The 72,089-nt window shown below is 44.2% G+C and overlaps 4 protein-coding genes and 1 pseudogene across 4 annotated transcripts in view; 3 read left to right on the forward strand and 2 right to left on the reverse strand.

Annotated features, from left to right (window-relative positions):
- Positions 1-26,978: 26,978 nt before the first annotated feature.
- LOC127776843 (uncharacterized) lies at positions 26,979-32,734 on the forward strand. The gene is made up of 5 exons (XM_052303405.1): positions 26,979-27,539; positions 28,622-30,584; positions 30,784-30,844; positions 30,932-31,155; positions 32,411-32,734. Exons 1-5 carry the CDS (start codon positions 27,404-27,406, stop codon positions 32,463-32,465), a joined length of 2,439 nt encoding a protein of 812 aa, XP_052159365.1. The 5' UTR covers positions 26,979-27,403; the 3' UTR covers positions 32,466-32,734.
- Positions 32,735-41,091: 8,357 nt separating this feature from the next.
- LOC127777141 (protein trichome birefringence-like 24) lies at positions 41,092-44,489 on the forward strand. The gene is given in 4 exon segments (XM_052303679.1): positions 41,092-41,216; positions 41,218-41,771; positions 42,643-42,920; positions 43,415-44,489. Coding segments are annotated over 4 exon segments (1,734 nt in total). The 3' UTR covers positions 44,192-44,489.
- A 16,559-nt stretch (positions 44,490-61,048) lies between these two features.
- Positions 61,049-65,079, forward strand: LOC127776971 (disease resistance protein PIK6-NP-like; annotated as a pseudogene).
- Positions 64,943-67,532, reverse strand: LOC127777408 (uncharacterized). Its single transcript, XM_052303995.1, is given in 3 exon segments — positions 64,943-65,567; positions 67,041-67,291; positions 67,294-67,532. Coding segments are annotated over 3 exon segments (432 nt in total). The 5' UTR covers positions 67,382-67,532; the 3' UTR covers positions 64,943-65,474.
- A 3,899-nt stretch (positions 67,533-71,431) lies between these two features.
- LOC127777536 (uncharacterized) overlaps positions 71,432-72,089 on the reverse strand; it is a 1,251-nt gene continuing 593 nt past the window's right edge. Inside the window, exon 1 of the mRNA XM_052304143.1 lies at positions 71,432-72,089. This exon is cut by the window's right edge and continues 593 nt beyond it. Within this exon, the coding sequence (XP_052160103.1) occupies positions 71,755-72,089 (335 nt within the window). The 3' untranslated portion in view covers positions 71,432-71,754.

Genomic DNA, 72,089 nt, shown 5'->3' on the forward strand with positions numbered 1-72,089 from the left:
GCTTGCAGTTTCAATGCTTACACTACAATTTCATTCTCTGCAATTACATTCACATTTTAAGCTTTGGTTTTCTTCTCTACTCCCAATCACCGAACTCGTTTTTTTAATGAAAATACAACTTGGTATTTGCAAGTTTTCTATCTGTTTTTTGCAACAGGAAAACTGTTACATGTTCTAGACAAAAATATCATTTTTAAGAACTGTAACAACTAACAAGCTTATGGATGAACTTTGACAGGTTCCTTGACGAAATTTGAAGATGTAACCTGCCACCCATGATTCGCAGCCATCGCCCATTATGGACTTGCCAAGTTTCTGGTGGTGCCCATTGTTGATGAAATTACTGATTGCCTGAAGTACTCAAGTTTCATGAGTATAACAAAGATTACAGCTTGGGTATCTGTAAAGTGGTTATGTTGAGATAAAAGGACAATAATGTGAGATTTCTGTTTACATCTCAAATGTTCCCTTTAATTTTTTTATGCTACTTTCTAACTTCGCCTTTCAGTTTAAATTTCATAATATGCATTGTTTCTTATATCCAGGATTGAATCTTCTAGCCTCTACAAAACTGAATTGAGGTTCTGCATATTTCTCCAAAATAAAACAAGTATGAATGTGCTAGGCTTGCTTGTTTGATTCATGCATTATAAATCTTTTCATTGAGAATACTAGCATTTAAAGTCAAGGATATATGTGAAAATCTCAGTAGCGTTTGATTAAATTTACATTTTATGCAAATAACAACCAACTTGACATCACCTTCTCCAAGCATGAGGGAATGATGTAGTTTTACGTGCAACCTGCATCTATACGATTGATCCCTTGTGGTGATACTATGCCTGTCCATCACTACAGTTTTTCTCTAGTTCTGTTACAACTTAAAACAAGCTGTATTGTTCTATGTGATATGATTCTCTTCTTGTGCTTATTCACTGTTGCCCTGCTAGAAGCAATTTCTATGCTTACTGGTTACTTGATATTGGAATTAGGAATAAGTCCACTTGGACTCCCTCGGATATATGTATAATCTGATTTGTATCTCTCAACCGTAATACCGGATATCTTAACCCCTCAACTATGAAAACCAGCGCAATTTAACTCCCTTGGTTGTTAAACGAGGAATTTAACGCGGTCGACGAGGCCGGTGCCAATGCCATGTCCCCCGCTCTCATCTCCTCTGCTCCATCGCATGAAAGGACGCTCAGAGGACGAGGGAGTGGGGCGGTGGGCAGCAACACGATGAAGCAGAGGGGTGGCGGGGAGATCTCTAGCTCCCCAATGCCTTCGCTGGCCAGGCCACACCAACCCCGTCGCGTCACCGCCGCCCATGAACTCCATCATCAATCAGGGGATCATCCTCAACGCCGTCGCTAGAGGGCGGGCCTACCCGCTATCGGTGCCATCCTTTGGGTCCCCAGGTCATCACCAACACGCCGCCGTAAAGATCCCGCCTCGACCTCACCTTAGGCACGACACCACCCTGGATCCAGCCCCTACGATAGGCCGACGCTTCCTCGGTGCTCGCGGCATTCGTCTCCCTTCACTGCTGCCGCCAGGGGAATGCATGGGACCCTCCTCGTCGTTCTCTGACTCTGGTCACCAGCCTCAACTATGTATCTGCCGCCATTGGGCAGCCCGTCCCTTTGTGTCCACCGTCGCAGTAGCCACAAGCGACGCCCTCGCTGTCGGACCCTCGCCGCCGAACGCCGCCGTCATCGAGGCGGAAGGGGTTGAGAACCCTCGGCCTTCACCCACGCCGCACTCTTGTTGTCCTTGTCATTGTCCCAACGGCTGTGATGTCAGCTACCATGCACCAAGTAAAAGAAAGGAGGAGAGAGAGGGAGAGAGGTTATTAGAGGGAGGGGATGGACATGTGGGGCCAACTTTTTTTTTAATTTAGTTGATGACTGGGCTGCCACATAGACATCACGTCAGTAAAAATCACTCTTAAAACAGCCAAGAGAGTCGTTTTACATAGTTTTTATATTTTTTTGGGGGGGGGGGGGGTTGGTTGTCAAATCTGTTTATACGATTTAGGGATACGAATTAGATTCAACATATATTAAGGAAGTGAAATTGGACTTTTTCCCTCGAATTATATACACATGTTTGTCTCAAGTCGTGTAGATGCCCACATGTACAAAACAGCCCATTTATAAAGGCCCACAGAGAAAGCACACAAAGCTAGCCCAAACAAAAGCCCCAAATCATGATCCATTAACCCGTTAGCAAATGTGATAGGCCTACTAGATGATGCACTAGCCAGTTAGCAAAATAGGAATAAATCTATTTTGCCTCTCCAACTTATTTCTTTGGTTGAATCGCATCCCTCAACCACAAAACCGGGTATAACCCGTCCTCCAACCCCTAAAACTATTGCAAATTGACTCCTTGGACGGTTTCGGAAGTGGTTTTGTCCCACGTGGCATCTTTGACCCTGTTGACTGGCTGAGTCAGCTTGTGGAACCCACTGCCAGTGCTCACCGTCGTCGCACGCGTTCCCCACGCGTTGCCTTCGCCGCCTCTACCGCATCGCCTACAATCCACCACCATCGTGTTTCCCTCTCCAATCCGCCACCACCGTCGCCAGCCGATGCCCCCTCCTCCCCATCGCCGTCGCCCATGGGGAGAGGAGTCGTCGGCCGACCGCGAATTAGGGAGAGAACTCGCCGGTCAGCCTCGCACGGGGAGGATCTCGCCAGGAGGCCGCACACCGAGCGAGTAGCTCACCGGCCCACCGTCCACAGGAGGAGGAGCTCAACGGGAAACCGCGCGTGGGGGAGGAGCTCACCGGGAAGCTATGCGCGGGGGAGAATCAACCGGCGGACAACACGCGGGGAGAGGAGCTTGTCGGCTGCTACTGTTGCTGCTTCCACACGGCCACAGGCGCCTCCTGCTGCTTGGACCGCTGCCGCCGCCGCAACCTCCTATCCCGCTGTAGCAGCCACATGCTACTTCCACTTCGACTCCGTTGCAGCAGCCTCCTCTCTCACGCCGCCGTAGTCGCTGCCTACAGCTGTTGCTGCTTCCACGATGCCACCGCCGCCATCTCCGCAACCTACTCTCCTTCCCTCCCTCGTCGTCGCCGCCACCCTCTCATACCACCGCAGCCCTCACGGCCTCTGTTGTTGCTGGAATGTGTGTGTGAGAGAGAGGATGAATGAAGATTAATTAAAGGGAAGAGAGATGGGAGGTGAAAAAAATGGTGATATGAGGTGGAAGTCGCTGACATGTGGGTCCCACTCCCACCTGCCAACTCAGTCAGTCAACCGTGGTCTAGCAGCCATGTGAGCAGCAATCGCTTGCCAAATGCTGAAGGAGGTAATTTGCACTAGTTTTTGAGGATGAGAGATGCATATACCCAGTTTTGTGGGTGAGGGAGGTGATTCAATCGAAAGAAGAGATGAGGGAGGTAAAATAGACTTATTCTAGCAAAATAGGACTGGAAATTTGAAACTTTCAGTCCTGGGCCTGTTACATGATCCAATAATCCATTACAAAATGTAACTGATTTTTTTCTTGCATAATTACATGCATGTCTCCTATATTGATTGCATTAGAATCTAATGGATTTTCTTTTTCCTCTTCTGTTTTAAAATAGACACTAAACAATGCAGTCAATAATTTGCATTTTTTCTTATATCCACCTATGAAATACACAAAATACATGCAAAATCATCATACTTGCTGACCATCAATGAATCGATTGGATTAACCAACCAAAGTTGGTCTTACTCATTATGCCCTTAAACATGCCGGGCTTTGATGTTGGCCACAATTTTTTTAATCTAACTGGGCCCCAAATATGCTGCATTTTCTCACTTGCAATCTACTAAAAATAAAGAAAGATAAAACCTCAAGAAGACTTGTCACCAGCCAAGATTTAAGGAAATACCTGGGATCCTAGTCGGTTACGATTGTATCTTATCTGTAACTACCTATTCCGTTAGGGATATGGATTGTGCTTTGTAATGCGGACCCCTTCCCCTATATAAGGAGGGGTCCGGGTGCCTCTAGGGGCACGATTTTCACCCAAATCATATAATCAATAATACACTCGGCGGATCAATCCCCGGGCAGGAGTAGGGTATTACTTCTTGATTAAGAAGGCCTGAACCTGTATAAAATTCCTTGTCTTTCAACCCATCCATTTTTCCAGCTTGATAGCCACCCCCTTTCAGTATTGCCGAAATCTTGTTTCGACAGTTGGCGCGCCAGGTAGGGGAAGCGTCAAGTTCTTCGCCGACTACTGCGATGGGTTTCGTTTCCGGCATCGACGACTTCGTCTTCCCTCCCGGGTAGGCGTTCCGGTTCGGTAGCCTCGACTTCATCACCAACGACCTCGGCAAGATTTTTCTCCTCGACTCGAATTCGATCCAATCGGGAAGAGGCCAGATCTCCACCCCGTTCGGTATCCCGAACTCGGCCAAGATCTACCCCAAGACCATCTCAACCGAGTTGGCCTCAAACCACTCGGACGAGATCCAATCTACTACAACACGACCTGATCAAGATGATGGAGCTTATCCGCCAATCCTGATGAAACTCCCCGATGATTTGGCTGTCGACTTCACCACAAGGGCGTCTTCTCCCCATAGGTCTAGGCGGGATCTGGCCTCGGCCCCGATCCAGCCTAGCTCCAGGGAAGTCGGCGTCATGCTCCAGCCTCTCGGCATGGTTTCGACGTAACAACTGGATGGCTACCTCAGCTCCCCCGGCGTCGACTCACGGCATACGGAGATCATTGAGTACGACGACTTTGGCTACCGCTACGACTACCGCAACCTCGACGACTTCGATGAAGACTTTGAAGATAACTACACGCCTCTCTACTTCAGCATCTTCATGGCCGACAACGAGACGGAAGAACAGCGTAAAGCCCGAGAAGCCGAAGAACAGCGCGTGCGACAGGAAGCCGAACGACGCCGATTGGAAGAGGAGCGCCAAGCACAAGAACGAGAACGGCTGCAGCGTGAGCGACAGGAGCACGAACGGGCTGCAAAGAAGGCTGAAGACCGGCGACAGCGCGCCTTGGATGCCGGGCGACGAGCACGAGAACTTATCGGGCAGCAAGACGTCGAGGGAACGGTGATTTTTCGCACCCCTCAACAGAACGCGGTTGCAGCGATCACCCTCCTCGACACCCTCCTTAAGGAAGACGCACTCAATCAAGCCAATCACGTCGTCAACATCTTGAACCAGACCAAGACCATGATCGCAGCTTCGGTCCCGATTAACTCCGCAAGCGTCCACATGCCGACTGGCAGCCGAGTCCCCTCTCTTCAATCTCAAGACTATCACCAACCGAGCCTCAGCGTCGTTGGTGCCGGATCCAGTCGCAGGAGCAGGGACCACGACGAGCGCTCCGTCCACTCGCCTCCTGACCGACGCAGGGAGCGTCGAGCTGAACGTCCCCGCTCCCCGCATCGCAGGCATCACATCGATCTTCGCGAAACTATCAACCAGCGCCGCGCGGTGAGAGGCTACATCCCCCACCATTCACCATATCGCTATGACGACGACGTGGATGGAGTTGCTGCCTTCACAAGCGACCTGCGTCGAGTGGATTGGCCGGCCGGCTTCAAGCCGACTAGAATCGAGAAGTATGATGGCACCACTAACCCTGAGTCTTGGCTCACCGTCTACGGTCTTGCAATTCGCGCAGCAGGAGGAGACAACAAAGCTATGGCAAACTATCTACCCGTAGCACTAGCGGATTCTGCCCGGTCCTGGCTCCACGGGCTACCCCGTGGCACAATCGGATCTTGGGCGGAACTTCGCGACCACTTCATCGCTAATTTCCAGGGCACCTTTGAACGCCCTGGCACTCAGTTCGATCTCTACAATGAATCCCTTCGAGATTACATCCGACGTTTTTCCGAGCAACGCAACAAGATCTCCAACATCACCGACAACGTCATCATCTCCGCCTTCACCAAGGGCATCCGCCACGAGCTCTTAGTCAACAAGTTTGGACGCAAGCCTCCCAGGACGGTCAAGCAGATGTTCGAAAAAGCCAATGAGTATGCAAAAGCCGAAGACGCCATCACCGCATCCAAGCAGTCGGGCACCACTTGGAAGCCGAAGAAAGATATGCCGACCACAGGGGGGAGTGGAAGTACCAATCACAAGGATCGCAAGCGTAAGCCCGAGGAACTTGTGGCAACCACTACACCATCCTCCCGACAACGTTCGCGCGTCAATACCTTCGACAAGATCATGAATTCCCAATGTCCGCATCATCCAAATTCCAATCACGCGGCCAAAGATTGTTTCGTCTACAAACAGTTTGCAGAACAATACGCCAAGAACGCACGCAAGACCACTGATGGAGATCAAAGCACGTCAAAGAAGAAGGATGATGAAGATGATGCCCTGACTGGTTTTCAAGACCATCGCAAGGAACTCAACCACATCTTTGGCGGACCCCTAGCCTATGAATCCAAGAGAAAGCAAAAGCTGACCGAACGGGAGATCAATGCTGTCCAGCCCGACACACCTCAATATCTTCGGTGGTCAGAGACAACAATCAAGTTCGACCGCTGGGATCATCCCGACCGAGTGGTCCACCCAGGGCGGTACCCCCTGGTACTAGACCCAGTGGTTCGCAACGTCAAGCTTTGCAGATCCCTCATCGATGATGGCAGTGCACTCAATATCCTTTTCGCCAAGACTCTGGACGACATGCAGATCCCTCGCACGGAATTAAAGCCAAGTAATGCGCCCTTTCACGGAGTCATCCCCGGGCTATCTGCTACACCACTCGGCCAGATCACTCTTCCGGTTACTTTTGGCACTCGGGAGAACTTCCGCACAGAAAACGTCTGTTTCGAAGTTGCTGATTTCGAGACAGCGTATCATGCCATACTCGGACGCCCAGCGTTAGCCATGTTCATGGCTGTCCCCCACTATACCTACATGATGATGAAGATGCCAGGTCCCCGAGGAGTCATATCCCTGCGGAGCGACATCAAGCAAGCCGTTACTTGTGACAAGGAAAGCTGCAAGATGGCCCAGACCCGCGAGATCACGCTCACCCGAGAGGAAATCCGACTGGCTGCATCTACAGCAACCGAAGGAGAAGTGCCTGCAACCAAGATGCCGAAAAGCGGAGAAGGCGATGCCAAGACCAAGAAAATCCCTCTAGATCCCTCTGATCCCACTAAGACTGCTGTAATAGGCGCTGAGTTAGATTGTAAATAGGAAAGCGCGCTCATCACCTTTCTTCAAAATAATAAAGATATCTTTGCGTGGAAACCATCTGATATGCCTAGTATTCCTAGAGAGGTGATTGAGCACTCTTTACATGTTAAGGAAGATGCTAAACCCATCAAACAACGACTCCGCCGTTTTGCACAGGATAGAAAAGATGCGATCAAAGAGGAATTGACCAAGCTGTTAGCAGCATGCTTCATTAAGGAAGTCCTACATCCTGACTGGCTGGCTAACCCAGTCCTGATTCGGAAGAAGACGGGGCAATGGCGTATGTGTGTTGATTACACAGACCTCAACAAATCTTGTCCCAAAGATCCCTTCGGGTTACCTCGCATTGACCAGGTGGTTGACTCAATAGCCGGCTGCGAGTTACTCAGTTTTTTGGATTGCTACTCAGGATATCATCAGATTCGACTAAAGGAATCTGACTGCTTGAAGATTTCATTCATCACACCCTTCGGGGCCTATTGCTACATCACCATGCCTTTTGGATTCAAGAACGTAGGAGCAACTTATCAATGTATGATCCAGAGATGCTTTTCAACTCTGATTGGTCGCAACGTTGAAGCCTATATTGATGATGTGGTTGTCAAGACCAAGCAGAAGGATGATTTGATCGCGTATCTAGAAGAGACCTTTGCGAGCATCCGCGCCTTCAGGATGAAATTAAACCCTGAAAAGTGCATCTTCGGAGTACCGTCAGGGAAGCTGCTTGGCTTTATGGTATCCCATAGGGGCATACAGGCCAACCCGGAGAAAATCAACGCCATCCTCAACATGAAACCGCCGAGCTCCCAGAAAGATGTTCAAAAGTTAACTCGATGCATGGCGGCGATAAGCCGGTTCGTCTCATGACTCGGCGAGCGGGGGATGCCCTTTTTCAAGCTGTTAAAGAAAACCGACAATTTCCAGTGGGGACCCGAAGCACAAAAAGCCTTTGAAGACTTCAAGAAACTTCTCACTACTCCACCGGTCTTAGCTTCGCCACATCCGCAAGAGCCGCTGTTGTTATACGTGTCGGCAACTTCCCAGGTTGTGAGCACGGTCCTGGTTGTTGAGCGTGAGGAAGAAGGTCATGTTCAAAAAGTCCAACGACCAATCTATTTCGTCAGCGAGGTTTTGGCCGACTCCAAGACAAGATATCCTCAGGTTCAAAAGCTGTTATATGGTGTTTTGATTACCATCAGGAAATTATCTCACTATTTTCAAGGTCACTCGGTCACGGTGGTTACATCGTTTCCACTTAGGGATATACTACATAACCGCGAAGCAAATGGGCGGATCGCAAAGTGGGCCTTAGAGTTGATGTCTTTGGATCTATCCTTCAAGCCGCGAACTTCGATCAAGTCCCAAGCTTTAGCAGACTTCGTCGCCGAGTGGACCGAGTGCCAGGAAGACACGCCTGCAGAGAAGATGGAGTATTGGACTATGCATTTTGACGGGTCAAAGAGGCTTTCGAGCACCGGAGCAGGAGTGGTCCTAATTTCCCCGACTGGAGAAAGGTTGAGCTATGTATTGTGGATACATTTTTCTGCATCCCATAACGTGGCAGAATATGAGGCGCTTCTTCACGGATTAAGGATTGCAATCTCTTTGGGAATTCGGCTTCTGATAGTTCATGGAGATTCTTAGTTGGTTGTTAATCAAGTCATGAAAGAGTGGTCCTGCCTTGATGATAATATGACTGCTTATTGGCAGGAGGTACGCAAGCTAGAAGATAAATTCGATGACCTTGAGCTAACCCATGTTCTCCGACATAACAATGAGGCAGCCAACAGACTGGCCAATTTCGATTCAAAACGAGAAGCAGCTCCTTCCGATGTGTTTGTCGAACATCTTTATGAACCAATCGTACCGAGGAAAGAAATGGTCGAGGTCACATACACTCAAAAAGTAAACATGATTGAAGCCGACTGGAGAGAGCCCCTCATCAAATTTTTGACCAAGCAAGAACTCCCTCAAGATAAAGACGAAGCCGAGCGGATTTCTAGACGCAGCAGACTTTATGTCATACATGAGACCGAGCTGTACAAGAAAAGTCCGTCAGGAATTCTGCAACGCTGTGTGTCTTTGGAGGAGGGAAGACAATTGCTAAAGGATATACATTCAGGCATCTGTGGCAATCACGCTGCCGCACAAACCATCGTTGGCAAGGCTTATCGGCAGGGTTTTTTCTGGCCCACAGCTGTGTCCGACGCCGACAAGATTATCCGAACATGTGAGGGTTGTCCATTTTTCGGCTCAAGAGTTCCAAACCATCCCGCTGTCTTGGCCGTTTGCGGTTTGGGGGCTCGACATGGTTGGGCCGTTTAAAAAGGCTGTTGGTGGTTATACTCATCTCTTCGTAGCTGTTGACAAATTCTCCAAGTGGATCGAAGCCAAACCAGTCATCACAATCACAGCAGACAAGGCTAGAGATTTTTTCATCAACATTGTACACCGGTTTGGAGTACCCAATCGGATCATCAGTGATAATGGCACTCAATTCACTGGCGGAGTATTTAAAGATTTCTGTGAGGACTTCGGCATCAAAATTTGTTATGCCTCCATAGCTGTCACATCCTAAAAATCCTAAATATATAAATTGTTGTTTAATTAGAATAATTAGAAATGATTTTTAAAAGCCTTGAAAAGAAGATCAAATTTTTAAATAATAAATCCCAATATAAAAGTGGGCCAGATAAAATTTCATTAAATACTTTGCTTAATTCTATAATTCCTAGATTTTTCTGGGATTTATTTGAGCTAAGGAAGTTTTTTTTAATAAATGGAATTGCATTTCATGAATAATTTAAATTGGAAAAGGTTTTTAAAATCCTCTTTTGGCTTTGGGCCGAAAGTCGGCCCAAAACCCTCTCTCTCTCTCCCTCGGCCCAAGCCGGCCCGCAGCCGCCACCCTCGCCTTCGCCTCTCGTCGCCCGTAGAGCCCTAGCGCCGTGAGCCCTCGCGCCGCCGTCGTCGCCGCCGCTCCAGCCGTGCGCCGCCGTCGCTCCAGTCGTCGTCGCTGCTCGGGGAGGTCACCGTCGTGGTCGCCGTCTCGTCGCCGTCCTCGTCCGCCCCTCCGCCGTCGCTGTCGACTGCCAGAACACCGTCGCCGTCGTCAAGCCGAAGGTCGCCGCCGCTTCTTCTTCGACGCCGTCGCCGTCCGTTGCTCCTCCGCCGCTACTTTGGTCACCGGTGAGTTCACCGTGCCGTCCGCTACCCGTAGGTGCCCTCCGTTCGCGTCGTCGCGCCATCGTTCGCCAGCGAGCTTGCGCGCCCGAACCGCCGCCGGTGATGACGTCATCGCCGACGTCATCGTTGCCATCCGTCGTAGACCAGTCGTAGACCGTTAGATCTTGGCCGTCCGTTGTGGTTAGGATCGATCTCGGCCGTCCGTTCCCGTGAACCGTCGCCGTGCACCCGGTCCACCGCAAACCCTAGTCGCTGACACAATAATTCCTTTTTCCTTTTCAAAAATAATTCATTATTGCGTCATAATTCAATTAAAATCTAAATAAATGATTTAATCCGATTTAAACTTTGAAAATTCATAACTAATTCATCTTAGCTCGGATTTAGTTGGTTCAAGTCTCTAAATTTTTCTAAAAGTGAGATCCACATGTTAAAAATATCCACATGTACTGTTCATGCTTGTTTATGTGCTGTTTTGGTAATTTTGCTCTTTTCTATTTAGATTCCGACGTTTCCGGAGAGTTCGTTTTCGCAGGAGAAGATTTTGAAGAGTTCCAAGGCCAGCAAGGCAAGTCACACAGATCCCAAACAATCCTTTGAGCATGTTGACCCCGTTTAAAGCTATTGTTTCTATTCAACTATTGCATTTATTTTCGAATGTCATTGGGTGGAATTAACCTATTGTTTGTTATAGCCCTTTTGTTCTTGATTACTTTATTCCTTGATACCTTGGGTTATTATAAATTGACTAGTTGAGCTTTATATATTGGTTCAGCTAGATATTAGATATGATTGCTTAGCCATGCTTAGAAACATTAGCACACTATTGGGATAACTTATGATTCACTATTATTTAATGATGGCTTAATGATAGCTCATGATGGTTAATCATGATTGGTTAATTAATTAATTTGCCAACTAAAACCTAATAATGGTGGGTTGTGAGCACATGGTTTTGATGGTCGTGCTCATCACAATTAAGGACCGGTTCACGATTTTCGGTTATGAAACATTAACCGTGCCAACCACAAGCCAGCGTGGGCAACGGCTTTACCTTTTGTATAACATGGTTCATTGCGGGGCACCAGACTGAGAAGTGGCGGAGATAAGCCCACGGGGGTCGCTGGGGAGTCCATGCCTTGTTTATAAGGGGGTGATTATGATCCAGGAACGGTGTGCTGTGGTGGATTGTGTTGTGCGAGGGGTACTATCACAGCTCCTTTCCGAGGTACCGTGGTGGTATCGAGACGCATGGTGACATGTCGTGGGGCTGTGTCTTGTGGGTACAGTGGTACACCTCTGGCCAGAGTAGAACTATTCGAATAGCCGTGCCCGCGGTTATGGGCGGGTCTAACAATGTCTTTCATGATTAGTTTCACACTTCTCACCATAATATAAGATGCTATAACTGGTAATAATTTGATTAGCTCCTGGTTTGGAATGGTATATTCCTGGTTTGGAGATAGAACTGTGCAGCTGGGATTGGTTGTTCAGAATGGTTGGGCCTATGCAACAGGGTATGTTGTATAGCGTTGGATTAATATTGTTTAATTATTACTTAACTGTTTTATTAAATTCTGAAATGTTTATTAAATGCTGTTTATGCAAATGAAACCCTACTATGCCATCCTTTGTTATCCTGTGCACTTCCATATTTGCTACGTGGCTTGCTGAGTATGTCATATACTCACCTTGCAATCATTCATCAGAGGAGGAGTTCTACAGTGATGCTGATGGTGTGGAGGATTAGGTGTAGCCCTGGTTAAGCTGCCTGTGGAGTGGAGTCGTCTGCGTCGTTTATCTTATTTTCCGCTGCTTAGATCTTTATTTATTGAGAGGAACTATCTACCTCTGTAATGACATTTTATTCGCTTATTAATTAGAGTAATAATTGTACTCTATTATCAATTTGTTATTGTGTGCCTCGGCTGATTCCTGGATGAGGGTTCACACACATGTAAGCGTTTGGAATTTTGGATAGAAATTCCGGGCGTGACAATAGCGCACCACATGAGCAACGGACAAGTCGAACGTGCCAATGGTATGGTACTTCAAGGAATAAAAGCACGAGTTTTCGACCGACTGCATCCCTATGCCGGCAAGTGGGTAGAACAGCTGTCGTCCGTGCTTTGGTCCCTGCGTACCACTCCCAGTCGGGCTACGGGCCAGTCACCGTTTTTTCTAGTCTATGGAGCGGAAGCGATGTTGCCAAGCGAGGTGGAATTTGAATCTTTACGATTTCGCAACTTCAGCGAGGAGCGCTACGGAGAAGACCGAGTAGACGATATCAACCGACTGGAGGAAGCCCGTGAAGTAGCCTTAATTCAGTCGGCTAGGTATTTACAAGGGATGCGCCGTTATCATAATCGCAATGTTCGATCACGAGCTTTCTTAGTTGGAGACCTGGTTTTGAGAAAAATTCAAACTATACGAGATCGGCACAAGTTATCTCCCTTATGGGAAGGACCGTTCATAATTTCTGAAGTTACTCTGCCAGGTTCTTACCGACTCAAACGTGAAGACGGTACTCATGTCGACAACTCTTGGAACATTGAACATCTCCATCGTTTTTATGCTTAGGCATTACATTTTGTATCTTCCTCTCTGACTATTAACATCAAGTTTTTCCTTGAGTTATCAGTCGGGGGCTATTATAATAATAATGGAGTGTGATTTCTTGTCAATTCAATTTGCTTACTTGATTTATCATTGCCTTGTTTGATTTTTTGGCTTGGTCAATGAGGACTGAAAGTTTTTCAACAACTTTTGCGGGTTCTAGGCTCAATAAGGTTTGACAAAAACTTTTAAGAAATTAGGAGCTGAGTTTAAATCATCAAGCACGGCATAAATTCATCAGTATTGTACAAATTGTGACTCCATTATCATCATCATTGTCAGAATACAACATCAATCAGTTTCAGTCTTTTCATCATCAGAGTTACCAGACCCAGTCGGCCTAAGGTCGTTTTCCTGGAACCTCTCAACTACATCAACGGCTATCTTATCGGCAACTTTCTGCGCGTCATTGATGAGGTCAAGAGCAGCTTCTTCTCTTGTCCCGTCTGCAAAGCCATCAACGGCGTCAATATCAATCTTCGGGTACAAGGACTTGGTCATCGCCAACGCCATGCTTGCTCCCATACTTCCAGCTTCCTTGATGTTCTTAAAATATGTATCCGGGGTAATTCTCAGCTTGTCGAAGATTTCGGAAGCATCAAATGAACTCGGACCATTGTTATTAAAAAACATGGCTTGGACGAGTGGTGTAGCGGCGTTGGCGACCTCATTTCTAGCTCCCTCAAGCCTCTTGATTTTGTTAACCAAGACGTCGAATTGGGCTTGGGATTTGATTTTGTGATCTGCGCAAGTAGATTTGTATCAGCAAGTGGGCGTGAAGATAAGAGTGGTTTTTTGAAGTTTCAGCTACAAGTACCTTCGACATCTTTCAGAGCCGAGTCCCTCTACTTCGTCAGTTCGCCCTTATCCTTTTCCAGAGCCCTGATTCGCCTTTCCAGCTCAGACATCTTGGCAGCTTGCACTGTATTGCCTCTCATTGGTTAGTTGCACATGGATAGCGGCATGGAACAAGTCGGATAAGGATGAGAATTACCTTTTGATGAACCGCTCAGCTCAAAGTTGGAGTCTTGAAGCTCGGCGATCCGATCTCTAAGGTCATGCTCAGTCTTTCTGGCAAGCTCTTTGGCTTCACACAGCTGGTCTCTAGTTGCCTCAAGGGTTTCAAGGTAGGGAACTAATTTTTTGAGGGTTGTAGTCTTTGCCTCATTCATAAGATGGATTCTCTGCATTACAAGTGCGTCTTTATTTAAGCAAAGTGGCCGACGGAATGATTGAAGCTGAGCGTATAGAGACTTACATTTACAAGACGAGTAGCTTGGCCGAGTGTCCTTTTCAGCAGACATACTTCCTCGTCTTCTTTTTGTTTGTTTATCACAATTCCCTGAGGTTGCATTTCGTCATCCCACCATTTGACTAATATGGGTGGGCGAGAATCTTCAGCCGATCGTATCCGGAGGACCTCTTCTTCATCACCGATAATTGGGCCTTAAACAGTCATGAATAATGGTAAAATAATTGAAGAGAATATGTCGGATTAAAACAGATTTGGAGGATTTGTTTTCCTGTTATGATTTCTGGTCGGGGACGAGCAAGTCCTTCCACCCTGACAGGAGAGTTAGTTCCAGAGCCAGCGCAGTGTTTGTCTTGGGAGGGCTATTGGTTTGAGCCTCTGCTTCTGGGCTCCTGATCAGCACTGACCTTAGCTTCAGCTGACTGGTTTCCAATCGGGGGCTTATTGCTGGTTGCTACATTGTCGGTTGCTGATTGGTCACCACTCGGGCGATCTTCGATAGTCAGCCCGGTTTCAGTCGAAGGACCAGTCTCCGTGCCAATCGGTTCATAGTCCTTTCCAGATGGATCGATGTCAGATGGTTTCCTGCAAATTTGAGATATGCAATCAACACTACTTTAATGGCGAGAGACCGGTAATACGGGGGAAATTGCTGAATGACTCATACCTGGATGACTTCCTGATTTTTGGTATGGGACGACTAGATGTTTTCTTCTTTGGATTAGTTTGCCTTGGCTGTTTCTCAGTCGCCCTTTTGTCGCCTGCCTTTTCCACATCGTCGCCCTCATCGTCACTTAAAACCAACTTCCTCTTACGAGAATCTGGCTGGTTAGTCGGCTTCGAGGTGTTAGATTGGATATTCGACTGGATCTTCGGCCCTCCGCTGGCTTGGCCAGTTTGCTGGCGAGGTGAGCGGTGTTGAGCAATTGGAGGATCAGATTTCATCAAAGCGAATTCCTGTGCATGGTATTTCAAGTTTCCAGTTGACCTTACAGAAGATAAAAGCATGCTTTGAGAAAGGATGAGGTGTATAATACGTACCGGTGGAGGAGGGTTGAAGGCATTATATGGCACGACTGGCAATAAGTGTGAATAGTTGACCACGATGGCATTCGAGAAGATTTTGTACATTCTTTCCTGCATAATTCTGAACTCAAGAGACTCTGGGTCCTCTCGAACTCGAAAGCTGTTCGGGATCTTTCTTTGATTGGTGCCAGCCGGCTCTTGATAAAGTGCCGAGTAATTTGTTCTCCCTACAGACCTTGTTCTTTAAGTTTCAGCATCCTGTCCAGCAGGTCAAGCGCTTAGGCAGCTTCTTCTCCCATAGGAAGTGAATTCCAGGTATCACGATATACCGGAGAAAGACAAGAGTACCTTGGAAGCGCTGGCTCGGAGTTTTGCACATAGAACCAGTTCGCATGCCAACCTTTGTTCGAGGTCTTGAATGGCATGGAGAAGTATTTTTGGCTCAAGGTCCCCCTCAGTTGAAAACCGGCTCCCCCAACAACACATGGTTTGCTCTTGTTTGGCTGGGGCTTGAGGAAGAAGATGCGGCGGAATAGGGAAAAATGCGGCCTAATCCCCAGAAAAGCTTCGCAGGCATGGACGAAATTGGCGATATGGACTATGGAATTGGGGTTTAGGTGATGCAGGCTGATCCCATAGAAGTCCAAAATTCCCCGGAAGAAGCTTGAGGTTGGAAGAGAAAACCCGCCATAGAAGAAATGAGAAAATACCACGACCTCATGTGTGTCAGGGGTTGGGAATGCTTCGCCGCATGCTGGACGCCACCCAATGATCTCTTTTGCCAGAAGAACACCGTGCGCCACCATCTCCTTCAGGTTCTCCTCCGTTACATCGGAGGGCGCCCACTGACTCTCAAAGCTCTCTCTCTCTTCCGCCATGGATGCGATCTGGATGATATGATTTGGTTTGGAGTGTGGCTGGGACTAAATGGGAGATTGATGCGGTGGTTGCGTGGGAGATTTTCGTGGAGTTTTGGAGGATGGATTGGAGTGAATCGGTGAACCCTAGTTTCGTCGGTGCGGTTTCGTACTGTAGCAGAGAATGGGGAAAGTGGAGAGAGTTTCGGCGGGGAAGATGAAACGACGCTTGACCTTCGGTGTTGTTTCATTAGGGTATCGGGAGTACTAATGGGCCTGGGCCTAAACAGTACTTCAGCCCAATTTTTCTATTGGCGTGGCTAAGTTGTGATCTTAGGGACTTAGGCATTTTTGCTTCGGCAAAATTTGCTCACAACAGTATAGCTCAATGCTGTTAAAATCCTTTTTGACACAGTTAGATAATTCTTTGGAACTGCTACGATGCAAATAAAAAGGTGCCTAACAGAAAAGTGTTATACTAATTTTGTAGGCCTTTTTACGCTACAAAAGTTGTTCGGGTTTTGTTGAGTTGGCTGGTTTTTGAATAGTCATTCTCTCGGCAAGTTATATGCTTGATTTAATCATGGCGTGGGTCATAGCCTAGGCTATTTAGACTCGTTGGTTGTCATGATTTATATCACATTTGATGGATCTTTTTAAGATTTTTTACTCGGATTTTTATCATATGTGTGGATTTATAGACCTTTAGAGTGTTTCTCACTCGGGCCTCTTTATATCTCCTTTTTTGGTGTATTAAAGCTAAAGCAGTTGGCTGGATGTTTTATTAAACATCGCATATGCTTAGCTGTATGATACTTTGGATGATTTGGTTGTAAAACCACTCGGTTGGATGTTATTTGCACCTTGACTATATGTTTAGTTTTTAACTAATCACATAGTCGGGGGGCTACACCTAATTAGGTGCATCTAGTCAATGCACCCGATTTTTTCTATTTTCAGACCTTCACAGTCTTTGATTTTGATACTCGGGAGATCATGGCAGAAGAAGTCGGAGTACTCGGATTATCGTTTTGGATTACGGGAGAAGACTATTTCGTCGACTGTAAAGGTCTCAGGGGCTACTGTGGAGATTATGGATACCCCATACCTACACGGCATGTATAGTCCGACTGGGTATGGGGTGCCATGTATAGATATAATATCCTTAAAAGGACTCGGGTTAAATTCCAAACTTGTACATCAAGGAAATACCTGAGATTCTAGTCGGTTACGATTGTATCTTATCTGTAACAATCTATTCTGTTAGGGATATAGATTGTGCTTTGTAATGCGGACCCCTTCCCCTATATAAGGAGGGGTCCGGGTGCCTCTAGGGGCACGATTTTCACCCAGATCATACGATCAATAATACACTCGGCGGATCAATCCCCGGACAGGAGTAGGGTATTACTTCTTGATTAAGAAGGCCTGAACCTGTATAAAATTCCTTGTCTTTCAACCCATCCACTTTTCCAGCTTGATAGCTACCCCTTTTAGTATTGTCGAAATCTTGTTTCCACAACCGTAACTGTGACCTGTTGCACTTGCACTGCATAGGATTCTCATTTGCCGGTTGGTCACCATAGAGTCAGTAGTCAGAACACATTGGTACTCCACTGTTCAGAATGAGGTCAGAATTCAAATACAGAGCACGCCGATTTCAATCCGAGAGAGATGGACACACACTCTCCCTCAATTCAACTCCTCACGATTGCAAAATAACTAATCGAATTTATGTCAGAAAGTTTGTTTAAATGGTGTTTTTTATGTTCCTTTTTGTTTGGCGGACCACTTAAATTTGGGGTTCAACAGATAAGGCCTGGTTTAGTTCCCAACTTTTTCTTTAAACTTCCAACTTTTCCATCACATCATTCCAATTTCAATTAAGCTTCCAATTTTTCGTGAACTAAACACACCCTAACTAGAGCCTCAAAAAGAGTTTGACAAATTAAATAAATTTCTTCTCCCAATGATTGTTCTGCTTGTTTGGAGTTTGGACAAGTACTAGTAGTAATAGTAGGGTCATGTTTAAGTTCACATCAAACTTTCCCCAAACTCTTAACTTTTCATCACATCACATCACATCGAAAACTTCCCTACTCACATAAATTCCTAACTTTTTTTTTAAACTACCAACTTTCTTTAAACTTTTCCCCAAATTCAAAAACTAAACACAACACACCACATGACACTGCTATCTATGCACTGCAGCCACATGCTGCCTATTAGCTTGGTTCAGTGTCACTGTACAACACTGGTGCAACTACCAGGCAGGCAGTGTATCACTGTATCCAGTGTCCACATCATCTCAGCTTGGCAGCAGCCTTTTTGGAATCCTGAAAAAAATCTAAACATTAGCTTTAAAAAAACACAAAGCATCATCCAAAGAGCTAAAGTGCAAAATTACTATTCTTAAAGGTAATTTCAATCCCCACCCCACTCCTGGGCATCCGGAGTACTATCTTTGATTCAGAAAATGCTACATTGATCTCTGTGCATGCTCATCATCTTTGAAGCCAGGGGACATCATCCCCCTTTTGCTTACTAGCTTTCATGTGAGGAAGTTTCCCAGAGCATCTTGGCATCTCATCCATCTCAAAGATTTCATGTTTCCCTCCTTCCTTTTCTTTTAACCTTTTTCTGTTGATTCATATGCTCAAATCTTCTAGGGTGAGAGAACCCAAATTCAAACAAAAGTTGCATGTCAAAGTTAGAGTTGGTGTTGAATTCACTGCAAGTTTAAAAACTGTGCAGGAAGTTACTTTGGATAGCCTAAAGTTTGCATTGGCCGGTGTTATCTTTTGCCCAAAGATGATTGTGTGGCTTCGTTTGTTCCCTCCCCCTCCTCTTTTCTACCCTGCTTTTGATGCCAAATTGCTACTAATTGCTGCATCGTCAGAGTGTAACACGATGATTAGTTCAAATATATATCAATGCCAGGTCGTTGGCCTCTGATGTCTGACAGACAATCAGCAGGTTTAATAGCAATGATACATGAAAGAAAGCCAGTAGCCTTGGACCAAAAGATCATTGTAGGAGTATATCTAGGGGATGAAATCATAAAAAATGGCCTACATGGACCACCCTGGGATTGAATGACATCAGCTGTTCCTTGCGATTCCATTAATTTTGGATGCTGATTGCATGCTTTTTCTCAGTTTTTTCTTCTGTCTTGAGAAAACGTGATGTCATTGCTAGCTGCACCCACGCAACAGAATGAGCCTGCCACATTGCGAATGTGTCAAACATATATAGAGAGAGAGTTTACTTGTCCATCTCTAAATGTTATTCTTTAATTCTTTTTCACCTGCCATTGCAAATGTGTCAAAAGGTTTTCCACGGTTAATGCACATGATCATTTGCATCTAACGCTGTCATTCTTGCAGACATAATAAATTCTTGCACAGTATATCTGTTGCTCACTTAGCCTGGCAGTATGCATGTGTTGCTCTGTGAAAATAATGTGAAGCGGCAGTGTGGCGGCAACATTTGAGAAAGCAGCCAACTCACCCGGCCACTGCACAGTGTTGAGAGTTGGAAATTCGTCGGTGACTCGATCGGTGTAGGGTAGCAGATGGTAGTAGCTAGCTAGTAGCTAGGGTTCAATTCGCCTGTGATATGATGATCGAAAGATCCATTGCGCATCACCCAATCAGTCACACAAGTAACGTGTGCAGCCTCTTTGCTTTCATGTGTTGTCCGGTCCATTTCCCGCCTTTTTGCATTGCTCCCAAGTCCCAACTTTTAGAGGTAAACAAAAGGTGTGTTTTGTTTCTGAAAAAAGTTGGAAGTTTGAAAAAAATGTTAGAAGTTTACATGTGTAGAAAAGTTTTGGATGTGATGTGATGTGATGGAAAGTTAGAAGTTTGGGATAGTTGGGGATGAACTAAACACGGCCTAAGGGCATCTTAATTTGGGAATCTCAATAAAATACATGGAGTTAATTACTTATCATATGCTCCCTCTGTTTTAAAATATATGACATTTTGTTTTGTTAGGACAAGCATTTAAACAATTTAAATAATGATTGCTTCATTAATATATTATTTATATGACAAAGTATAATCGTATGACTTTGAAGACGAATCTAATAACATCAATATTTTACTGGTTAAAATCTAATCGCAACGAAACATATATCCTATATATTTTTAAAATGGAGGGAGTATTAACTTCAGCAAGATCGTTTATTTTAGGAGACGGAAAAAATCAGCTAATTACTTCCTGTTATCAGTCAAACAAGATTGTTTTAAGTTAACTAACTAAGACCTATTTAGATGGGACTAAAACTTTTAAGTTCCTATCACATCGAATGTTTAGACACTAATAATAAATATTAAACGTAGACTATTAATAAAACACATCTATAATCTTGGACTAATTCACGAGACGAATCTATTGAGCCTAATTAATACATGATTAGCCTATGTGATGCTACAGTAAATATTCTCTAATTATAGATTAATTAGGCTTAAAAAATTTATCTTGTGAATTAGCTTTCATTTATATAATTAGTTTTGTAAGTAGTCTATATTTAATACTCTAAATTAGTGTCTAAATACATGGACTAAAGTTAAGTTCCTGGATCCAAACACCACCTAAGCATCAACATTCAGTATTTAAGTTGATTTCGGAAGGAGTAGACATGCAACCCAGCCCTCTTCAACACAGATACTAACAAAAAGCGTGTCTGCGTGTGTGTGATGGCAACACAACGGTGATCGATCGAGCCGGCCCTGCATTTTTTGCAGTAGTCAGGCAGTCAGTCACGGACCATTGCCACTGTAGTGACGCAGTCAGCCAAGCCAAGCTCCACTCCCATGTTGGATCGGCTTGCGCAGGCAGGAAATCGGTCATCGATCAGGAGGTGGTGGTGGTGGTTCACGTGTTGGCTGGCCACCGATCGAGCGCCGGTCGGTCGATCGATCGATCGCCGTGCGTGCGTGCACACACAGCGTGCGGCGCGCGCGGCTGCCGGAGGACGTACGTACGGCGCGGCAGATTCAACCCGTGACGCACGACGGCAGCGGCGGAGAACCGGTTTGGACTCGGACAGTTGGACGGACGCTGCTGATGCTGAGAGAGAGGGAGAGAGACTGGATGCAAGCGAGCATCCAGACAGGCAAACGGACTTTTTTTTTCCCGCTTATTCTACTTTTATTTCTTTTATAAATTTTATAATACCATATAAAAAATAGACTAGTAAATAGATTTTATACCATAGCGAGACTATTCCCTTGCATCCTATCAGAAGAGGACGGCAACAACGGTGCGCGCGTGTGTGACGGACGAATAACGATGAGGTCAGAGGATTGCAGTGCAACGACAGCAGCATCGTCGTCATCTACCTCCCCTCGCTCAGGATTCTCTGCAGCTGCCCATGCTGCCAGCAGCAATGGAGCCGGCGCGCGTGCGCACGCGCGTGCATCCCGATGGTCGTCTAGTGTACTCTAGTGACGGATGAAACAAGAAAATCTGAAACCCAAGGCAACGAACAAAAGAAATGAATTTGCATGCGTCTCGTGCAGTACTAATCTGGCTACTTGAAACGTGGATGAATTAAAATCTTTGGTAATGACATCGATCCCCTGCGACCGATTCTCCTCCGCGTTGTACAATGGGTTTGAGCTGAGCTAACATCATCTCCAATAGAGTTGCCATCTGCCTCTTCAAGTAAAATTTTAGCAACTCTAGGTGAAAATCGTACTCCAACAAAATTACCATCTCACTCTCCAAGCTATTCCGCTGGCAAAATAAGCCCTTGGAATAACCAACCTTGGAGAGTCATCTTGCCTGACCAAACGTGGGTACCACTGCTCCATCCCATCTCTCTCTCCTTGCCATAGCCTCGTAAGACGGCAATAGACCGTGCGCCGTCAGACGGTGTCACCACGCTGTCGCTCGTCATTGTCTCACGCCACCACTGCTTCCCCTTCGATGCCGATCGCCTCTCTTCCCATACTCGCCTCATTCACCGTTGTCACCGAGGTTGCATCGGCTGTCGTTGTCAGATCCACATGCGACGAAGAAGCGGCTGTCGTCGGATGCATCTACGAGTGAAGCCGCCACTGCCACCGCAGTTTTGTCATGAGTAGCAGTGTCACCGCCGTCGTCAGCTCCACATCCACGGGCAACATCGCCGCCCGGGCCAACATCATCCTTCTCCCCCTATCTCACCGGAGTTGCTCGCCCTTCTATACGTATGTTGAGGTAGCGATGTTGGCTTGGGTGGCGCCGAGACAGTTGGCTGTGGCGGGCGGCTTGGGCAGAGGCGATACTGCAGGACTCATGGGTAGCCAACGGTGAGGAGAGGAAAGATTCAATAGAGAAAGAAGTATATAGAGACTAATATATGGTACCCATTGTTAGATTGGATAGTGTAAATAGGAAGGTTGTTGGAGTGGAAAACAAAATTGGCTCTCTATTCTACTGTCAAATTAGCTAAATGAGCATATGGAGAGTCATATTTAAAGAGACGGTTGGAGATGCTATAAGGGTGCGTTAGTTTCTTGTGGTTGAAGGGATAATTTTAGCACACGCAAAAAAAGTTCATTAGCATATGATTAATTATGTATTAACTATTATAAATTTTAAAAAAGGATTTATTAAAGTTTTAAAGAAACTTTGGTATTCATTTTTTTTTCACGAAACTCACTGTTTAGCAGTTTTAGGAAGCCTGCTACGGAGTAAAAAAAAAGCAGGAAGTTGTTGTGAGTGAAAATTAAAAAATGGCCTAATTACCATGAGCATGTCTCCCCAACTGTTAAACAATGTGTTTTGTGGATTAGGTTCCTGTGCAGTTTCTAGTGTGACTGCAACTTAAGCAGACATATAGGGTCTATTGAAACTGCATCCAACGGTTGAGATTGTTTAAGCACTGTTTATGGAAAAAAACATCACATCTACTATAGCCAGTGGCACTGTAGCACTTAATCTACACCCTTCGTTGGGAAAATGAATGGATGAGATCTCATGCAGTCATTAACTTGCAGTCGTAGTTGTGACTGTATTTGATCTCAATCCGTGTTTTGTGCTAAGGGCAAGAATGTTTGTGACTGTATGTGTATGGGTAATAAGGATGGGACCCATGAGCAATAGTTATGGACGTGTCTATAATAGTTAACTCTTTTGAAGAACTTTATGATGGGTCCCGCTGAAAAAAAAAGCTTCCTAACAAGCCAGAGAAATAGATATTGAACAGTGAAAAAATGTATTAATATTTTCCTGTGATCATGCCTTAAGATTAAGGCTATCTGACTATGAAGCTTAAGGCTGTGTTCGACACATTGAGTTGGGGCTAATCTTTGATGCATACAAAATGGAGTGACCCATTAACACATAATTAATTAAGTATTAGCTATTTTTAAAAAATAAATGGATTAATAAGATTTTTAAAAGCAACTTCCCTATTTTTTTTTAAAAAAAAGCACGGTTTTGATTTGGTAAGCATGCGACCAGAAAACTAGGTAGTGAAGTTGGAAAAGTACACATTCCAACACAACCTAAGGTGAGCTCCAAAAATAACTAAAGTCACAACACTTAGTGCTTTTTGGCTAACTTTTTGGTATATTTTTGTTGTCTTAAAACTTTATACGGAGAAATTTCTTAAAAAATAATAAATCTATTTTTAGAGTTTACAATAGATAATATTTAATTAATAATATGTAATGACTTACATATCATTTTTTTTCTACATCTAACTAGCTAATCCTAACCACTATAGAGAAGATATCACTACTGGAAAACTGATCTTTGATGGGTCATGCAAAATCTACATTAGTCCTGGTTCGAGTAGGAACTTTAGTGATATCTTCTCGAACTAGTACTAATGTGGATTTTGCATGACCCATCAAAGATCAGTTTTCCCTAGTAATATCTTCTCTATAGCGGTTAGGATTAGCTAGTTAGATGTAGAAAAAATATATTTAGTCCCGATTTAAAATTTTACGATCTTTAGTCTAAAGATCATTTTTAGTCCCGGTTCAAAATAGGTCAGGTGTCCCACCAACTTTATTCCCGGTGCACCGTATATAATCCCTAAAACTTATCCTCACCTACTTCTCATCCGTAACTACCTTTCCTCCTCCTCTCTCTCTTCTCTCTATCTTATCTCTATCCTCTCATCCTCTCATCTTTAACTATTTTCTAGCGGCGAGGCGCAGCGCCGGGCAAGCAGCCACGTCGGGCGGTGGCGGGGGGCCGGTGGCGGCGGCCAGCGCCGCGCCGGGCGGGGAGCAGCGCCGGGTGGTGGCCTGTGCGGAGATCGGAGGCGGGCTATGTGGATGCGAATTTTTCCTGTGAATTTGTTCATACTGTGGATATGTGAATTTGTGATGTCAATTTGAGTATGTTCATTGGATCTGTGAATCTGTGGATAATTTTGTGATGTTTTGTTAATGGGGATGATTTTGTTGTTGAGATTGGTTTGAAATCAATATAAGTAGAAAAAATAATTAAAAATAAAAGAAAAAAAAGGAGTACAGATGGAAAATTCAGCCACGTGGGAACTAAAGATGATTTTTGGTCCCGGTTATTTCAACCAAGATCTTTAATCTTGATTCATGGTCTACGGTCCTAAATTTACGGTCCCAATTATATATTGTTACGAACGGGGAGGGAAGGTCCTTTCTCCGGCAGTGTATAGAACAGCTACTCAAGTCAGAAAGTTACTCCGTATTAATAAGCTGGGTAATTCAACATTTTTTACGTGGGCGATTCATGACCTTTTCTCCACCTGTTACTTGTATACGTTGAATAGTGTACTTCTGACTGATTTGCTGGTGCGATAATATCCTTGACAGCCTGGAAACATGTTCCCATATTTAGACACCAGAAAGTAAGCTGTACACGCTTCTTAATCTGTCCAATACAAGACGGAGACAAAACATGTCCATTTACCCTGAACTTCGATATCTAGAAAACGGACTATCAAAAAAACCTTTCACAAGTTATTTGGATATTTTTTTAAAAAATATAACTATAATTATAATAGTTAACTTATAACTTATATATAATTGGTATATAATATACTACAACCCACTACTTTTATACTGTCTATATATTAGTGTCCAAAATTTTCTGATATTATGCAATAGTCTAATATGTGTATAAAGCAAATTAATATCATATATTTAAATAAACAGACAAACAATACTAGCATATTTGATAAATATATGTATATATTTTGCCTATGACATATTATTATACATTTTTGGGAGTTTTGGAAGAAAAAACTTAAGGATGATATATTTTTTCTTCACATCATCCCCTAATATATAATGTTCCGTTTCATTGATTGGTGTATGGAAGTTATACTTGACTATAAGGATAAGTTTATTATTTATATATTTTTGCATGTTGCCTACCACCTTATCATAAAAGCCCCAACACCCCTCCACCACCCAATTTTTGCCAACACACATTCTTTATCCTACTGACGGGCAGACCACATCTCTCCAAGAGACCTCTGCACGCCGACTCCATTGTACTCCCTCCATTTCGCAATGTAAGTCATTCTAGCATTTCCTACATTCATATCTATCTAGTTTCATTAACATCAATATAAATGTGGAAAATGCTAAAATGACTTACATTATGAATCGAAGGAAGTAGCCGCCATGTCCACATGAATCAAGAGAGGCGACTTTTAGCCGTCTTAGTTTCTAGGCACCACCTCCACCCCTATCTTGAAACTCCCCCGTGACCATATTTGGAAGCTGATGGAACATAGGGAGGGGCACCAAGGAGAGAAAGAGGCATGTCTAGCAATTGAGAGGACTACCCACTGCGATCATCTGTATTGCCACGTCACCACAGGGGACCAACTAACCTAATATGCCCTTTCGTGGCCTAGATTTAGACCATCGCGCACAATTAGTCGTCCCTACCAACTTACAGTAGCCTGTCAACTAACATCCATAGTGACCCGGACGGATATAAGATAAGATTAGAGGAGGGACTCAAATCTCCTTCTTACTCATTCAGCCCCGCTACTCTTTCTCCTCTCTCTCTCTCTTCTTCCCTCTCCCCTCTCTCCTTCTATTAATGGTGATCCAGCAGGGTAGGGGGACTCGGGTCCCCCCAGCACACATACTGGATCCGTCCTTGGACCTACCCACACCGAGGAGCATGGGCCGCCGCACATTCGCTGTGATGCTTCGCCCTTATTGTCTTACCGTCCCTACCGTCTCGGGCCCTCGGCTCTTTTGTGCTATCACCGCACTATCTCACCCGCACCACTTGCCACTACCCCTGATGTAAGATGGCTCGTCGCGGCGTCGCCTCTAATGTCTTTGTTCCTGCTCCTAGCTCGTGCCATTTCTAAAGCTCAGACGCTATTTTGAATCCCACAATCGTTAGTTCTACATGGCTTTTTAGTAGCTCGCTCTGCGACGAGGAGGGCATCGGTGGTGGCCTGGCGGGTAGTCTTGACATAGTTTGCCATCAATATCATCTTTACGTTAGAAGATGCTTCCACCTTATATCACTCGAGTACTTGCCCATCAAATATATATTTTTTGAAACTACAAAGAGTAAGCAATTAATTGAATGTGGTTGAAAAGTTTGGCTCTTCATCTCTTCCTTTTTCCAGATTTGGTTCTCCATGTGATATCTCTGGCACGCTGAAATTGCTGCCGCAAGTACAACAAGAGCGTCACCACCATCGATCGCCAGCTCGCGAAAACCAGAATCGTAGTAGTAGGAGCAACGTGTGTGTGATGAACTACCTATCCTTTGCGTGCAAAAGAAACAAGTAAACAAACAAAAGAATCCGAAATGGTCGCCCACCACCACTGCGCCGTCTGCGTCAGCGTGCCTCGTCGCAGTCGCAGGCAGCACAAAAGACGACCGCCGCAGCAGCCGCGAGCCGCGGGAAAAGCTGAGCAGTGCAGACCGCGGGAGATGGGACGATGGCCTTCGCCTCCTCGTGACCACCTCGATTTATTTCGCAACCACCCTTCCTCTTCGCTTCGTTTTCTTCTCCTCGACCCGCCAAACAGCAGCCCGCTCTTTTGATCTTTTCCTCCCTCTCTTCTTCTCCCTCCGAACCACGAGTCGCCGCCAATGGCCTCCTGACAAGGCCTCGTCTCGGTTCTCTGCTCGTGGTTGGGGGCTTCTTGGTTTCGCGGCGCGGGAACGCTCGCTCTTGGCGTTCTTGATTTTTTGGTTTGGGTGCCTTGGTGCTCGTTCTTGAGGCGTTCGTTTTCCCTTGGTTTGATGCGGCGGCGGTGGTGAGGGTGGGAGCAGCCGCAGGTCGGGAATGGAAGGGGACGAGGGCGCGGCGGCGGCGGCGGCGAGGATAAGGCTGGTGCGGTGCCCCAAGTGCGACAAGTTCTTGCCGGAGCTCCCCGCCTACTCCGTCTACGTCTGCGGCGGCTGCGGCGCCGCTCTCCAAGGTGCGCCGCCCTTCTCTTCATTGCCTCGCCGTGTGGTTCCCTTTCGCAGCCAATCGGTTGAATTTTGGGGCCTTTTTTTTTTTCTGTTTGATCGTCGATTGCATTCGTAGTATAGTTTGCATGATTTTTTTTTTCTTCTCGTTTTTTCTGTTCATTCTCTTGCGACCCATTCTGCAAAGAATCCGGGTTAATTAGTTAGTTAGTTAATTAATTGATTGGTTGATTGATTGATTTCGTGTGCTTGCTGAACTGTGATGGATTTGGGAATCGTCGGGATTATTGGTGCATCAAAGTTCGCACATGGACTTTGTCTTTGGTGACACTGACACTTGCGGCTGCGGAAAATTTTTGATTTGCTCAACTAGTCGTCATGTTTGCAGCAAATTTTAGGAAGACTTTGTTTAATGCCAACAAATATTGTCAGCTGTTTTATGCTTTCAAGAAAGTTCTGTACTTTGAGGGTTTAATCTGAATTCTCAACTTGCCCTCTTTGAAACGAACATTTTTTTTTATCAATTTCAACCTAGTGCCTTATTACAATGGGCAGATAGTGTTTACTCAATTCTTTTGGAAAAATGTAAATTTCTACACTGATGTAATCTTAATATTTGCGAAAAAAAATCTTGCTCACTGAAACTTGAAAGATGGCTGCCAGTCTGCCAACGACACCATTGCAGACTCGTTCTCTCTTCTTTTGCAGTTACTTCTATGCCTTCCTGAATAGATTACATGGGGCTTGACAAACAAAACATGGGTTGGATTTGACCTAAATATCTTAAGATTTTGGGTGATGGTTGAGTAGTTTTTATATAAATCCTGTGGATTGCGATTATTATGGGATTCTAGTTGCATTTTATTCCCCAATTGTGCTTGCCAACGTTGCTTTGGGGGGTCAATCGCAATGCCATTGGTGCTGGGGCTTGGAGAAGTGGTCTTCTTGTGCAGCACATCCTTGTCATATCCTAGTTAATAATAACATAATTTGACTTGCATGAGTTGCATCCTTTAACCCTCCTTTGTTAGGAATGAAGTGGTCAATTGAATATTGAGATGACATCATTCATCTTCTGAACATTTTTCAGCAAAGAAGAAGTACTCAGCCCAAGGTTCTGATAACTCTGATAATGGACATGTGAAGTACCTTGAGGTACTAGAGAGTGTTGCGGAGGCGCCTGAAGCAATGGATGGTGCTACCGCTGATGGTAGATCTATACCCAATAGAATTTCAGCTTTGCACAGTAGATCAGTTTACAACCATGAAGACAATCGAATGGCAAGAGGTCCAAGTACTTCAACAGGTGAAGCTACTATTAGAAACGATGGTAGGGAGGCAAAGTACATGCGCATCCGTAATGTGGAAAATGCTGACATGATGAAATCAGTAAGAGGAAGAGGTATATCTGACATATCTCCGAGGTCTCCAATCGATGGAATTCCACCCACCTCTTACCAAGCGGAAAGCCTTGTCAACTACCAATTACAGTCAAAATACAGATTCTCCAACAGGGAGCATGCCAATGATAGGGAATTGGATGGTCCAAGCAGAGTTAGGGGCCTTGAGAAAGATCGTGCTGAGCTCTTGAGGATGCTTGATGAGTTGAGAGACCAGGTGCAGCAATCATGTGAGGTTACTGATGCACCAAGTAGAAGTGCTACAACTAATAGACCTGCAGATGCCTCAAGTTCACATGGTGCGCATGATCAGCCAAATCAGCTGAGGCATGATCCATCTGTATTGCATTGGAATGGTTCTCATCACTCGCCATCCTTGAATGTGCAAAGTCCTAATATCCCACAAGTCCATGCTCCATTGCCTACTCGACAGAATCTTCATGGATATGCAGAGCCCATCCCGCATGCGAGAGCCTCTAGCTATCATGCTGGTGCTGGTTACCCCTGCAGAAATGTTGATAATTTCTTCTTTGGACATCATGATCCTGACCCTTTGCTCTCATGTCACCATGAAGGCTTGTACCATCAGCCCGTCTGTTCTTGCTTCAATTGTTACCACCGAGAGTTTTTGCCTGTACAGGGAACTCCCCTTGGTTTTACTGATCAAAGGGCACCATACCTTATGAACAGTTATGGAGCATATCCTGTAGAGGGTCCCCTATATGGTCAGCAGAGATACACTTCAAGAGGTACTAATACTTCTTTACAGAGGAATCACCTGAGGACCAATGTAAGGAAGAAACCGGCACAAACTTGTGAGCCGATTGCAGGTGGTGCCCCTTTCACCATATGCTACAATTGCTATGAAGTGCTGCGAATACCAATGAAACATTCTTTGTTGGGAAAGGAGTATAAGCTGATGTGTGGATCATGCTCACATGCAATTCTAGTCAACCTTGATGGAAGCAGGCTCAATGTTTCAGAACCTGCGCCCGGTATAAATTTATCTGCTGCACTGCAAAATGGTATTGGTGATAGCATGAGAAACAATGGGCATGCTAATGCTGATGAGAGGTTGCTTCCACAATATTGTTTTTCTAATGGAAGTCATGAATCTCAAGAAAAAGATCTAGAATCAAGTTCAAGTGAATCAGATAGCAAACACACTCCTCTAGGGACTGATTCTGAAAATACTCCCCAGTCCAGGGATCTTCCTTCTGAAGCCAATGTAATTTCCCATGTACCAAGTTTACCGCATCATGATCGTTGTGGATTCTCACCATCGGAAGATTCTGGAAAGGGAAGTAGAAGTACCCATTCTGAACATGAAAAGGCTATCCTATTTACTGAAAGTTGCAAACGGAACTCAATTAAAGATGTATGTGTAGCCAATGAGACACAGTCGCCAGTCGATGAGTTTGATTATACTTTATATGCACAAGATATGCTAAATTTGCCACAAAATGTTGGCCATACTAGGTCTACAAAGGCAGGCGATTCATTTCTAACCAATCTCATTAAAAGGAGCTTCAAAATGAACAATGGAACACGCAATGGAAGAGCAAGGATTTTTGTTAATGGCTTTCCTATCTCTGACCGTGCAGTCAGGAAGGCTGAGAAGCTAGCTGGAGAAATCTGTCCTGGTGATTACTGGTAAAATTCCTCAGGCTGCAGAGTGCTAAACTATGTTTGGTTTATATTTTGATTCCTGCATTTCAGTTATGCTTCAGTAATCTTGAAAAGAAACTTAAATAGTCGCCTACATTAATATAACAAAATTCTATTGTGTACTTTCTTTCTTGTATTGAATATTTGAGTATACAAAATTTTGATCTGATGTTCTGTTACTTAGGTATGATTATCGTGCTGGGTTCTGGGGTGTTATGGGGCGACCCTGCCTTGGCATGATACCTGTAAGAACACTTGTCTTGGATATTGTTCATTTCTTCCTGTATGCTATCCTATCGATAAAATCTCTAAGTTGTTTTTTTTCCTTGCAGCCTTATATTCCAGAGTTCAATTATCCTATGCCCAAGAACTGTGGTGGTGGAAACACCGGCATATTTATTAATGGGAGAGAACTTCATCAGAAGGATTTGGATCTACTTGTGTCTCGAGGACTGTCTGATTCCCCTGGCAGATCTTATATAGTTGAAAATTCTGGGAAAGTTTCAGATGAAGTTTCTGGTGAAGAGCTTTATGGCCTTGGCAAGCTTGCACCGACGTAAGTATCTCTTTAAATTCTAGTCATTTTAAATTCTGCAAAAGCAAATTAATCTAGATTATTTCGGTAGTCAAGGCTAGCTCCTGAACTGCAGTTAATATGACAGATGCTATTGCTATAATCTTGTTTGCGATGCCTCTTAATTCCTGTGGTGATACAACTTAATCCTGGACCATTTTTTTTTAACAACATAGGATCATATAAATCTATTTCCAAGGAAACTTATTCTACAAATCCAATGACATCATGGAAAATATGTTAATGGATTGTGCTCACCATTAGCTCTTTTTTAGAGTCATCTATTTGGACACACAGTGATGTATATGGGTTATATAGATTGTTAGATTATAATCATAATGCCATGTTATGCTACAGCTACACCCATCTGCCCAGTATAATTTCTAAACCTTTCACAAAAGAATACAGCCTAACAACAGTTGTGTTGGTCAGAAGTAATTGTGGGCTTGTGGCACTACATATTTTTAATTTGATCAACATTCCCTAAAATATGTCCAGGAATCAGGGTGGTAAAAATAGCAAGATTTGTAAGTGTTAGAAGGATTGGGAATCTTGTTGTGAAGTAATGCCCTACTACATTTCATCTTTCTTATTTTTTGTGGCCCTATTCTTTTTTTCATATTAATATATACTCCCTCCGTTTCACAATGTAAGTCATTCTAGCATTTCCCACATTCATATTGATATTAATGAATCTAAGACATATATATCCATCTAGATTCATTAACATCCATATGAATATGGGAAATATTAGAATGACTTACATTGTGAAACGGAGGAAGTACGGCATTATGGTGAACTAGTGAATAGAAATGATAGAAAAGCATTGGCCTCAGATCTATAACGTGCCTGGTGTCTAGTGCCACCACCAGTAGGCAATTCCAAAATCATAGTTATGCATAGTTTCAGAAATCCTTTTGCGAAAATATGTCATCAATATCAGAGCTACATTAGTCGACTATCCTTGCGACTAAACAAGTGTTGTGAAGATAATTCATTTCATCTCCAGTTGCCTTTATGTACTGCAAAATCCTGGTACACAGGATACTGAATCTCTGATACTCTTTTCAAGGATTGAATTTCTGCATTAGTCTTGGAACTACATTATGTTCTTTATTTGTTGAATTGGTGTGGTTTTTCTACTCTGGCCCACACGGCCATAACCCTTTTTTTTCTGAATGGTTTGTGCTATTTGAATCTGTTATGTAACTATTCTGACGATTGATTACAATTATAGTGTGGAGAAAATGAGGCGCGGATTTGGCATGCGAGTCCCAAGAATCATCCAGTGACAAACTGACGGGTCAATACAATACATTCACAAGCTCTGGAGATGCTAAGGGACAAGCCAATGCCATAGCTCATAGCTGCAGCTCACACAAGTCACAACAGGGTGACTTGAGTTTTCCAAGAATACTGTTTCTAGTTTAGCTCGTGAATCTAGTTATCGTCCTCCTTTCTTGTTGCCTGATTGTGCTGCCCCTTCAGATGTCATATGAAGGCATTCTTGTAGTTTTCTAGTGTATTTGTGATTTCTTTTCGACCTGGTACAATGATTTGAGGGGGGTGGGGGGGGGGGGGGGGGAGGTGGGGGGAGGAGGGAGGTAGTCAATTGAATTTGTTTGGTTTGCATTCTAACATGTATTATGCACCTTCGAAGAATGATGTTGAAATGCATGACAAAACGCATCAAAATGAGCTCAATTAGAAGGTACAGGAAGGAGTTGCTGGGGATGGTTTGAACTAAACTTGCTGCCTTATCTTTTTTCTTATTTCTTTTTTTTTTTGCAAGAGTAACAATCTCTTGATTCTGAGCATGACTATATTTAAGGTACACTATTGTATGTTTGACGAAGTATTTGACACATTGCTACTGACTTGGAAAAAACAGTCCTACAACGTGGCACAATAACAGTAGTCCATAAGACTAACAGCCTCAGTTTTGAGATCATGAAGGGATGATCTGTATTCTTTTGAGATAATGGAAGCTTTAGTAAACTAAGTTAATTGCATCAAGATGGTACAATCAAACTGAGTCACTTACCTCTGTATAAAATGCACACGGCCAAAAAAAAAAGGAAGAAACAACTAGAAATATCTCCCAAGCGTAAAAGTTTAAAAGAAATATATATCTTAGTGGCTATCAATCAGTAGTCTAGACCACCACTCATATCCTGGATAAAAAAACTCCTACGCCACTTGGTCCAACCGTCGTGATACCACTGCAATAGTATCCCGTAGTCTCGGTCCGTGGAGATTAATCTAGATATGTAGTCACCGGATAACTTAAGTTTGGACTTAAGATTGGTGTAAATGCAATTTACGTTTATACTTATATTTTTTTATTAATTTAGAGAACTTTTAGCTTATTTGATGATTTTGACTTTCCTACAAACTAATCCATTAAACCCCCTAGAGGCCTAGGCTATCTCGTGTGCTAGATGAAATTATATACACAATATTTTCAACGTAACTTGTCTCTGCATATGTTGTTTATGAAGCAACAAAAATGAAACAATATTATATTGGATGGACTATTTTAACCATCAATAGAAAATTTCCACGCCTAGGGCTGAACTAATGGGATCTCAAATATTTTCATAAATTACATAGCATTTTTCAAGATTATAATGAGGATTATGGAGCTAGGCATGGGGCCCAAGCCCTAGCTGCCCCATGCCTGATTCTGCCATTTAAATATCTTATCGCTTGTATGGTACTTTTTATAGGAATATAAATATGAAACCTCCGACTGAAAATAGCGTTACCGCCCGCGGATGAAATGGAGGTGAGAAGCGGACTTGGAGGAGGAGATTCTGTCGGCGGCGTGAACGGCAACGGCGAGCCGTCGACGACGTGTCCTTTGCCCCCTATCCATTTTCCAGTAGCGCAGAAGTTGGGGGGAGGCTTATCATAGTGGGCCAGGCCAGCTCGTGAAATCCACGCGAGGGGGGAAAAGCAGACAAGGAATAATGGCTCAGCATCCAGCAGGCAAGGCCCAATCCATAAGGCCTAAATACTACTTGTAGTCACTGCACAGCGTTACATTACAACTTTGCATCTAAGAAAGCACAGCAATTTACGAAGGATAAAAAGTCTACTTTAACTCCCTCCAATATATGCCTGATCCAATTCGTATCTCAACCACGAAACCATATATATCGCCTCTCCAAATATTGAAACCAGTACAAAATAATTTCCTTTGACAGTTTTCAATATGGTTTCAACTACCAACATGGCATGGTTGACATCGTCTTCAATTGATGTGTCGCTTACATGTCACTAGAAGTAAAGATAAAATTAAAATGAAAAAAAACAATGAGACCCCGTGTCAGTTGGACTTAGATTAGAAAGAAAAAATACAGTGGACCCATGTGGGTGTTAGTGTCCCTTCTCCTCTTCCCCTCTCTTCTATTCCCTCTCTTTTCGACACCATGACTACCTTAACAACAACGCTAGTGGATTGACGGTGGGGATGCAGGGAGTGCCTCGGTACAGAGGAGATGGTGGAAGAGAGAGGTCGGGGCCCCAACCTGTTTAGTTTGCTTCAGCTCATGTGTGTCTTTATTCTAGTATAGACCTAGCTTCTTGGTGCAATTCAGCAATTAGTTGAGACTAGTTATTTTAGGCCTTAAATTGTGTAAAACCGTTTTAATTTACACTTCCACATATATAACTCATTTTAGTTAAAAGTTTTAAAACCGCCAATTCACCCCTCTAGTCGGCCTTCTTGATCCTATGGCGGGAACTCTCCCGGGGATTAGCTCCTAACGACAAGATTGCTATTATAATAAAATCTATTATATTTTAGGATAGAGGTAAACTATAGTAGGCTAGTGTAGCTAGGTTTTATTGCGCTCCGTCAAAGGTTGAGCACGGAGGATGCACAAAATAATGGCCGTGTCCCAACCACAATAAATCAATTCGTGATGGATTATGTCTCAAAGGTGTAACTAATGTCTGCTTGATATGATTGTATGTGTGGGCCGGGTTGCCATAACTCACAATCTATTCGTGTGTCATCTTGTGCCCCCTCTTCTATTTTCTGTTAATCCAATATATGCTCGCACTGTATTTTTCATCAATTTTCATGTATCATGTATATTATTATCTAAAAAAATGTACCATGTATATTAATTGAGTTTTAAAATAAACAAGCTGCAGATATATGCATGACCATCTCATCTTTATCACACAACTTTATGTGAAACTTAGCATAGTTTATATCCGTAGTTTTTTCTTTTACATATCAAATAAGGATAGGATGAATGTGTAAATCTATCTTAACAAAATTTCGAATAAAAAAGTTCAAATACTTATATGAACTACTATCATCCAATAGTAGCTTATATAGTAGAAGGTACCATATAAGTAAAAAACAAACACCTAACTTATCATCTAAGAGTATTTACAACGGGATGACATGGCGAGTTACCTTATGCTTTCATATCGAATATGAGACGGCATCTTAGTTATGGAAGTTATCGTTCCCATGCTAGATCCGCCCCGGATGGAATGCTTCTTGGAGGCGTAAATTAAAGCCGATGTCGGTGCTTACTTTGGATGCCACATGCTTTCTTTCTCTCCTTTATTAATTTTCTTTTTCAGAAAACAAAAATGCATGACGAGGCTGTGCCATCCGTCCGTAGCGCACGCGCAAAGAAATGAGAGAGATCAGCGGTGGGGTATGGCCCACGTGTCAGCGCTATCATGCATACGTGTATCTCCGCGGTAAAGGTGATCCCTGATTGTTTTTTTGTTTGAAAATTTCAATCACCTTGACGGTACCTGCGCACAGCGTACGGAAGAGGCTCCTCTGACGTAGTGCCCTCTTACATGGGTGGCTAACATGTGGGTCTATTATCTATAAGGTCCACATGTCATCCTCTCAAAGTTAGAGGACAGTATGTTAGAGGATCACGTTCTATTGCGTGCTACTCATTCATGACCTTTTCTTTCCTATACCCTTAATTTCTCTTAATTGGTCATCTTCTTCTCTCTTTTTTTTTTTTTACAATCCAATAATGCAAAAGAACAAAGCCGGCTTTACTGGAGTAAGAAGGTAGATCACGAAGTAAGCTTAACTCAACCAACTAATAACTAATTAGATTCTTTTTTAACCTGTTCATCTCCATGTTAAAAATCTAACTTAAACACAAATATTCGTACTTACGATGATGTGCAAGTTATAGACTTGACATGCATATTTGTATTCATAGCTTATTATTTTTCCAGTGCTAGATGATATACTCATCAACAGCTTTCTCAATCCAAGGTATACCGGTCTAGCTATAGTCCCAAAGGGTGCTAACATGAATAGAGTGTATATACATATTTATATGGATAAATGTGCACGTAATTAATTATACTAGCGTCGGGATTGTATTGTGTTTTAAAATAGGAAAAAGTACGAATTACCCCCTAACAATTGTGGTCGGCCGAATTACACCCCTAAACTCGAAAACCGGTCATTTTACACCCTCAATTATTGAAACCAGACAAATAACCCCCCTAAACACTGTTTTGAGTGGTTTTGACTAGAAATTACACACGTGGCGCCAACGTGACAATCCAGTCAGCAAAAAAAAAAAAACTCCCTGAGCCCACTTGTCAAACCTATCCCTCAACCCAATCCTGTGATTCCTCCCTGCTCTCTCTTGCGTATGTCAGCGGAGGCGGCAGGCAGCTGGCGGTGGAGGCGGACCTCGCCTGGGTGGTGGGTGGCGGAGGCGTACCGGGCAGCCGGCGGTGGAGGCGGACCTCATCTGGGCGGCGGGTGATGGAGACGAACCTGACAGCCAGCGGCGGAGGCGGACCTCGCCCGGGCGGCGGGTGGTGGAGGCGAACCCGGCAGCAGGCAGCGGAGGCGGACCTCGCTCGGGCGATGGGTGGTGGAGGCGAACCCGGCAGTAGGCGGCGGAGCGGAGCCGTATGCCTGAGCGCGCACACGGGAGAGAGAAAGAGAGCGACCAGGGAGAGAGAGGTATGACCGGTGGGTCCAAGGGAGTTATTTTTATTTTTATTTGCTGACTGGATTGCCACATAGGTGCCACGTGTGCAAACTCTCTAGTCAAAACCGCTCAAAACAGTGTTGAGGGGGGTAATTCGTCCGGTATTAAAAGTTCGGGGGTGAGTAATGTCTGGTTTTCTGGTTTAGGGGGTAATTCGGTCAACCACGATAGTTCAGGGGGGTAATTCGTACTTTTTCCTCTAAAATAAATAATGAGGTAGAGAGTCAACTATGCTCGCTGGTAGAGGTTTTTTCCTTGCGAAGCACCCGGTAAGTTGGGCTCGGTCTAATGGACTAACAACACCTTCGGTCTATCCCAAGTGTAACTGGTCCAATACGAAAAGTTATTCAAGACAACTCTATACGTATTTATACGTATAAAGTGTACACATATAAATTTTATATAAAAAAACTTTTAATGTAGAACATTTTATAAAGAAGTATTTGAATCCGACAGTCGCATTGCTTCGCTTATTTAATTATATGATTATCTGAATCGCTTATTGGTAAATAAAAAAATATTTGTGAGTATAAATTTTATATATGTCTCCTTAGCGACTTAAAAGCAAATGTTGTAATTTGTAAATAAACTATGATGAGAAAAATCAAATTCAAAATTAAGTTCTAAAATTTAAATTTTATCTTATAAACATAAGCCTAAGCGATACAATGAGACTTTGAATCGGAATCGGATATAAATTTGGATAGATAAACTTATCAAAATTTAACATGGTGCAAAAAGAAAGTGTAGGCATTCGCACACTTAGACTTCCCACAAACTTTTGCGCGATAGCCCTTTGATAGAGTTATATATGGAGACAAATGCTTCTTATTTGATTCTCTCAGAAATATTAGGTTCAATTCAATAAAAAGGAGTTTCTTATTCGATGGTTGCATAATTGTTTTACTACTCTATTGTCGATTAATTCCTAGAAAATCTAGTAGATCACATGGAAGCATATAGACTTTATATGACCTCATTCTCTCTCCATTACCGTGAAATCACAACCTAATTCTCTTGCCCCGCACGTCTCACCATGCCCGCTATGTCGGTGAGAACCATCGGTCACACCTTCCCCGTGACGTCTTCTCCAAATACTTCTTTGCAATGCCGTCGTCACCCCTCTTCACAAGCTTTGGTGAGTTTCTACATGCTTCCTTTCTCCTCCCCTATCGATCTCTAGCAGCACCTACACCACCACCACTTCACCGACGACTCATCTCCACCACATCCTTCCACTTCTTCTCCACATCCTCCTTTGTGATGCTGTTGTCACCCATCTTCACCAACGTTGGCAAGTTTTTGCATGCTCCCTTTCTCCTCCCCTATCTCTAGTAGCATCGACACCACCACCGCCTCACTGCATACCCATCTCCTCCATCCCATTGTCGGTTCTTCACCATCTTAGCTTTCCTTCTAAACCTGTCCTTACTAGCCATACCTCCTCCTATTGAATGCTTTTGCCCAATCTCGAGATTCAATATGACGTACGTGATGGAGGTTCGACGTCACGGCTATTGAGAGAGATGTTGCCGTGGAGAGCTCATTGAGGAAGTCACTGTTGTCTTCGCTGGTGAGTTCTCCCCACTATCTCCCTCCCTCTCTCTCATGTATATCCTACTTTAGTTATGGTGATAGTCTAATAATCAGTTACAAAACTGTAGTATAATATTATATTCACTAAACTGAAAACCATGAATATTAAGCAACGCCTTTCATAGCCTTTGAAATTGTGTTTTTCCATTAAGGACTTGAATATCCATTAGACCGTAAGATGTTTGAATCCGAACTTGTTTATTTTATATTTAGAAAACATAGACGCATGAGATCCGCACATTGTTTCTTAGAGTGAGGGGAGAGAGTTATAACATGAGTAGAATAACACTCATAATAATTCCTCCCTACGATGTTATTTGAGGCTTCATGTTACTTAAAAATTTAATGTAAATATGTAGTAATATAAACCATGTTTAAAGCCACGATAAAATAAATAATAATTATAATATTTCTAAAATACAAATATTATTATGAAAATTGATAGCGTTATTTTTATTAGTTTAAAGGTGGAGGAATTGTCCTCCTCACCTACCATCGTAGTTTTTTTTTTTAAGAAAAACGCCTTTCAAATGAAACCGCCTCATCCAAAAAAACTCAAATAAAAAAACTAAACACCGTAGTTTCAATTCCATTACAACGCACGGATACGACACAAGTGTATTTAAAAACGGAGCTAACACACTGTATATATTACTTCCTCCGTTTCTAAATATTTAACACCATTAACTTTTTAAGCACATGTTTGACCGTTCGTCTTATTCAAAAACTTTTGTGAAATATGTAAAACTATATGTCTACATATAAGTATATTTAATAATGAATCAAATGATAGGAAAAAAATTGATAATTACTTAAATTTTTTTAAATAAGATAAACGGTCAAATATATTTAGAAAAATCGGTGTCAAATATTTAAAGAAAGAGAGGGAGTATTATATAGTGCCATGGCAGATTGCTTGGGTGACGAGAGATTCCAGAGATCGAGTAGTGATCTGATCGACTTGGTGCACGCACGGGCGGTGGGTGATGGACTGATCAGATGACCAACTCACCGAGATGAGCACGCACGCACAGCTGCAACGCATCACGTGATGAGTACGTGATCTTCTTTCGGGTCATATAGGACATGAAACCGTGTCAAGCTTACACGCGACGTGTATATTGTATCACGTTCTTTCCCTCGGTTCTGGAGATAATACCTGTTGGGGCCAAGGTTATTTCAGGGAAGAAGAAAAAAGGTTTTAGGTACGTACGTGCTGATGATTCTTTTTTTTTTTCTGATTTTTTTGTCACTTTACTTGCTAGCTTACAAAATTAAGTGTCGACATACTATTTAATTTTTGTGAATTTGGTCGCTTTATCAGACTTTATGCATACATACGTCGATTAACTCTTCTATTTTTTTTAATTTTGTTTCTAAGTATAGTTTTTTACTTATTTGCTAACTTACACCTGTACCTTATTAATTAGGAGGGGTCATCTCGTTGATCAACCATTTATATATATAGTTCCCTACAACACGAGTACTTAAAAAATACTCCCAACGTCCCAAAATAAGTGTAGTTTTACACTATTTATGTTTAACGTTTGACCGTTCGTCTTATTTGAAATTTTTTTACGATTAATATTTTTATTGTTACTAGATGATAAAACATGAATAGTACTTTATGTGTGACTAACTTTTTTTTAATTTTCTCATAAATTTTTCAAATAAGACGGACGGTTAAACTTTGGACACAGATTCCCACGACTGCACTTATTTTGGGACGGAGGTAGTACAAGATAATTAAAAAAGTAGAAATTTTGGTTTGGAATCTACTAGAAAAACTACTCCACAACACAAGGTTTATAATTTACAATAAAAAATATAGTTTAGAATATAATATTCATTTTTAAAAATATTTCATGTAAGATATGACGATATATCCTATTACTGTTCTAAGATAGGCAAATACATTAAATTATATGTGCCTATTTCTTGAAATAAAAACAGATTGTGGATCACTTCGTCAGCTTTGTCGCCTTCAGCTGAATTGTACAATATTAAACTATACGGATAAAATATATACTTTTGCCTACGTCATTTTAAAGTCAAACATACTTTGATTGAACTGTACGGATAAATAATGAACTATCACCAACATAATCCAGCATGTCACCATGGTTACTCTACACATAATTTGGTTTATATCAGGCAATAATAATTCATGAGAATTATCATTTACTTCTATCATCAACCAGAGGTACATAGAAACAACTATCAGAGTGTATTTGGATAATGGGTTAGGAGAGGTGGAATTGGTAAATAGAAATGAATGGAGGGATATGATGAAATGAAGCGAGAAGAATGAATGGTTAGGATTAAAACTTATTCTTTGAGAGATAAGAAATCATATCCCAAACCTATTATCCAAACATAGTCTGAAGTAAATAAGATACTTGAGCCACAGCCAAAAAAAAAGGTCATGGTGAAAAACCAGAGTGTGCTGTTACTCTGCAGTGCAAAAGAAGGGAGTAGAAAATAACCTGAAAATGAATCGAGCGGTGGGTCACACAAAAAGCACCTGCCCACTGCCTTCCCCTTCCTCGTTGGCAGCTTCCCCCGGCGCCACCTATGCCTCGCCGCTTCACCCTCCACTCTTTCCCGTTTTGCCCCTCCTCCTGCCTCTTCTTCCTCTTCCTCCAGCCACCGAACTCACCAACAACGAGACGACTCAGGGGAGATCAACCTGCTCTCCACTACTGTGGACTGCAGTGGAGTCCGTGGTGAGTGAGGCACACACACGCGTCCTTCTCCGGCGAACGATGGGGTGGGGTGAGCCGCCGGCGCCGCAGCAGAGGAAGGCGGCAGGGGGCGGCGGGCTGAAGCTGCTGCTGTCCGTGCTCCTCGTCGGCCTCGCCCTGCGCCTGCTCGTCAACCCCTCCGCGTACCTCCTCCTTTCGTCGTCGTCGACGACGACCACCGCCGCCGTCGCGCCAGGGCAAGGGGACGACGCGGTCCTCGCCGGCGGCGGCTCGCTGCCTTCCAACGGTGAGATGTTCTTGGGATCGATGCTGTTGTTGCTTTGCTCCTTTTCAACCGTTTGTTTTTCTTCTTTTTTTTTGTTTCTTTACTTTTTGGGTTGTTTCTCGTGACATGGAAACGCAGCTGAAGGAAAGGAAGTACTCTAGTAGCAGTACTAGTGGAGGAGTATTAGTGTGACTTTTCGCTCTCAATTTGATATTTTGGCACAAATTCAGCATTTTTTTGATCGAATTAAGGGGATTCGGAACATGAAAAGAAATTGTATATATCTTTTTTGGTAACTGAGAATTTTCCATTGATTGAACTTGAAGATGGAGGGATCACCGGATCCTTGGTTAAACAAGGGAAGAAAATGCTGAAATGTTTATTACACATGAGAGTAAATTGTAAATATTTTCTTCTTCGATAAAAAGATCCAATCATTTCTGAATGAGAGGGTTAATTTCTCCCTTCTTATCATGTTCGCGTGATATTATAGTTAATTACTCCCGATATAGTTTATTGTTCAGGTGCCAGGTCTGTGGACCTCAGTCTTGATTCTTGTGATTTGTGTCTGACCCCAGATGCAGTTTGAACAATAGGTCCAGTGTCACCTTGCAATATTTTTGAGCGAGAGATGACTCCTGATGACTCCAGCTGTAAGGCTTTGATTGATCACTTTCATTAGTTTAGTGAAAAAAAAAACTGAGGTTAAATCCTCTATGGAAGTGTCGGTGTGGGATCTAGAGCTATGGAAGCTTTCCCTTTTTAATATGCCAAAAGGGCTCTCTTTGCGTGTACCCTCAATTTGTTCCATACTACTACATGTTTAGTTACATATACTTATAGTATTATTCCCTTTGTAATTTAATTACCATACATTTCCTGATAAATGCAGGAAGTTGTGATTTATTCCATGGTAAATGGGTCCCTGATTCATCTGGCCCTGATTACACTAACAACAGCTGCCGCTTCATCGAGACTCCACAGAACTGTATGACAAATGGAAGGCCTGACAGTGGCTATCTTTATTGGAGATGGAAGCCCTATGGCTGCGAGATGTCGCGGTTTGAGGGCGAGAAGTTTTTGGAGGCCATGCGGGGAAAACATTGGGCTCTTATTGGTGATTCAATCCTCCGAAATCACGTTCAATCGTTGCTTTGCCTTCTTGCTAAGGTATTCTGTGGTTTATGTGATGAAGTCTTTAATACTTTATAGTTCAGAAAAAAAATACTGCCATCGTGTAGTAATTACAAGATAGTATATTGTTGACCAATCTATCTCTAGTACTTCACTAATAAGCTCAACCTATGTTCAGTAAAATACTAGCAAAATAAGCACACTGGCATACTTTTTACCAGCTAGTTCTAACTATACTACCATTTGCAATTCTCCAGGCAAATTTCGTGGGATTGAGGATGTGTCGATGATTTTTTTTATGTGAACGCTGAGTCAGAGCTGAATATGTTTTTGTTATTACTGAAAAACGACATTAATTTCTGATGTTGGTGGATTAGTTCTGCTTTTTTGCACATGCAGATTTTTTAGAGCAATGCTACTATTTATATTGTTAATGTGCTATCAGCTGTGCTTGCTTGAATTTGTAGTAATAGTACTTACCAACAAACCAGAAATTCAAGAGAAGTGAATAATTTTATAATCTGATTTAGGTTGAAGAGCCTACTCAGGTCTACCATGACAAGACATTCAAATCAAGGAAGTGGCACTTTGCTTTGCACAACATCACAGTCTCTCTTATCTGGGCACCGTTCCTTGTCGAAGCTGAAATATTTGAGGATGATGATGGAGTATCAACTTCTGAGCTCCAACTGCACCTTGACATTCTTGACTCAAACTGGACAAGGCAATGGAACAGCTTCGACTATTTAGTGATATCGACAGGCCAATGGTTCCCGAAAACCGCAGTCTACTGGGAGAATGGAGCTGTGACCGGCTGCCACTATTGCCAGGACAAGAGTATAGCGGAACTGACTTTTGAGTATGCCTTCCGCAAGTCACTCAGAAAAACCTTCCAATTCATCACGTCCTCACCTCACAAGCCAGTGGTCTTCTACAGAACATGGTCACCGTCGCATTTTGAGAATGGTGAGTGGTCCAGTGGCGGGACTTGCAAGAGGACAGTTCCATTCAAGCCAGGGGAAACCGGCGATCGAGAATTGGACATGAAGATGTGGAGGATCGAGAGAGAAGAGTTTGCCAAGGCAGTTGTGCACGACAGGCACAACAACGCCGGCCGTCTGAAGCTGCTCGACACATTTGAGCTCTCACTGCAAAGGCCTGACGGCCACCCTGGGCCTTACCGGACGTATCATCCTTTCGAGAAGGCGACATCGGCCAAAGTTCAGAACGACTGCCTGCACTGGTGCTTGCCCGGTCCTATTGATGCGTGGAACGATATAATCATGCAGATGTTGGCAATAAACTGAAACCTCCTGAATCATCTAAATTTTGACAAAAAGTGTTGATTCAGACCTGATTATTATACATAGGTAAACTTCTTAGCATAATCAAGTGCCTTCTTTTTTGGCGCTCATTGAAGAATTTCCAGTAGGTAAGTATCGGTCTTTTGTTGTAGCCTGTCTGATTGCGGCACCCATCTGCAGCCATAGGAATGTCCCCTGGCCGTAATTATCAGTTATGAACTTGGGTTGTGTTGTACAACTTGAGATAGTTGATTTAAAGAGTCAAATATAAGTCTCATCAGCTACTCGTCTTCTGTTTTCAGCTAATTGAGCTCTGAAATGATCAGTCCTTTTATACCTTGACAAGTTGAAAATTGTACCACCTGTAACGTGAAAAATTAAGATAATGATGTAAAAAATTGGAAACCACTTGTAACGTGCCCATCATTATACAGTGTAAATAAAACAAGAGAATGATGTAGAAATATTATACCTGAATTGCTTCTAACGTAAAGAATAGTTGGTAAATTGTATGAAGAAAATTGGCATGTCATACGGAGCGGAGCAAGTTGGATGACAAAAGAAAAACAGGCACATACATGCTCGTGCATAGTAAGCTCGAAATTTATTGAAAGAAAACCTCTTTTGTAAAGGCATGATGATTGCTTGCGACATGCTCACCGTCATGAACAAACGAACATGGCTTTCGTACAGACATACGTCCTGCATTGGTGCACTATTGTTGTGACGTATTCGGCACCGAATAATTCGATCCAAGCACACAAAGAATGATAAATACCAAAAAAAAAACCAAAGATAATTGGGCAACACTTATTAGATTTCAGCAGCATCTCGTCCATATTTACAGGATACTCCAAAGGCTTCACTAAACAGTAAGGCCACGTATTCTTATTCTGCAGATACTAGACCAAATATACACAACAGGCGAGGAAGATGAGATAAGTGAGCAGTGTCTTGCAGTCAAAAGTGTACAATGTGCATTTAGCACGATGCAGAATTCTTCTTCTTGCTTGCCTTATCTTCGCTTTGCCCATTACGGCTCATTTTAAATTTGCACCGGTGAGTAGCAAGGACTTTCTGCTCAAAAGAAACCTCAATAAACAAGAGAACACAAAAAATGACTGTGTTTTAAGTTGCACTGAGAAGTTGTGGTATTTGTACATATTTTGTCATGTACAATTTCAACCTAAAAATAATAAAACTTTGAAGATATCATTATTCATATATCTATTGCAGACTGAGGTAAATAATACAATGACACAGAAAGTACAATAACTAGACCATATGAATGTCTGATATAAAGAAGTGTTCACTAAATGATGCTGCGAACCTCACAAAGAGGCATAGTAGGGTTTAACATAAAATCTAGCTGTAGACCACATTATTTTAAAACAATATAAAACATTCATGGATCGGATAGTCGATCTTCACAATTTTATAGCCAAATTGCTAGTCTTTCAATTGGTTTCATGAAAAGCAATCAATAATTCAAATATAATTTTGGTGATGTTTTAGGCTTTAGCTATATGCACATGTAGGATGTTTCCTTACTCTGTCAAGTATTGTTTGCTCGTGCTAACTGTACAAACAAATCAAATCAGTGTTTCTTATAGCTTAGTGGTATTTTGTCTATAAAACTTATCCTAAAAAGGGGTTTCACACAATACCAATGTTTTAAAAAGTGGTATGCGGTTTCATGCGGTCACCCCACCTTGTAGCGCTTATGTGGCATAATCAGACACTTAATGTGGTATAATCGGCCGCTTATGCGGCTTAAGCAGTACGAGGTTGGGGCACCCGTTCCTGTATGTGGCCATGTAGACCTTATTCTAAAACACTGCACAAAACCATAACCTTAAAACAACTAAGTAGAATTAAGATGGTCACTTGTTCACTAAATACCAAAAATGTTTAAAGAAAGCTATTTGGAAGCGATGGATTGCCAAAGTTACAGAAAACAGTTCCCTAGTTATGTGTGATGGACCAATTACCATTATAAGCAAAATTTTAATCAATGCTGATAAATTTAAGTCATAACTTAACAGAATAAAGTCATGAACTTGTTCTACTATAAATTGAAGGAATCTGAAGCAACTGGTAGCAACTTTATACAAGAGGAGCAACTTAACAGAATAAGATCCTGGACTTGTTCATGTTCTACTATTAAAGGAACTGAAGCAACTGGTAACAACATTATAGAAAAAGATAGCTCATCCAGCTTGTCAGATAGTTCTCAAAATTCAATGTTGGCAATTCCAATATGGAACTTTGGAAGCTAAAAACCATATTTTTCAACTTTTTCCATAAAAGAAATGATTGATCAACCTATTGAAAGCTTCTTGAACAAAAGCTGATCGCACGAAATAGTTGAAGAAAAAAATCAAAGTGCTATGAAATAAACCTGGTGAGGAGCATTATAGCAGTTAGTACTTCAATACGTCCAAACAATATCGTTAATTAAACTTTAGTACTAAAATAGTACAATTTGATATAATAAGAATCATACTTTCACTCAACATTTATGTAATCGAAGTTTAGTTCAAAAAGAGGGGAAGTGATGGAGCTAGTGCAGATTTCCAACTGCGGCATATCCTATTTATCCAAAATGTTCAAGAAAAAAATATTGTCTGATTTAACCTATTGGATACTCTTATAAATCTGAAAACAACATACTATAGCTTTATGTCACAAACAAAAGCACAACTTCATAAGCATTAGTTTACTAGCTCTCTTACTAGCAGTACTAATAATGTAAGAAGATGCCTAAACTCCTCTGGTCAATTTAAGCACGTCAAAGACTGACCATATCATGGTCACGAAAACATACTATTTAAAGAGTTGACATTGCAAACCTAAATGGCCATGAGTTGCATAAAGTACCAGTGGGGCTGTTTGGCAGGCCAGAAACTGCAGCTGGTCTTGTTTCTGAGGCACTATTCTTGCTGGCTGCAGCGCAGCAGCAAATGAAGAAGCCGAACAGCCCCAGTGTCGCCAATATTTTTGCACAACACCCATTTGTTTCACAGCATCCTTTTGTTAATTTGTAAGTACACAGAAAGTAGCACCCTACTCTTCCCTAGAACTCACCCAAACCATGCCCAAATTGTCTTTACCAGTTCAATCTTATCGAAACTAGCTCACCAGAATCACAGATAGTCCTACCCAAACACCCCCATTCCATTCCAATATGGGAATATCTACCAGCGGATCAAGAGCTCGAACTCGCCATTCTTTTCAAGCAAAGAAATAAATAACTCTGAAAAGGCAAGAATCGAAGGGGTTTCTCACCGGTTAGCCCTCCTCCTCCTTGGCGTTGGAGGCGTGGTGCTCGGCGCGGGACGGGAGGGGGTTGGAGCCCTTGACGAGCCAGCCGAGTCCGAAGAAGGCGGCGCCGGCGAGGATGGCGGTGCCCCAGGCGTGGGAGTACCACCTGCTGTACTGCCGCACCGCGAACCGCCACTGCTCCCGCAGCGTCGCCGCGTCGGGGATCGCCGCGTCCGGCGGGTTAGGGTAACCTCCGCCGCCTCCTCCGCCCGGAGGACCCCCTCCGAACCCGCGCACGCGAGGTACGGCCTCCGGTGCAGGTGGATGCGGCGGCGGCGGCGGAGGCGGGGTGGGCTTCTCCTGGCTCGCCATTATACTCCAGGGATGATTCCCCAAATAATGCGGCTCGGAAGTCGGGCCTCGGCCCGAGCCACGGGTGAAGGGTCTGTGGCCTGTGGTGGAATCGGGGCTGCGGAATCCGGCTGCCCCCTTCTGCGGCGGACGGCGGCGGCGGTGAGAGAAGGGGAGGAAAGTACAAAGAAGGGGGAGATCCGGAGGGAATAAGTTCAATTTGGCTCCCTTAACCAGGAGAAAATTGGGATTAAGAGTGGTTTCACTGCAAACTGATCAGGTGTTCACAAAAATGCCATTTTCGTTCCATTTGGTGAATAGAAATGTTTTTACTCAATTTTTATTTTTTCCCAGATCAAAATACCCCTAACGCAGACCCCACTTGTAATACTCTCTGATCTCTCGGTTTCCCCTCTCCCTCTCTCTCGACGACACCGTCGGGAGCGGAGTGTGACGGCAGAGGCCGGCAGATGGTGGCAGGCGTGGCAGAGCAGGGCCCGCGGAGGAGCGGCTCGACCAGCCACCTCAACGCTAGGGTGCCGGAGTTTGCGCCGCGGATCGCCGCCCCCTGCCGCCGCTGCCAGTAATCTGCGCATTCGCCGCGGCGCCTCCTCCGCCACAGGCGGCCTTCTTCACGCCGCCATCGCTGTATCATCGACCGTACGAGCTCATCATCAACCGCAGTTGCTACGAGCTCGAGCCCCAGCTGTTCGACTTCCCCACCGGCCTCTTCCGGAAACCCACCATCCCCGTGGGGATCTTGCCGCCGACCAACCTCGTCACCGACGACGACGAGCCACTGCCGACCGCTCCGAGGTCATGCAATGGCTCAATGCCCAGCCTCGTCGGGGAGCCCGTCGACTAGTGGCTTTGCAACCTCCGTCGCATCTGGATCCATTTCTGTCTCCTGCTCCTCCGTGGCGGATTGCGGTGGCTTTTGGTATTTCTTAACCTCATAGATAAAATCCGCAAGCGCACGGAATATACCGATGTAGCACTTCACTGGGAGTATTCTTAGGTATCGATTTCCACAGGACTCTAAATCAGGTTCATCCAAGTACACGAAGCTACGAGTAGGCAAAAGGATAGAGAGGTTTCACCGGTGAGAAACAGTGTCTACATAAAGCTTAACTTTAATCCTAACGCGATACTTCGGGCACTGGCCAGCTCGTTGCTGCCAAATATCGCTCTACTACGCACCCGGACAGGGAGGACTTCAGTGATATTGAGGGTTGTCACCACCTCTACACCCGCCTCACACCTACTATGGGATGCGGAGCAAACACCGAAAATTAACTACCTAGATACCGCGTCTAAGCAGATTAATTACTTACTTTAATGCTAGCTACACACTAAAGTAAATCACTATATTTTTAGTTGATTATAGTGAACAATAATCCCGTATGCTGATTACGCACTAACTAAGAAATAATTCTTACCAAGCAAACTAAATTACTTAAAATATATTTCTATTATAATCAGAGTAATTAACAGAGCAAAAGAAATAAGAAGAGGATTGTCGACAACTCCGAAACTCCTCCGAATTCTTCTACGCTACTCTCTCCCTAATCTAGTATAGAGCCTCTTATAATTCAGCTCAAGCTTGGAGTGTGTGTGAATGAGGGAGAGGAGAGGGGTATTTATAGTGTGGAGGTGACTTGAGAGAGTGGAGATGCTAAGGAATATTCTAAATGGAATCTTCACTCTCTCTTGACAAGTGTCCCTTCGGATGACGGTTTTCACCGGTATTAACGGCCACAACCGTCATAGGATGAGGAGTACGACTGCCACGCCGAAGTTGGGCTGGACTGGGCCAGCTACTGGTTCAGCCGAACCCTTTGGTTCGGTCGAACCCTGGCTAGCCCATCCAGCCCAGCCCTCTCTCTGGTGTTCTGACATGTGGGCCCCACTATATGTTCCACTGAAGATTGGCCAAGATAAATGTATCTTATTGGGTTTGTGGGCTCAAAACTCCATAGGCTTGGATATGGAAGTTATATTCTCATCCTTCATGTACATTTCATCTCAATTTTGGTAGCTTGTCACCTGCATACGAATATACACCAACACTCGTGGAAATTGTTAGAAATAAACCCTATCACTATGTTGGATGTTTTATATTTATGGTCTTATGCAGGTATTGATGGCGTTAATTTTGTACTTAGCAGCCGTCAACAGTGGCGGCGGCTGTCGCTCCTCTGCAAGCCTTGCTCCGCTACACCCGCCGTCGGCCGCCGGCCACAGCCCGCCTCTCGGCTACTGCCGCTCCCGACGGCGTCGTCGAAAGAGAGAGGAAGAGAGGATAGAGAAGGGTAAGAGAGTATGACAGGTAGGGCCTGCGTCAGGGGTATTTTGGTCTGGAAAAAAAACAAAATTGAGCAAAACATTTCTATTCACAAAAAGAACGAAAATGGCATTTTGGTGAACCTCTCTCAGTTTAGGATGGCACTATAGTGAATCAGTTTGAAGTGATGGCATTCCAGCGGAACCACTCTTTTGCGATGGTATAATCCCAATTTTCTCCTTAACCAGGGACCGAATCTGATTCGTATCCGTAATATCGGGTATCTCGACCCCCAAGTACTAAAACCTGTGCAATTTGACTTCCTCGGTGGCTTAAAGGGTGGTTTTGCCAACGACAAGTAGAGTATCCTAATCTTCTTTGTGATGTGGGGATTAGGGTAGTAATCAATAGCATAGACGCAATGTCTAGGCTAGAGGTTATCTTTGTTTGTTGTGTGCTCCATGGATTGTAGAGGTAGGCGACAGGTGGTGACATCCCTGTCTGTCCTTTGTAATCCTCCATGCTCGGATACATTTTAGAGCTGTAGGCCGGAGTCTCCTTGGCAGACTAGGGGTAAACCGGTGCCCGAAGCAATCAATAGAGTTTTACCTTAACTTAATTAAGATAATTAACCCATAGTAATTCTCTCCATCCCAAGCCTACCATTTAGTTATTGTCCTTGGAAGAATCATGTTCTTAGATTATACACACACGTTCCTTGTGGATACGATACCCTGAAATACTCTTGAGTGAAGGCTAGAACGTTATCTGTGCGCTTGCAGATTATTCCATGGTCGTAATAAATACCAACAAAGATACACTTCTAGCCTCGAAAGGCCTCAATAAAGGACTTGCTGTAGATTGAAAAAGCATCTAGCTCTACTGGGTTTTGGCTAATTGATGACAAATGATTAATGGATTAATGCACTTATTGAGTGTATAAGTAGGGTATTAGTTCGATGAAGAGATGATAAAGATGATGTGAAGAAATGGCATACAATGAGGTTTTATTATTGTTGTCGAAACGACAACTGTGTCATGTCGAAAGACGTGGTTCTCTCAACAGTGGTTGGAAAAAAAGAAAATTGTATTGTTTAGTAAAATTTTTTCAGATCCCCCTGTTACATGGCCCTAGGGGGTTATTTATAGCCCTATTACAGACTCCTCCCTTAGGATTTAGGATTTACAGGGGAATTTACATGGTTACCCTTATGATAGGGACATTATTATGGGAATATGGTGTCTTTTGCATGTATGGGCCCTTAATGGGTTGAGTAGCTTGGCCCAATTGTTGGCGAAACCCCTGGAAGGCACGACGGCCCGTTGGGCTTTCTCCTAGTGATTATAAGGATTATATATTGTTAATATCTACAGCCGATCGAGTAGATTTAGTCCTTTCTTACTTATTTATACTTGCCGATCGATTCAAATATGACATCGGCTTAGAGATAAATGATATGTCATCGGCAATTAGCCGATCGGCTATCATTTATGGATTTAACGATGGTTTCTTTTTCTTTATTCTTGTTGATTGCAGGATCAAATCAACTGGCACGCTCACGAACCTAAAGGCAAGATTTTTTGGACCTGCACTGAAGTTAAGCAGATCTTCCAGGCCTCGTGTTTTCGCATCAACAGCTAGGCCAAACACCGACGGACTGATCGAGGCCATAGGAAGTCACAAGCTGTCGAGGGTCAATCTCTGTTGACGAAGATCAAGATCAAGATGGAATGCCGAGATTAACAGGATGTGATCCGTTGATGAATATCAAGCCAAAAGTCATAGTGGCATTGATCAAGACTAAGGTATAGTTGATTTGGAACTAATGTGCTTAGAATTGTAGGTGAATAGTCCCGGTGGTAAAATGGCATTGACGTTGGCAACCCGCAAGGTGAAGCAAGATGATGACGTGATGGCATCCCTAGTGGTATAGCTTTTCTATTTGCATTTGAGTATATGAATGCCGTACTATTAAGATAGATGCAACGTTGATGTGTTTGTTTTTGTCTCGGTGCTCAAAGTAACCTATGCAAGTGCTATCTTGAGAGAAACCTAAGCCTTAACCTAACTTATGACTGGTTTTAGAGCTTGTTTCTAGTTGGGTTGGGTAGATCTTTCAATAAGCTTTCCATAGAGCCCAAGTTCGTAAAAACGGATTCAAAAGCAAGGAGTTATGACCCTTTTATGAAGTGTTGTCAGTCTGTTAGTGGGGAGCGGAAGTTCCGGTCCAAGTACTCTGTTCGACATTGGAAGGCTGACCTGAAGTTCCGATCCTTCTTCTAGACTGAGCAGTTACTTCGTACATGAAGTTCAGATCTTTTCGACTGGAAGTACCGAGTGTTCGAATCTGTGAGTAATGGCTAGTTTTTAGGAATTCGGGTATTTAAACCTCTCCACCCCCACTATCTGTGGCTGTTGACTTTAGGCAAGATTAGGTTCATCCAAAACCAAAGATTCACTTCCCTAATCCCCTACCCTGTGGTATATCTTTGTGAGTGAGATTTTGGAAGAGATTTGGAGAGAGAGAAGGGATTTGGGTTTGAGAGAAGGTTTGAGAAGAGAGATTGAGTGCTAGTGAACTCCACCCCATTTTCGAAAGAGGTTTGAGAAGAGGGATTGATTGGTAGTGAACTCCACCCTATCCTTGAGAGAGTTTTGAGAAGAGAGAGAGAGGTAGAGAAGAGAATTTGAGAGCATGTGACCTTTACTCAATCCTTGAGCACTTGAATTCATAGCAAGCAAGTCATCGATTGTGTTTGTTACTCTTGGTGGTTCTCCACCTAGACGGTTAAGCTTCGCCCGTGAGGATCCAACTGCGTGGATTGCTCGGAAAAGTTGGTAAGGTTTGCCTCACTGCCGCAACGGAAGAGGTAATATTGAGTGGAAATTGAGTATCTTCTAGGAGGTTGCTTGGCAGAGCAAGCTTCATCAGAGATGGGTGCTCGTTGTTCAAGCTTGGACCTCAGTGTGGTCGCTTGAAAACTTGCTAAACCTTGGTGGTTGCTTATTGGAGACTAAACCTTTATTGTGGTTGATTGCTTGATGAGGCTTGGGATCAATCGAGATCCGGCTCCTTGGAGTCCCTCAACAGAAAGTAGGATCGTTGAGATCCAAATTTCGGTGAAAAATCTGTGTCTCCTCCTTGTCTTGCTTGTTATATTTGCTTCCCTACTTGTTCATAATTATTTACTCTATCTATTGCAGCTGTGTGTTGTGAGGTTTGCGCCTAGGTTTGCTCCCATGGCAAAACAAACTAAGGAGACCGGAAGTTTAGGTTTTTCAAACTGGAACTTCTGGTCCACTACTTCTGTTAATTAAGACCGAAACCTTTGGTAAATTTGATTTCGCTGTGAAGTGTTTTTCAGGAGCGCCTATTTACCCCCTCTAAGCGACATGAATGTCCTTTCAGTTTCTAGGTTTGCACTACGTATACGTGGTTTGCATTACATATTTTCTCGCTCAAGTGCAACCTGCCCTACAATTTACGTCAGCATCAGCAATTAGCACCAAACGCATCAAGCACTTTGAAGTATATATATGCTGCCACACAAAACAATCACAAGTTACAACAAGTCAACAACACAATACAGAATGAAACTAGCTCATTTATTTATGTTTTTCCACAAAATATATGTGTTGTACCAGTTATTACTGCTTAGGTGGCTTGAAGTATGCATAAGCCGCAAAGAAGCTCTGCATCATGGTGAGTGCGAGCAGGATCACTGCTGCGGCAAGGGACGTGGCCACCCATGGGTTGCTGAAGTAGTTGCGCACCAGGGCCGCGCGCCACCGTGGCCACCTGGACCGCCGGTACCGATTCACCTCACCGATCACGCCGGCGAGGTAGTTACGGTCGGCAGCCAGGTGGGCCTCGCTGCAGAGCCGGCTGAAGAACCCCGTGGGGTCCCGGTCGCGGTTCATGTGGTTCACCAGCACGCCGCTGAGGTGCAGCAGCCTCATGTCCTCCGGCGAGGTGACGAGGCAGTCCATGAAGACGGCGTAGGCGGTGACGTGGCCGCGCGTGTAGGGGTAGGTCTGCTCGAAGGCGATGAGGTTGCGGAAGAGCGGCCCGCTGTAGTCGTACAGCTGCAGCTCCGGGATCTCCAGGACGCCGCAGTGGCCGGCGAACCTGACGTCGAGGAAGCTCGTCGCATCCTTCCTGGGCCGGAACGTGACGCCGGCCTCCTCCAGCTCCCTGGCGCATGGTATCCACTGCGGGAGCTCAGACGGCGGCACCAAGTGCTCGCTAGGGTCGTCGTCCGGCGCCGCGGCGGCGTCTGGTGGGAAGCCGACGGAGAGGTAGAAGAGGTGCAGGAGGTGGTGCACATGGCACATGCACATCGCGGCAGGAGATGGGCGAGGAGTAGAGCTTGCGTGGTCGGAGGGAGCTGAATAGCCGCAGGGCACCAGCGACGAGGACGTCGCTGGTGTCGTCGGCGTCCGTCCGGGTCCGGAGCTGATGGAACAGCTTCTGGACGACACAGAACGGGATCTGGTTCTCCAGAAGCAGCAGGTCGCACGTGACGAACGACCACACCCAGCACCTCCCAAACAGCACGGCCCGGTCCTCGTCGTCATCTTGGCCGCCGCTGCTGGCGCTGCCGGTGCCGGAACGAGAACTAGAGGAGGAAGCTTTAGCTCCTGATTGTTCTTCACTGGCAATGCGCGCGAACTTGAGCAGGCGGCGGAGGATGAAGCACCCGTCCAGCAGCATGGTGCCCAGGACTACATGTCTCTGGCCGACGTCGAGCGCCTCCGCGTCAAAATTGTAGGACGCCAGGATACGTGGCAGGAAGCCGTTGATGGCGCTCAGGCACCGGCGCAGAAGCTCCGGTGTCCGGGTTGGCTCTTGGAGAAGGTGGTGCCTTCCGATGAGGCTACGCACGCAGCGCCATTTGTACAGTTCGAGGACCCTGTAGCCCTCGTCGCGGCTCTGCTGCCTTGGATAGCGTAACAAGCCGATCTGGACGGCAACTGGGAGGTAGCTATAGCTGTTACCCTCCTCGTACCTCCTTTTCATCTCACCAGGGACTCTGTAGATGGTTGGCAGCCGCTGCTCCGGCTGATTGGACCCGCCATATTTCTCAACCACCAGCCTTTTCAAATCCTGCTCCATACTCTTCACGAATCCCTCCGATACAATATTGCTGCCTGGATTTTTGACATATTGGCCATTTTAGAAAAGCTTATTTTATAAGTAGATTATCATTAAATCAACATAATAGTATAGGATTTATCGGTTCGAATCCAACTGTGTCACGATGGTTTAGATGAAAAAAAAGGAAACAACAACAGGATATCTGCAACTAGGTGACACAGGAGAGGAGGCTGATATGTGGAACCGGCGGATAAATTAAAAATTTAGGCGGATAAATTAAAATGAAAATTTAAGAGAGTGGTATCTAGATATGTGCATATTTAGATTGAGTTATTTGAGGGATAAGTTCCCTATTCGATAGACTAAGTTCCTACTTTAAAAAAATAGTATATATCCGGTTGGATATAGAGGCCGGGTAAAAAAAATACCCTCATCTAAAAAAAGATATGTGCATATTCTCCCACCGATATCGATCCTCGGCGCAGGTCAGGTCTCTAATCCCCTCATCTCTTCGTCCTCAGTTTGTTGCAGCCTTGCCGGACTGGCGAGCACCTCGCTAATCCGTCCACACTAATAATCTCTCCCGTACCTGATACCTCGCTTTGCCTGGCCACGCGCGCCGTGCCTCGTCCTGGCAGCTCTCCTCTCGTTCGACGCCGTGTCGCGCCATTCCTCGTCGCTTTCCTCAGCACGTCGCCGATTGCCAGGATGGAGGCCGATGTGGAACAGCCGTAGCGCAGGAAAAAGGCCGACGAGCCGCGACGCCTCTGGCGGCGTTCGGATTGAGAAGGTCAGGAGGAGGGTCTGCAGTGGTGGATTTAACCTAAAAATTATTTTCATAGTTCCATAAGATATGAAAGTTGAAGGCTCTCTAGTTTGTTTAGCCTGCGCTGTCATGGTTATGGATACCACATACTTAATAGTACACTACTACAAAAATAATTTTTCTGTACGATGACCCATCATTTTTCCATGCGGACCATAACTAGTGGCGTCTGTAAAAATCGAGGGCCATTTTCCCATACTGTTTAAGTGACCCGTAGGGCCTCTTAAGAGGGCCACATGCAAAAATGAGCTCATTTTTTTCATACGGCTCACTTAAGCGCCCGCATGGAAAAATCGATTTTTCCATACGGGCCATTTAAGAAGCCATATGCGAAAATAAAATTTGAAAAATTTGAAAACTAGTGTATCTCACTCATATGAACTCCAAATTGAATGTTTTTTTTCCTAAATGTTTCTAAAATCATGCTCTATCATGTTATTGTGTTCTTACTGGTATTATTTTGGCTATTTTTTCTTGTGACTTTGTTTTATCAATTAAAAATTTGAATTTCAAAAGTTCAAATAATATTTTGAAGTAGTAAATGATTTCATCTGAAAAAATCATCAATAACAAAGTTGTATAACTCATCAAAATCTATAACTTCTATTTTGGTCATTTTTTCATCCGAGAAAGTGATTTGTTAGATTGTTCACAATATGTGCATATAAGAGATGCACATATTGTGAACAATCTAACAAATCATTTTATCGGATGAAGAAATGCTCAAAATAGAAGTTATTGATCTTGATGAGTTATATCACTTTGTTATTGATGAATTTTTCAGTTGAAATCATTTTGTATTTGAAAATGTTGTTTGAAGTTGTCATATTTTGAAATTCAAATTCAAACTATTCAAACAAAGTCATGTAGAAAAAAGACCAATACAAAAGTTGTAGCTCTTGAAGAGTTATACAACTTTGTTGTTTATAACTTTTCTATTTGAAATCATTTACTATGTGAAAAAATTAGTTGAATTTCTTATATTATAAAGTTCAAATTTTATATAGTTCAATTAAAACTTGGATGGAGAAATGACCAAAAGAAAATTGGTAGATCTCAACAAGTTCTACAACTTTGTTTTTGGCAACTTTTTCATGGTGATGGCGTCGATGGCGTCAGCGGGTTGCGGATCCGACGGCGCCACCCTCGGGAGGGCTGGATCCGCCGCCATAGGGAGCGGCGGGCGGCGCGGCTACGGCGGCGGCGGGCGGCGGCTCGGTGACCTTGGCTCGGCGGCCCGCCATCCCCTCCTCACCGCCACCGACAATGACGACAATGAGGCGACCCTCCCCCCTCCTCAACGCCGCGGCGGCAGGGGCGGCTTGGCCGCCTCGGGTGGCGCTGCCGCACCGCGCGGATCCGGTGCCGCCGACGACGCCGGGCGGCTGGGGCGACGGATCTAGTGCCGCCGCCGATGGATCCGGCGGGGGCGACGACGGCAAGCGGCGGGGGAGATGGATCCGCCTCAGGCGACGACGCCGGGCGGCTGGGGTGACGCTTCCGGTGCAGCCGACGACGGATCCGGCGGGGCAACGACGGCGGGCGGTAGGGGAGACGGATCCGCCGCCGGCGACGACGCCGGGCGGCTGGGGCGACAGATCCAGTGCTGCCGCCGATGGATCCGGCGGGGGCGACGACGGCAGGCGGCGGGGGAGATGGATCCGCCGCAGGCGACGACGCCGGGCGGCTGGGGCGACGCTTCCAGTGCAGCCGACGACGGATCCGGCGGGGGCAACGACGGCGGGTGGTGGGGGAGATGGATCCGCCACCGGCAACGACATCGGGCGGCTGTCAACGATAAATCAATCAGACGATGTCGAGGACCAGACTTATGTATGAATGGGCCAAGAACTCAGAATTGACACGATGAATTGGACCAAAATTCACAAGTCTGCGGAGTGGAGCAATAGAGGAGGCCACTAGCCGAAATTGGGTTGGATTGGGCCAGCCCCAGGTTTGGCCGAACCTGGTGGTTCGGCCGAACCAATCCTGGCGCCGTTGGATCCTGGTTTTGGCGTGGACGTCCAAGATTGCATCCCAATGACGGTTGGAGGGCACTTCGGACAATTCCCCTTCCACAACCGTCATACCTATCTCTATATAAGGAGCTCACTCTCTTCACTTCAACACACACCTCAAGCAAGAGCTCTCTCATTCCTCTCAAGTTTAGTTTAGTAGTATCTAGCTGGTGGAATAGAATTAGAATAGGAATTAGGAGTCCGGAAGTCTTCAGAAGAGTTCGTGTATGGCTCTAGTAGCTTTCCTTTCCTCTTTTGTAAGCTTTGTACTTTTAGTAGAATACTCTTCTAAATATATTTCTGGTATTGAAATACTTTCCGAGTATATGAGTACCAACTTTACATTATGTTCTTGTTATACTGAATATACGGCTAGCTTATCTAGGAGATGCTTTAGTGCGGGTATAATGTTTGCTTATGCAATTACTCTATGTCATGACGATGATATTAGAGTAGTATCTAGTAGTTTAGGCGTGGTGTTTAGATTACGGGATATCATTATTTGGGGTTATTATATTGTGGATGAGAGGTGGGCCGCTGATGGTGACAGCTCAGTACGGGTATTCCTCTGCGCCTATATATAATCCTAAGTTAATTTCCTGGGGAGGGTATTTCTCTGTATTTAGCCCCGGTTAGATGGTCATGACGGGCTGCCATAAGGAACTCAGCAGTCAGGGGTGGCTTCTCGAAGTACCAGGAGGGAATCGGATAGAGGGTATTAGCTAGTATGTCAGTTAACTAGAATGTATGTATACTATGTATATTAGAAGTATAGGAATAGATTCTCTTTCTCTTTTCTTTCCACCTAGCTTAGATTATTTATTATGAGGATGAGTAGAAATGCTTGTGTGTCACTCTACCCTTGGATTATCATAACCCCTGCTTAGAATATGATTATCACAAGTAATATATAAATTATTAGTTGAGTTCTCTCTACATGATCTTCCCACGGGATAAAATAAATACGATACCCTTGGAATACTCTCGGGTGAAATGCTACAATGGTATATCCGTGCGCTTGTGGATGAACTCTGTAAACATAATATACCAGAAGTATTTCTGCGCCATTGCTGGAAATTATATTTCTAGTAATGTCGTTAAGAAATACCAACAGGGATCCTCACAGCCTTGGACCTACACTGGAGCTAAGCATATCTCTCAGGCCGCCGTGTTTTCCGTCAACAAACCTCTTGTTGTATTCTTCATCACAGAAATATCAGAAGCATGTGAAGAAGCAACCATTTTAACATGACAACACGATGAACAAACCAAATAAAGATCGTTCAGAGGTGATGAAAACCACGAACATGATCCGGACCACTAATGCTAGTGAGATGATAAAAACCAACATGTTCTCAATGGTGCTAAAATTTCAAATCTTTTGAAACGTTAGCAACTAATCATGTGAAATAGAAACAAGATGCTAGGGACATGTGTCGATCGTCCAGAGGTGTCCGATCCAGAGCCGGGATTTCTGTTGCTGGCTGTGGCTGCGTGTTTGATAGAGAAATAAAGAGTGACAATTGGTAAACTGTAAAAAGTTTGGAAATTGAGTGTTTGAGTCCTAACTAGGAGTTTTACTTTGAGTCAGAAGTTTTTGTATAAATAGATAGGGAGGCTATGTCTTGAGGGTAAGTTAAATTTGAGATTACTGAGTCGAGAGCATTTGAATTACGGTTTTGTGAGAAACTTATGAGGGTGTTGTGGCTGCACCCTGTGAACAAATACTTCAGCATTAAAGATCATATACAATCATCAAGGCATTGACGATCTCTTCCGGTTTCGTAAGTTTCACGTTATTGTTCGGTTTTGATATTCACTTGTGATTGTTTGTTTTGCTGCAATTTTGTTCAAGTTAACGCATCTAAAACCATTTTAATAATTCATTGATCAGATCTAGAAGGTTTTATTGATTGGCTCTTGCTAGATTCGAATTTACTTAAGTTTTAGGTTTAGTTAAGATTTACTGAAATTCTAACACAACTGACTTTCAGGGTGTTTTTTCTTAAACCGTTTATTAGTTTGAAAATCTGTTTGGTGGAGTTGTTCCTTGGTTTGTCTATTTTTTTTTTAAGATTAAAGCACGATCCAACGGTTGGTATTGGAGAAATCATGTTTTTTAGAAGTACTGTCTTGCTATTTCCACGCATATGGCTAGACCATGAGAGGACTTGCATTCAGATAGGCCAGGCCTTGGTCAAACTAACCCTAGTAGGTTGGATAGACCACCATACTATTCCATTAGTTTTTGAGGTTATGGTATATTTTTATCTCTCAAAGTTCGATAATTTGACTTCCGCAGACGTAATCTACCATTCACGCTTGTATAGTAAGTTTGGTTACTTGTGTTCGTTAATATTGTGTAAATAAATTATTGTCGTTGATCCTACAAACTCTGAAGGCTTAATAAACTAAAAATTTACAATAATATTGTGTAGGATCGATCACGAGTAACCAAACCTAATTTATTGTAGGATTAACGGCAACAATTTATTAACCAAAAGACTTCAGAGTTTTAGTCAAGAAGAAAAGGAAAAACATAACTTGTGATTTTCAGTCAAGAAAATTAATAAGGAATCTGAACACTTGGATCGTGATGATCTGACTTCCTTTAGTTAAGACTTGGTTTCTGAAAAGAAAGAAAGGAAGCTAAGCAGCTGGATCACGATGATATTTGTTTAAGACTTGGTTTCGTTTTTTTAGTACGTCAAGAAAAGAAAGGAAGCTGATGAGCAGCTGGATCGTGATGATCTGACTTTCTGACATGCATATCGATGAATTCGTGATGAGCTGAGAGCAGCTGGCCGGTTGGTGCACTTGCCCCACCCGCAAGTAACGGATCGATGACACAGCTTCCGACCTTCATCGAGGTGCACGCAGCGTTCGTTCCCAGGCCAGCTAGGGTTTAAATGCAAGAAAAATGTATATACCTCTACTCCCCCACTGCAGGCAGCAGGCCATCCCACCGAGCGTACCATACACTACTGATACGCACACCTAGAGCAAGTTGAGCGAGCCATGGCGCTGGTGGCTGAGGCGATGGGGAGCCTTGTCCCCAAACTGACCGAGCTGCTCAAAGAGGAGTACAAGCTGCAAACGGGCGTTAGGGAGAAAATCAATTTTCTCAAGAGTGAGCTCGAGGACATGCATGCTGCCCTTCGCAAGGTTGGCAGCATGCATCCTGACCTGCTTGATGAGCAGGTCAGGATTTGGGCAAGCAAAGTCCGGGAGCTGTCGTATGACATGGAGGACGTCATCGACGCCTTCCTGGTGCGTGTAGATGGCAATGTGCCTGCCAACCCCGGTTGCCTCGAACGGCTTGTGCACATGATGTGCGGCTTGTTCACCAAGATCAAGGTTCGCCATCAGATATCTGGCGTCGTCCAAGACATCAACACCAAACTAGAGGAGATGTCCAAGGCGCGTGAAAGATACATAGCCTCTGATCTTCAGGCTAACCCAGCTGCCACACAATCGTCTACTCATGATCCTCGCAACCTGTTATCGAATACAGATGCGGCAAAGCTTGTTGGTATTGATGGCCCAAGGAATGACATCATAAAGATCCTTTCCCTGGAGGGTGACAACTTGCCCTTGGGAAGATGATAAAAGTTTCCATTGTTGGATCCGGGGGAATGGGCAAAACCACTCTCGCCAGAGCAGTGTACGACAGTGTTAAGGGGAAATTCCAATGCTCGGCATTTGTGCCACTTGGCCAGAATCAAGACTTGAAGAGGGTTTTCATGGACGTTCTAAATGATCTTGACAAGGAAAAGTTCGACAATATCCATAGCACAAAAAAGGATGTAAGGTTACTCATGAAGGAGGTCTACGACTTCCTTAAAAACAAGAGGTGCGCTCATGATTCTTATTCTAATTACCCTCGCATATTATACTTTCATACCATGGTACTATAAATCAAGCACGAGCAAATTTTAGAGTGCCAAAATGATGCCTCTATAGGAATAAATAGAAGAGCATGTGCTTTGGGTAAATGTATTCTAGGAAATTTTTGAAATTCCTCTAAAAAGTGTCTCTGCTCTGTAGAAATCCTGAATTTTGTTTTACTTGGTATATAAATCTTGATTTTAAAGGAGATTTAAACGTCACCTCTAGATAATGTTTTTGTTGTATAAACTTCTTTTCTCTTTAGTTTTTACTATAGAAATTGCGGCAAAATGTTTTTGTATTCCATTTCGTTAACTTTTATTAGCTGGTAATTAAGTACTCTATTCGCAAGCTTGGAGGTTATTGGTAGGGGTTTCTCAATAACTGAAGGAAAACTAATTCGATCATCAACAAACATAACTCTTTAATTATATCTCAAACTAATAAATGGTGACAAAAGCATGTACGACCAAGTATGTGCCAAATTATAAGGAATCATTGTTTAAGAGAAGTCGGCATTTTCAACTTTTGACTAGTAAAAATTACTCTCAATATATATATTCTTTAGTTTCACGATATTTGACATCAATAGATTTGTACTTTGAAGTACTTTCGTATGATGTTAATCTGGTAGTTGTTGATAATATATCATGTAAGAAATTAACGCCCAAACTTTTACATTAGGGACTGTGTAAAAACCTTGTAGACCTTATATTTTGAGGTGGAGTGGTATTGAACTACTCCGTATATTTTAAATGTTGGCTTGTTGATCTATGAATGGATAGGCAATCTGATTTTTGGGTTGTCCTGAAGGGCAAACTACTTTCAACAATCATCATAAAAAAATTCCACTTTGTCTCTCAAACTAATATAAGTGGTGACAAAAGCATGTACTACAAAATTGTATTTAAGGTCTGATAGAACAGATACTTAATTTAACTATAGTAAAAAAACTAAGCATCATCATAACATTGTACATATTTACAACATTATAGTATTGCTCATGAAATCACTCGTGTATACGTTATGATGATGCATTTGTTGATCAGGGTTCAGAGATGAAACCAGTTTGTTTGTTTCCATTTTCCCGTTATTGGCACGTTTCTTGTATTTATAGGAGCAAAACGTATATTTATACATTGCTAAACTCTTGCACTGTTTTCTTGATAGGTACATCATTGTTATTGATGACATTTGGAAATTCGATGCTTGGGACATGATTGCAAAAGTCCTGGGAGACAGTAGTTGTGGAAGTAGAGTGATCATAACTACTCATATTTCTGAAATTGCTGAGGAAGTCGGTCATGTTTATGAAATAAAACAACTTTCTGATGTTGACTCGAGAAGGTTATTGCATAGAAGAATATTAAGTGGTGAAGACCAATGCCCCGATGATGATTATGATTTGGAAGAGGTTTGTGATGAAATTTTGAGGAAATGTGAAGGGGTACCATTGGCCATTGTTACAACGTCTAGTTTGTTGGAGAGTAAACCAAGGGAGGACTGGTCTGAGTTGTATCGGTCAATTGCTCTTGGCGCAAAAGACAACCGGCATGTGGATAATACTATGAAGATATTGTCTCTTAGTTTCTATCATTTGCCTTATCATCTAAGAACATGCTTATTGTACTTGAGCGCATTTCCAGAGGATTATTTAATTGGTAAACAAACATTGATATGGAGGTGGATAGGTGAAGGTTTTGTCTGTAAGGAAGAAGGAAGAGACTTATATGAGGTGGGAGAGGGTTACTTCAACGAGCTTGTAAAACGACGTATGATCATGCCAATAGAGGCAGAGAATGAAGACTACATACTAGGTTGTCGTGTTCATGACATGGTGCTCGGTCTGATCCGGTCATTGTCAAGCAGTGAAAACTTTGTCACCGTATTGGGTATAGAACAATACAACACATCTCACCAGGGCTATGGTCGAAGGATAGCCATCCTAAGCAGCAAGAATGGATTACCCCCAGTGGTGAACCTGGGAACGGCACAGTCATAAGTGACAATCCGGTCATTTAGTGCCAATGGTTTGTCATACATAGATGTTCTGCCAACACCGGCGAAATTTGAAGCTGTGCGTGTACTGGCATTGCAAAATTGTGAATCATTGCAGGACCTTCACGGCCTGGAGCATATTGGCAGTTTACTTCACCTACGATACCTTGCACTGACGTACACACCTCTTTCTGAGCTCCCAAATGGAATAGCGGGACGTCTGAGGTTCCTAGAGACGCTGGATCTGTGGGGGACTGGCATAGAGCAAGTGCCGTCGAGCGTGGGCAAGTTGACACAGTTGCTGTGCCTACAAGCCGATATTAAAACAAGGGTGCCGGATTGGATCGGGAACCTGACGTCCCTGCAAGAGTTGTGGAGATGCTGCAGCTGCAGGGCAGTTTGTGAAGGAGCTGGGCAAGGTCGAGGATCTGAGGGTGCTTTGTACTCAGTTCGAGGGTGCCCCCGCAACGGACATTATCGAGTCTCTAGGAAGTCTGCGCAAGATACAGAAAATGCACGCCTTTGACCGTTGGGCAGCGGTGGGGCAGTGTGTGCCGTGGGAGCAAGGATTCGTCACTCCTCAATGCCTCCAGTTCCTGTGCCTGAGGTGTTTGACCTTCACCAGCCTGCCGCCGTGGATTAATCCGTCACTTCTGCCAAACCTCAGCAACCTGTCCCTGTCGTTGCAGGTTTTGCGACAGGCGGACATGGAAATCCTTGGCAGGCTGCGAATGCTCCGCAGACTCGATCTATTTGCGATGGGGAATGCAATTATAAGAATTGGGATTCATGACACCCTGTTGTTCCGCAAGTTGAGATTCTGCACGATGGCCACGACCTCCATCCGGTTTGTACCACCTCCTGCTGCCGTCACAACACCTGTCTCAGCCATGCCATGCCTGGAATCACTTCACTTCAGCTTGGACGTGCACTTCTTCAAGGACAGGAAAATTGCTTTTGACATTGGCTTGGAGCACCTCCCGAGTTCTCTTCGCACAGTAAAGGTTTTTGTGCTCTGCCACTTAGCCAAAGAAGAAGACGTCAAGGAAGCGGAGGCGGCATTGTTGCACTCCGTCAGCATCCATCCCAGCCGTCCCGCCCTTCAACTCGAAAGATTGGCCGAAGATAAAATGCTCCCTTCTCACCTCAAAGATGATCAATGAACATCGTAGCCATCACATATCTCCCCAGTCACTCTATCTGTTGGAAATCATTCATGTGATGTACTAAGATAATGTACCCTGTATTGCATGCATAGTTTCTTGGTTCGTTGTGTAATATCAATGAATAAGTCTATTTTGCTTCCCTCAGCTCATGTCCCTGGTTGAATCACATCCCTCGATTGCAAAACCAGGTATAACCCATCCCCAACTTACAAAACCATTGCAAATCGACTCGAGCGGTTTTATCCCACGTGGCAGGTTGACTTGGTCTTCATCCACGTGGCATCGACGTGGCACCAAGCCTTAAATGGGACCCACATGTCAGTGGAGTAAAACAACAAAAATAAATTTTAGGCCCACGTGTCTCCTTCCTCTTTACCCTCTCTTTCTCACCCTCAGGTGGATGGCGGCAGTAGCGAGCGAGATGGAGCTCCACAAGCTCGGCGGCTGCGGCTCACACGCGGGGAGGGCTCGCCTGCAAGGACTTTCTGCTCAAAAGAAACTTCCATAAACAAGAGAACACCAAAAATGACTTTGTGTTTTAAGTTGAATGAAAAGTAGTGGTATTTGTACATATTTTATCATGTACGATTTCAACCTACAAATAACACATATCATTATTCATACATATCTATTGCAGACTGAGGTAAACAATACAATGACACAGAAAGTACAATAACTATACCATATGAATGTCTGATATACAGAACTGTTCATTAAATGAGTTTATAAAATATAAAACATGCATGGATCGGATAATCGATCTTCAAAATTTTATAGCAAAATTGCTAGTCTTTCAATTGGTTTGATGAAAAGCAATCAACAATTCAAATCTAATTTTGGTGATGTTTTCGGCTTTAGTTATATGCACATGTAGGATGTTTCCAAGTATTGTTTGCTCTTGCTAACTGTACAAACAAATCAAATCAGTGTTTCTTATAGCTTAGTGGTATTTTGTCTATAAAACTTATCTAAAAAAAGGTTTCACACAATACCCAATATTTTAAAAAGCAGTATGCAGTTTCATGCGGTCACCCCCACCTTGTAGCGCTTATGTGGCATGATTGGACACTTTTGTGGTACAATCAGCCGCTTATGCGGCTTAAGCGGTACAAGGTTGGGGCACCCGTTCCTTGTATGCGGCCTTGTAGACCTTATTCTAAAACATTGCACGAAACCATAACGCTTAAAACAACTATGTAGAATTAAGATGCTCACTTGTTCACTAAATACCAAAAATGTTTAAACAAAGCTATTTCGAAGCGATGGATTGCCAAAGTTACAAAAAACAGTTCCCTAGTTATGTGTGACGGACCAATTACCATTGTAAGCAAAAATTTAATCAATGCTGATAAATTTAAGTCGAAACTTAACAGAACAAAGTTCTTAACTTGTTCTACTATAAACTAAAGGAATCTGAAGCAACTGGTAGCAACTTTATACAAGAGGACTGGACTTGTTCATGTTCTACTATTCAACATTATATAAAAAGGTCAATGTTTCGATAGCTCATCCCTCTTGTCAGATAGTTCTCCAAATTCAATGTTGGCATTTCCAATATGGAACTTTTGGAAGCTAACAACCAGATTTAAGGAGTTGACATTGCAAACCTAAATGGTCATGAGCTGCATAAAGTACTAGTGTCGCCAATATTTTTTCACGACACCCATGCGTTTCACAGCATCCTTTTGTCAATTTGCAAGTATGCAGAAAGTAGCAACCCCACTCTTCCCTAGAACTCATTACTCATCTTAAACACAAAAAACCACCAATTTTTGTCTTTACCAGTCCAATCATATCGAAACTAACTCAGCAGAATCATATATAGTTTTGCTATCCAACACCCCATTCCATTCCAATATGGGAATATCAACCAGCGGATCAAGAACTCGAACTCGCCATTATTTTCAAGCAAAGAAATAAATAACTCTGAAAAGGCAAGAATCAGAGGGGGTTCTCACCGGTAAGCCCTCCTCCTTGGCGTTGGAGGCGTGGGGCTCAGCGCGGGACGGGAGGGGGTTGGAGCCCTTGACGAGCCAGCCGAGTCCGAAGAAGGCGGCGCCGGCGAGGATGGCGGTGCCCCAGGCGTGGGAGTACCACCTGCTGTACTGCCGCACCGCGAACCGCCACTGCTCCCGCAGCGTCGCGGCGTCGGGGATCGCCGCGTCCGGCGGGTTAGGGTAACCACCTCCGCCGTCGCCCGGTGGGCCTGTCCGAACCCGCGCACACGAGGCGCGACCTCCGGCGCCGGTGGGGGCGGAGGCGGATGCTGAGGCGGCGTGGGCTTCTCCTGGCTCGCCATACCACCTCAGGGCCTTGAATCCTTGATCCTTCAGCCGACGAAGGGCCAGCGGAGATTGAGGCTGCCGGCGGCGACCGGCGGCGTGAGGCGAGACGGGAGACGCGGAGAGAGAAGAGAGGTGACGAGCGAGAGAGGCTGAGCTCGAGTTTAGTGGGCCTCGCCGCTGTGATAGTGTCAGCTTCCCAGGCAATATGGGCCATATGTGCATCACATGGGCCGTCGGAACGAGGAGGCTAACGAGCGCGTGGTTCTGTGGGCTTTTTCTTTTCGACGGGATTGAAAGTTGCAGCAAGTTTTAAAATAGGAATAAGTTCACATTAGGCTCCTTATTGTTGTGGAGTCTAAAATTCGTTAGTGAATCGTAATACCAAATATGGCGCGTCCCTCAACTCTCAAAACCAGTGCAAATAAGGTCCTAAGGTATTTTGGACTGTTTTTTGACTGACGTGGCGTTGACGTGGTACTTCAAGTCAAAAAAAATTCATGGGACCCACATGTCAGTGAGTGTTCGGTTAAAAGAAATTGTAGTGGGGCCCACGTCATCACCCCCCTCTCATTCCCTGTTTCTCTCCCTCCTCCTCTCTCTCCCTTTCCGCGCAGGCACCGCCGCCGTTCTACCCGAGGGACCTGAAGAAAGGAGCGAAATCGCGATCTAGTGATATAAGCGGCAACTATGGAGGGCAGTGTTGATGAGCCAGCAAGCAACTGCGGTAGTGGTGGCAGCACTGGTGAGGCGGAGGTGTTCCCTGGAAGGTGGTGTTCATGGTCGGTGGAAAGCAACCGAAGTTGGTCCAACTTCGATTTGTGCGGTGGTGGTGGTCGGGTGAGGCCGTGCGAGCGAGGCTTGGTCCTGCACGGGCACACCTTGTCGTGGAAAAGGGGTGGCAGTGGATTGAGTGGCTGCTACTGGTGGGAACCATGGATGGGGGGGGATGGGCAAGGGGATCTCATGGTCTGGGAGCGGCAGGACTTGCCACAGGTGGCACATACGAGGTTGGGGATGGCCTCGGTGGACTCGACCATCGACGTCGATGCCTGTTGTCTAGTGCCTACACCTTCCATGAGTCGCGAGGGCTGGTGCGGAGGGGCAGGCAAGATCTCGATGTAGAGGGCCCCCACGATGGCCTTATCTCGTGACATGTCCATCTTCTCGGAACAACGGCACCCTTGCTGCTGATCTTCTGTCGCAACTCCTCGGCGATGAGGGCGGATTCCAGCTGCTCAGACGATTTGATCCCCAGACACACTCCAGTGGCAGATGTTATCATTCTTAAGGGAAGGCGACCTGCGGGAGGTCCTCCACCTACTCACCACCCGCTTGGCAGCGGGGTTGGACCCTCCCATGGAGCACTACGGCTGGGTTCTCGACCTCGTCGTCGCTAGGAGGGCTGTCTAGGAGGGGAGGCAGGTGCAAGCGCACACGATGGCCAAGGGCTCCCTAGGTGATGACGACCTTCATCGCCGATGCCGACTTCATCCTCCATGCCGCTGCCCACTCCCTATGCCCTCGCGTGCCACATACAGTGCCTGCTCCCACGCCATCGACACCCTGTTCCCACCAACCCCACCAAGAAAAAGGGAGAGAAATAGAGAGAAGGAGAGGATGTGTCACTGACATGTGGAGTCCACTAACTTAGCCGCTACATCAACCCGAGCAATATACTACAACGAGACCTCGAGTACACCAGTTTCGCACATTAAGGGTGTGTTATACCTGGCATTATAGTTTAGAGACGAATTTCAAACTCGGCGATAAATTAAGGGATTTAAAGTGAACTTATTCCTTTAAAATGGAAAAATCCACTTTAGGTCCATCAAATAGGGGTCGAGTTTCAATTATATCCCTCAACCACACAAACCAGATATAACGCAACCTCATCTTGTAAAACCAGTGCAAATTGAGTCTCTCGGTGGTTATAGATGGCGGTTTTGGCTGACGTCACACTCACGTTACATGTTACAATTACAAAAAAAATGGGACTCACTTGTCATTGAAATTCCCCTTCTTCCTCCTCTACCCCTCTTTCTCCTATCTTCTCCCCTTCGATCGACGTCCAGCCATTGCCCTAGCATCTATGTCAATGAGAAGGTCAGACGTGGAACTGTAGCTGGACATGTATTGTTGACCCATATGAGATCCTCTTCCTGCTAGCATCGAGGATGTCGGGATGGCGCTCAATGGCCTGGCTGGACAGGAGCTCAATGGGGAGGTAGGTGCAGGCGATGAGTAGAGGCTGTGCGGCATTGACGGAGAATACGATGTTGGTAGCGAAGTGCGCTGAGTAGATGTGGAACTCCTCGTACGTACCACCGTGGGTTCACCACCTTGTCGTTGATGACCCACATTTGCCCCCAGTCGTGCCTGGCCGAGGGTGATCATCGAGTATAGCCATGTCACCCCCTTGTCAAAGTCTACTGTTAAGAAAACTAATTCAATTTTAAGCTTGAAGAAAATGGAATCTCCCATGGATGCAATCAACTGACATTGCGGAAGATCCTGGGGGGCACCGCTAGTGGCGCGGGTTGGGTTGAAGAGGTGGTCCACCGAGGATGGCGGCCTTAAGGGTGCCGTGCAACAGCAGGTCCTCCTCCTCTCCTCCACCCACTGCCGGTTGAGCCCCAGTTCTCCAGATCTCCAATCGTTGGCCATCCATCCATCTCCTAACCCCCTCCAACTCCAACTCCGATGACCTCAGTCTATCTCCCACCTCCTCCTCTAAGGCGTCTCCACCTCCACCTCCACCTCCACTGTCCTCCCCACACCCCTATATATCACCTTTAGCTCCTACCTTCCCCATTGTCGCCCTCAATGCTTCCGCCATGAGCTTGGTGACGTTGCGGCCACCGCCCCTGTGAATTTCAAATTTAACAATGCAATTTTTTGTTGTAAAACTCAATGTATGAGAACTAAGACTCTAAATGATTGATGACCTACTTAAGAACAAAATGTATTATGGTACAAATTAGCACATAAGAGAAACGAAAAAAAACAAGAGAGATAGAGAGAGAGAGAGAGAGAGAGAGAGAAGCTTAAAGTTCATCATGAAAAACATGATTATGGGCACAACATTTCCTACCTATACTAAGCAAGTACGGTCAAAAAATATCACTGAGATTTATATATTCCGGAAAAGTGGCGACAGTTTTAGCGGAACCATTCATAAAAATGTAATCCGGCACAAGGCCTGTCTGGATCCCGATCCTTCAATGAGATCATTTTCCCATGAAATCATTCACATGTTTAATTAGTTACGTGATCCGAATTCAAACATGGCGATGACGATTACCGGAGGAGTCGCCAGATAAAACAAGATTAGCACAAACACCACAACCCCTAACTGCCTGCATAGTACTCCCTCCTTCTCTAAATGTTTGACACCATTGATTTTTTTAAACATGTTTGACCGTTCATTTTATTCAAAAATTTTTGTGATATATGTAAAACTATATATATACATAAAAGTATATTTAACAATAAATCAAATGATAGAAAAAGAATTAACAATTACTTAATTTTTTTAATAAGACGAACGGTCAAACATTTTTAAAAAGGTCAACGGCGTCAAACATTTTGAGATGGAAGTAGTATCTCACATTATGTAGGAATCACAAAAACAAATGCACACCTCACTGGTGATGTCAAACTAGAAAGCAACCTCCCCAACTACTAAGCTTAGCTACTTGCTTCTATTTTCAAAACCCTGCCACAACATGGAGCGACCGCGCGCGCACATTTTGTGGAACCATTTGGTCTGTGCCGTCTCTATCTCCATCGCCTTTATATTTTCACATCATGCACCCTAGACTACCCTTTTTTGGGGGGCTGGGTGGTAGGTGCAGAAGAGGATAACCAAATTCCAAAACTTTTGAATGAAAATTTCAAGCAAATTTTTAAACCTAACAACATATTCCAAAATTTCGTTTGTCTTGGGAAGCTCCTAGTACTAATTACATATATTATAATTTTATTGTTTTTATACATGTCATGGATAGTATTCATATATATGAAGGCAATAATATTTTGCAGATATATCATTCACGCATGGAAACTTGGCAAATTACAGTTGTCCCGAAAATCTTCTTGACCGACATAAAAGAAATCAGAAATTTTCCACCCAGAATTTTGAACCTCTCCCAAAATTCCACACCTGTATTCCTGTATCCAATTGTTCAAACCACAACAAACAATGTCTCAATAATCCCCCATTGTTTGCACTGCTAAATCAGCCACTTTCCATAACAACTAAATCAGCGACTGATTTTGATACTAATTTTTACTTCGTGCTAATTTAATTTACAGGTGTGACATGAACAGTACTATACAGTACAGCGTAAGAAGTGTGTCGTGCAGAGACTAGCTAGAGCAGCGTCGGCTACAAGACGACATCGAACTGCACCATGGACGATGCCGTCTTGCTGCCGACGAAGCGCTCCGACTGCGCCTTGCGGAGCGCGCTCGGCCCGTCGTCGACCAGCGGGGACGACGACGGCCCGTTCTCCGGGCTGGCGCTCTCCTCCGGGATCGACGTCAGCGCGCCGGACCACGGCGACCCCGGGCGGCCGTCGCCGTGGGCGCCGTAGTCGTACCAGCCACCCCTCGCCGCCCTCGACGCCACGGGGAACCTCAGCCGGAGCAGCACCTTCCCGAACAGCCTCCGGAGCATCGCCGGCAGCCGCCGCCTCCTCCTCCTCCTCCGCCCCGCCGGCA

This window comes from Oryza glaberrima, chromosome 6, assembly GCF_000147395.1.
Source record: "Oryza glaberrima chromosome 6, OglaRS2, whole genome shotgun sequence".
Lineage (NCBI taxonomy): Eukaryota > Viridiplantae > Streptophyta > Magnoliopsida > Poales > Poaceae > Oryza > Oryza glaberrima.

What these genes read in the sequence shown, in the direction of transcription:
- LOC127776843 (XM_052303405.1), top strand. Translation starts at nt 27,404, where the DNA reads ATGGAAGGGGACGAGGGCGCGGCGGCGGCGGCGGCGAGGATAAGGCTG. An exon ending in CCTGCCTTGGCATGATACCT is followed by an intron (nt 30,845 to 30,931) that starts GTAAGAACACTT and finishes TTTTCCTTGCAG; the next exon opens with CCTTATATTCCAGAGTTCAA. An exon ending in CTTGGCAAGCTTGCACCGAC is followed by an intron (nt 31,156 to 32,410) that starts GTAAGTATCTCT and finishes TTACAATTATAG; the next exon opens with TGTGGAGAAAATGAGGCGCG.